The 72,089-nt window shown below is 42.5% G+C and overlaps 1 protein-coding gene across 1 annotated transcript; it reads left to right on the forward strand.

Moving 5' to 3' along the window:
* Positions 1–1,207: 1,207 nt before the first annotated feature.
* On the forward strand, positions 1,208–60,206 carry LOC141116601 (olfactory receptor 5AP2-like). The gene is made up of 3 exons (XM_073608992.1): positions 1,208–2,110; positions 59,136–60,051; positions 60,133–60,206. Exons 1-3 carry the CDS (start codon positions 1,208–1,210, stop codon positions 60,204–60,206), a joined length of 1,893 nt encoding a protein of 630 aa, XP_073465093.1.
* The last annotated feature ends 11,883 nt before the right edge of the window (positions 60,207–72,089 follow it).

The raw sequence follows: 72,089 nt of genomic DNA on the forward strand, positions 1-72,089 counted from the left end.
CTATTTGACCCCAACGCCCACCTTAACATACCTTCCCAGGGCAGTCGAAGATAGAAACAAACAAGCCCTACTTTGAACGCTTAAGACACAAGATAACAATACCCCTACCGATAATTAGACACGCTGCCAAGTACATTTCACCGTACACACCCATTGCCCTCCTCGACACACTCCCGCAATAACGATAGAGATTAAACAGAAAAGGCTCTAACTTGCTCACACTCGGACCATCACCGACAACCCCTCATGGGTTGTCTAATACAGAGGCCTTGAGGCTCCTCCTCGCCCTCACACCACAGGTAGCCCATTGACATACCCAGGGTTCGGGGTCCACTTCACTCAGAAAGTGGATGATACACATGCAAAGACCACACTCTTAATCCTTATAGGAGAATCTGAACATAGCCACTTCAGAAGCTCCAATGACTGTAATAAGTTTTGGTTACGATAGTTAATGCCTGGTTTTAGTTAACCTTCTCTCCAACTGTTATGGAATGTTCTAAACAAACATGAAAGCCAAGGGCCAAGCAGCTAATATCTATCTGCTACCCTTATGACTACTCTTTGATGTTAAATGCACGATCATTGCAGTCAGGATCAGATTACTGTTCTTTACGAATACTCTCTTCTCAACGCACTCTCACATACCCTAGCTAACTTCCCAGATCTTCAATCACTTTACAAATACAACAACCCTTACATGCTTTAATGCTACTAACTTTCCAGAACCTCACCCCACCGCCTCTCTTTCAGCCATTTCCCACACTCTTCCCTACACACCTTTCTGATCGCCCCTTCTCCCCCAAAGATCTCCACATTACGACACCACCCACACCCCCAGCCTTTCTTTCGCAGACTGTTGGTGAGTCGGACCACGTCGGTCATCCATACTTACCTCTCTTTCTACACAAACACACATATCTCTCAAGTCATCTACCAACCCCCACACGGTGGTTCTACAATTCTCACCTAACCCATAACAACTAATACCGGACTAAAACCACCAATTTTCTCCGGCGTATATATTCTGTGGCTCCGAATACCGAATTAGGTGATCGGAACGCCACATAGTGCCGGATTCTTTTACCCTCTCTCCTCGATATCCTCACCCCTCCCAACTGCCCTTACCCCACATCCTCTCTCTACCCCAACCCCCAACCTGCCACAGCCCACACTACATCACAAGATACCCAACACATACCTCACCATGGTCCCACGAACTAAAGACTCAAAGGACCCCTTGCTTAAAATTATCTCGCTCAATGTGAAGGGTCTCAACACTCCAGAAAAAAGATCGAAACTCCTCCTTACCATGCATAGACTCCACGCCAGCATCGTAATGCTACAAGAAACACATTTCCGTTCTGATAATACCCCAAAACTCTCCAACGCCCAATATCCAACGGCGATACACGCCACCAACCCTCAATACAAAACGAAAGGGGTATCGATCCTCATTGCTAAACACTGCCCTTTCAGCATCACTGACTCCCTCATAGATCCAGAAGGCAGATATCTTTTTCTCAAAGGCTCAATACAAAACAAAACGGTAACGCTGGCAAATATCTATGCCCCTAACAAACACCAAGTAACATTCTTCAGATCGGTCATCACTGCTCTTACACCTTTCCAGGAAGGCACACTTATACTAGGAGGAGATTTCAACGTTCCCCTGAACCCCTTACAAGACACGTCCACTGGAAATACAACCATACCATACAAGGCCCTGAAAGACATTAAAACCCTACTTAAACGTTTATTACTTCATGATACATGGCGTACCTTACACCCAGACACAAAGGATTATACCTTCTACTCAGCGCCACATCACCGATACTCGAGAATAGATTATCTATTCCTGACCCAAACTGACCTCCCCCTACTTCACCACACCTCCATCGAACCCATGACCATCTCGGACCATCATCCTGTCTCCATGTCACTTCGACTTCCTGATACAACACCCCGCTCACGGCTATGGAGATTAGACTCATCCCTACTCTCTGACCCTTCCATCTCGACGGATGCGGAATCCACTATTAAACACTTTTTCCTCGACAACAACCCCGATGATACCTCACCAATTAACAACTGGGAAGCTCACAAAAGCGTAATTAGGGGAACCTTCCTAGCGGCAGCGGCTAAAAGAAACAAAGAAAAAAGGAAACAACACACAGAGTTAGTTGATAAGATTCGTAAACTTGAAGGGATGCATAAACAATCCCAAGCACTTACCACCCTGAACGAATTAATTAAAGCTAGGAAAGATCTCTTAGACTTATTAGATAGACAAATACAACGCAAATACGTCCTCTCCAAAAAAAAATATTATGAATTTGGTAACAAAGCTAGCAAAATGTTGGCCAGGGCACTGCAAACATCTCATTCTAACAAAACTATACACTACCTCACTGACCCCTCAGGACGAAAAATATCCAAAACCCCCGACATCGCCAGACAATTCGTACAATATTACAGTAAATTATACAACTTAACTACCTCCTCCCTCCCCACGGATGGAACCACCCGCACTCAAATGATATCTGACTTCTTAAAAAAATACAGCCCAACCCCGATCTCAGACTCCTTAGCCCAAGACTTAAATGCCCCACTTACCCGCATGGAAGTTGACATTGCCCTGAAACAAATGAAACCCGGCAAAAGTCCCGGCCCAGACGGCTTAACCGCCAGTTATTACAAAACATATGCAGAAATACTAACCCCCTCTTTCTTGAAAGCCTTCAACTCTTTTGCGCAACCGATCAACCCCCCACGAGACCTCCTCACAGCCCATATAGCAGTAATTCCCAAGCCCGACAAAGACCAGTCCCTAGTTACTAATTATAGACCTATTTCTTTGCTCAATGTAGACCTTAAATGGTATGCAAAAACATTGGCAAACAGACTTCTTCCTCTGATCCCCCAGCTTGTTGGCCTCGAACAAGTGGGATTCGTCCCAGGACGGGAAGCAAGGGACAACACCCTCAAAGCGATCAACATACACCACTGGCTCACAACCACCAAGAATAAGGGATTTATGCTTTCCCTCGACGCGGAGAAGGCATTCGACAGAGTGGCATGGGACTACATGGGAGAAACCCTCAAAGCTATAGGCCTCCCTCAAACGATGATAAACTATATAGCGGCTCTATACTCTAGACCCACTGCGAAAGTCCAAGTGAACGGCCACCTGTCGGATGCCTTCTCCGTGTCGAATGGAACCCGCCAGGGCTGCCCACTCTCCCCTTTAATCTTCATTCTCACTCTGGAACCCTTCCTTAGATGCATTAACTCTAACCCTGACATTAAAGGTATCCAAATTAAACAACACACATACAAACTGGCCGCATTCGCCGATGATATCCTATTATTCCTCACAGACCCACTAACCACTATCCCAAACCTACTCTCAGACTTTCAAACCTTTCGTACCCTCTCCAACCTCCAGATCAATTTTTCAAAATCAACTGCCCTTAATATCTCCCTACCCGCAGAACTATGTCAACAATGCCAACGAAACTTTCCTTTCACATGGAACAAGCTGGCAATCCCATACCTGGGCATTCAATTGCCATCTTCCCTAACAGACCTATACAACCTAAACTACGCCACACTTCTCCGAAAAATACAAATTGACCTTAAAAAATGGACCACGGGACAGTTCTCCTGGTTCGGCAGGGCCGCTATAATTAAAATGAACATCCTACCCAGAATCCTATATCTATTACAAACCATCCCAATAAAGCTACCACCCACTTTCTTCTCCACTTACCGCAAAGCTTGCACGACCTTCATATGGGGTAAAATGCATCCGAGAATCAGCTTTCAGAGACTTACAACACCCAAACTATTAGGAGGCATAGGACTCCCAGACATATGTAAATACCAGCAAGCTTGTCACTTAACCAGGATCATCGATTGGAACGTACACCCCAAACACAAAGATTGGGTTCAATTAGAACAATCACTATCGACTGTGCCCATACGCAACCTACCGTGGATCGATCCCTCTGTAATACCCCTAGAATACACACAACACCCACTTGTTCACCCTACCCTACTCTCATTCCGTAAGGCCTGTAGCGTAAATCACATCTCATCCGTACAAGGCCCAATGACACCCCTACGGTTCAATCCTGGATTTACTCCCGGAATGCACCCCTCGTTTTTAATAGACATATGGCCTCACCAGACTGTTAGAGCCGAACAATTCTTTGCAAAAGGCAAATTTTTATCTCAAAATGAACTGGCCTCCAAGATGAGCACAGACACCTTTCCCTTTTGGACATATGTCCAAATACGTAACTTCTTCACCAAACCCACACCTATGCCGGTCTGGTCCAGACCCACAACCCCATTTGAAAACCTATGTTTAAGTGACAACACCCTAACACATCTGATCTCACAAACATACAATCTCTTATTCACTGAACACACCCAAACTAAACACTGGAACGTCAGACAATGGGAACAAGATCTTTCCGTACATTTGAGCGATCAAGAATGGGCCAACATACACACACTGATCCATAGAGGTTCACTAAATGTACAAGTCCAAGAAAATGCCTATAAATTATTTTCCAGGTGGTATAGAACCCCACTTCTGCTTCATCACTTCAACCCGAAAATACCACAAACTTGCTGGAGATGTAACTCAGAAACTGGCTCTCTATTACATATCTGGTGGTCATGCACCAAAATCCAACCATTCTGGAAAGCAGTCCACATACTGATCTCACAAATCACCACATATTCCCTGAATTTTGACCCTGCAATGTTCCTGCTTCATCATTCCTCTACATATATACCGTCATACCACCGCTCTTTAACCATGCATTTGGTGAACGCAGCTAGAATGTGTATACCCCCCAAATGGCGATCCTCCGACCCGCCTACCATAACGGATTGGTTCCATCGCATCAACCAAACAAAGGTAATGGAAGACCTTATCCATCAATCAAAAGACACACAAGCTAGGTTCACCAAAACTTGGACTTGCTGGATCCATTTCACTACAACGAATGAATACAAAAAATATATAGCCTGATAACTCTCATGGGGCTGTGGCAGGTTCTCTAGATTCTCCAGTCTTTCCTCACACGCACCCCCACACACCACGCTTACAAACCAACCTTGCTTCCCCTTTCCAACACTAAACTTAAGATACCTATAACTACCAGCCAAAATGTAAGACCGACCGCTATCACACTGATCTACCAAACTCGCGAATCCCTTACCCAATTTACTTCTCCTGTCCCCCACCTACGACCAACCCCTTATATCCTTCCCCATCGATACCAGACATCACGTGCCTCTACACGTTTGTTCGATTCTACACCACCATACCCTACACTCTTACTCTCCCCTATAAAAAATTGAAACATGTATATTTGATACTCTCTTTAGTTTCGCCTTAATTACAATTTTTAGGAATGTATTCTGAACCACCCATGTTAACGTAACAATAGAACGTAACCATTTCTATGCTTCTTGATTTAAAAATATAAGCAGAGCAACTAGTTAACCTTATTATCTAACTTTTGCGATCAAAGCGGCTGCGCCCGCAATGTTAATTTTACCTGTGATTTATTGTATTTCCTATTTCTTTCTGTACAAGTTAATCTCTGCATGAAAATTTCAATAAAAACTTGTTAAAAAAAAAAAAAAAAAAAAGAAAATATCATTTTTTTTCAAAATTTTCGGTCTTTTTCCGTTTATAGCGCAAAAAATAAAAACCGCAGAGGTGATCAAATACCATTAAAAGAAAGCTCTATTTGTGGGAAGAAAAGGACGCAAATTTCGTTTGGGTACAGCATTGCATGACCGCGCAATTAGCAGTTAAAGCGACGCAGTGCCAAATTGGAAAAAGACCTCTGGTCCTTAGGCAGCATAATGGTCCAGGGCTCAAGTGGTTAAGAAACACTAAAAGAAATCAAGAAAAATAATTGTGGTTGCCAGTAACAGTTAGATTTATAGAACAAGCACAGGGAATAAATTATGGAATCACTCAACTCTGAGGAAAAAATTATGGAATCATGACAAACAAACAAACAAAATAACACTCCGACACATCACTAGTACTTTGTTGCACCACCACTGGCTTTTATAACTGCTTGCAGTTTCTGAGGCATTGACTTAATGAGTGATAAACAGTACTCTTCATCAATCTGGCTCCAGCCTTCTCTGATTGCTGTTACCAAATCATCTTTGTAGGCTGGAGCCTTTTCATGGACCATTTTCTTTAACTTCCACCACAGATTTTCAATTGGATTGAGATCCGGACTGTTTGCAGGCCATGACATTGACCGTATGTGTCTTTCTTCAAGGAATTTTTTCACAGTTTTTGCTCTATGGCAAGATGCATTATCATCTTGATAAATTATTTCATCATCCCCAAACATCCTTTCAATAGATGGGATAAGAAAAGTGTCCAAAATTTCAATGTAAACCTGTGCATTTATTGAAGATTTAATGACAGCCATCTCCCCAGTGCCTTTACCTGACATGCAGCCCCATATCATAATTGACTGTGGAAATTTGCATGTTTTCTTCAGACAGTCGTCTGCATAAATCTCATTGGAATGGCACCAAACAAAAGTTCCAGCATCATCACCTTGCCCAATGCAGTTTCAAGATTCATCTCGAAAGATGGCTTTCTTTTAGTTTTTCTGTATGTAAATCCCATTTCCTTTAGGCGGTTTCTTACAGTTCAGTCACAGATGTTGACTCCAGTTTCCTCCCATTTGTTCCTCATTTGTTTTGTTGTACATTTTCTGTTTTCAAGGCATATTGCTTTAAGTTTTCTGTCTTGACGCTTTGATGTCTTCCTTGGTCTACCAGTATGCTTGCCTTTAACCACCTTCCCATGTTGTTTGTATTTGGTCCATGTTTTAGACACAGCCGACTGTGAACAACCAACATCTTGTGCAACACTGCATGATGATTTACCCTCTTTACCTACATACTAACAAGCAGATTTAATCTGATGCAGGTGTTAGTGTTTGTAATGAAAATTTACAGGGTGATTCTATAATTTTTTCCTCAGAATTGAGTGATTCCATAATTTATTCCCTGTGTTTGTTCTATAAATCTAACTGTTACTGGCCACCACAATTATTTTTCTTGATTTCTTTTACTGTTTCTTAAAGCCAGAAAGTTGCCATTTGAAATGCCTTTAGTTTTTGGCCATGTCTGTGATCTGCTTTTTTTCTACAACAATAATCAACTGAAGGAACATCCTCAGGGACTGGTGATTCCATAATTTTTGCCAGAGGTTGTAATAAATGAACATTATTAGCGCTGCAATAATTATGTTTTTATGGATATTATAATGGACTCTATCTAAAAATGTAAACAGGGGATGTGTTTATTCAGTAAAATTGTGAACAGAATTGGGGTGCTCTGAGCAATCAAATGATTACAGGAAAACACTAACCATGCAATATTTTTGGTTTTGAATAAAGTGGGAAAGAGTTTAAATTTCTGTTAGGATGACCCTATAATCAGCGGTCACTAGCACAGTGAAACAAGCAGTGCAAAGTCCATATATTAGATATAATTGGAGAGTGATCAACTGGAGGTTGGATAAAGAAGATACATACAGTCTCTGTCAGCTCCTGGTCAAGGATCTGGGTAGCGGCCTGCCCCCTCTGCTTGTCTTTGGTACCCTCTCAGTGGCGTGAGTGAGGGTTTGAGGTCAACATTTCATCTCACATTGGGTCCCTGCCTGTGTCCCACAACTATCCACCAGTCTATCCAGATTGCTGAAGCTGCCTTTGCACACCACACCAGATATATGAACATCATCCAGGAGTTTTATATGTAAGTGAGTATTCAATAAACAAGTGTTGTTTTTAACTCATACTGACCTGGCGCCCTTTTTCATTTCTTTGCCATCGTTTACTTGGACTACCTCAAGTCAGTGATATAATTTTTACATCAGTGGACTTGTCCTTAAAGCAGAGTTCCACCCACTCATTGTACTCCTTCCCCCCTCTGGTGATAGATTTGGCACATTTTGGGGGCGGGGGGGCAGGATACCTGTCTTTCACACTCCACTGCTGGGAGCCTCAGCCGCGGGTATTGACGTCACTGCGAGGCTCTTTCCTCCTTCCACGGCCACTGGGCTAGTAGGAGAGAGGAGCGGCGCCTCGTGCATGCACAGCAGGGTTCCTGGCGTGAAGCCGTAAGGCTACACTGCGGGATTCCCTTACCTGCAATGGAGGCGGCAGCACCCGACAGCTGATAGAAACATCGACATGTCCATCTGACATCGCTGGACTCCAGGATAGGTAAGTGTCCGATTATTAAGTCAGCAGCTGCAGCATGTGCAGCTGCTGGCTTTTAATTTTTGCAGCGGTGGGTGGACCTCCGCTTTAAAGAAAACAAAACAGTTGAGGCCAGGAAATTGAAAAAGGATTGAGAAAGTGAAATAGACCTCAAAAAATAGCAGATTTTATGGGTACAACATGAGGCAGTACATGTAAATCAAAAGTAAACTTTATTACATTCATTATTCAAAATTGCACGTTAATAAAATCACTACAACAACCGCTACTCAGCAGTAGTTCAACAGATACCCAATTAATGTACAAACATGGAGGCATAAATCAATCATATAAATGTGGAAGGTCCATCGATATACAAGAAAAAGAGTGTAGATATAAAAAAGTCAGGTCCATAACTCCTCTTTGTGTGCTTGTCAAGTTGTTTCACAAAAGATTTGCTTCCTCGGGACAGATTGGGTAGGGGCTGCTGATTGACCTTGAAAAGACAATCAGCAGGCAGGAACAGATCCGGGGAGAGGACGGATGGGCCTCCAAGTGGGGACCCTATTTTGCCAGATGATATACAGCATCCAAAACCCAACATTGGGCTGACGGGAGAACACCTCCCAGGGTGGCCAAAGAATATTATATCATCTAGCAACTCTATTGGGGTGTGGCTATGGATATGGATTCAAGAAGGGATATAGAAGGATAAACCAAATTACAGTTTAAGTGTCTGGAGATGTGGAAGAGTCCAATAACAGTAGATGGATATCAGCAGTAGCCGTGCTACAGTCTTTAAGGCACATCCACTCAAGACTGTGGTGTATCCTAACGCAGCCATGGCATAGAAGAGAGTTCCTTCAGAGATGGTAATATACTCAGAGCAGTCACTAGTAAAGCTTGTTGGTTACCACACAAGAAGAATAAAAGAGTACCTTACAATGATGAAGTCAGAGGAACAGGAAATTTCCCCCGCTTGGGAGCTCAAAAATATAGCTTAGCTAATCAACCGCTGGGGTAGGGGAACCTCTCTTGGGAAATCCGTGCCTCTATGGTGTCACCACCTCTGTTTTGGGTTGTAATATAAATATGATCACTCTAGATCCGATCCGGTTTCCCTGATAAAGTCACATGATGTGATGTAACTCGTAGGGCATGGCCGGAAGTGAGTAGTGGACCGGAAGTGACGTGAGAGGCTTCTATAACGCCGCTGTTTTAATTCAGTGCACTTTTTAATGTAAGCTTCCAATTGTCTTTAAATAAATCCTTGATTGTTTAAACATATTACACTATAGGAGGCATTTATTTCATTCCCACATGCAATCTGGAACCCTGAGCGAGAAGAGCCGGTAGCTGGGAGCTTGGAAGTGGGAGATCGCCATCACAAGAATTATCGTTAAGGCTGATTCATCACTTTATAGAGGTGAGAGTTCTGTGAGCACTGAACAGGTGTGTGAAGTCACAGGATCACTTATTGTTGGTGGAGTCAAATTCGAAGGACTGTTTATTTATATACTTATGGTTGGATGAACCTTTTGGACTTTTATTTCAACCACTTTGTACTTTGCACTTTATTTGCTGTGACATCTAAAATGTTGTCAGTATTTAATATTGGATGTTTCTTTTCACATTTTAATATTCACTTGTATTCATATATATGTTTGGGAAATTGCGCTGATCACTTTTACTTTTCGCTATACTCACACACCTGGGTGGGCTCTGAGTGCATTCTCTGTGCCTGAGCCCACCCTATTTTGAAGCCTATTAGAGCCTCTGGCTGTAATCAGTGCTTCAAAAAAGCACCCACTTCGCATTAGAATTCATGCGTCCGGCATCCTGAAAGGGGTGCCCCAGAAATAAAATATATTTTGGATTGGTAAAATACACTATGAAAGATGTGGTTGTGCTAAGTAAATAGACACCCAACAAGTTCAACCCTAAAACATAGGTGGATAAACAACTCAGAATAGACGAGTAGTTACAGTGGGGGTCAGCAGTGGATACAAAAAACGGAGAAAACAGTTTACAAAAGATCTCTTGAATAGCAAGGTACGTTGATCTGGCATAATATGGAAGACCCCAATCTGCACGGTGGTCGTTGATAGATGAACTTAGAAGACTAAAAGAAAGTGTTCATGGAAATTATGTAGGTGAAATATGTACAGGTAGGCCACAGCGGGAGGGTTCATCCCACAGTATAGGGGAAAATGACTGACTTTTGTTATAACAAAGAGATCATATAGGAACATATGGGTAAATGGGTATTGAAGCTAAGGGGAGAGTAGGGGGAAAGAAAAGGACACTGCAAGAAAAAAATTAAAAGGCGGGATGGGTGGGTGGGGTAGAGTATTCTAGAAAGTAAAGATGGAAGGGAACAAGCACACTTTGTGCTGCTGCCAGGAAGGAGCTGGGAGCAGAGCTGGGATGCTGAAAGTGCAGGGTCTGTAGGAGGACCCGAGGAGCGCTGGAGTCAGCTGCCGGAGTCCACTAAATGCTGGGGGAGGTGGAGACGAGGGGGTAGTGCGAATGCACAGAGAAGCGCAAGATCTGGTGGAGGAGTTCTGTCCTCTCTGCTGACGACTGCTGAAACAAGGTGGGGGCAGAGACCAGGGGGTTGCCGTTGCTGCAAGAGAGGTGCAAGGGCCACATTAAATGGCCTGGTGGCTTCTTAATATCGACGTTAAGCTGTTTACCAAGATAGTTGCGATTAGAATTCAACAACATCTACCTCAGCTAATTCACTTACAGTCAGGGCCATAAATATTGGGACAGCGACACAATTCTAATCTTTTTGGTTCTATAAACCACCACAATGGATATGAAATGAAACAAACAAGATGTGCTTTAACTGCAGACCTTCAGCTTTAATTTGAGGGTATTTACATCCAAATCAGGTGAACGGTGTAGGAATTACAACAGTTTGTATATGTGCCTCCCACTTTTTAAGGGACCAAAAGTAATGGGACAGATTAACAATCATCCATCAAACTTTCACTTTTTAATACTTGGTTGCAAATCCTTTGCAGTAAATTACAGCCTGAAGTCTGGAACGCATAGAAATCACCATACACTGGGTTTCATCCCTGGTGATGCTCTGCCAGGCCTCTACTGAAACTGTCTTCAGTTCCTGCTTGTGCTTGGGGCATTTTCCGTTTAGTTTTGTCATCAGCAAGTGAAATGCATGCTCAATCGGATTCAGGTCAGGTGATTGACTTGGCCATTGCATAACATTCCACTTCTTTCCTTTAAAAAACTCTTTGGTTGCTTTCACAGTATGCTTCGGGTCATTGCCCATCTGCACTGTGAAGCGCCATCCAATGAGTTCTGAAGCATTTTTTCAGCCTAATGATGGCTTGCTTCACTGATAGTGACAGCTCTTTGGATCTCATATTGAGGGTTGACAGCAACAGATTCCAAATGCACACTTGAAATTAACTCTGGACCTTTTATCTGCTCCTTGTAAATGGGAAAATGAGGGAATGACACACACCTGGCCATGGAAAAGCTGAGCAGCCAATTGTCTCATTACTGTTGGTCCCTTAAAAAGTGGGAGGCACATGTACAAACTGTTGTAATTCCTACACCATTCACCTGATTTGGATGTAAATACCATCAAATTAAAGCTGAAAGACTGCAGTTAAAGCACATCTTGTTTGTTTCATTTCAAATCCATTGTGGTGGTGTATAAAGACAAAAAGATTAGAATTGTGTTGATGTCCCAATATTTATGGACCTGACTGTAGATCAAGTAGGGTTTGTACCCAGAAGAGAAGCAAGGAACAACACCATCAAGGTACTTAACCTCCTACACATAGCGAACACTCCATGCGTGTTCCTGGGTACAGATGCGGAGAAGGCTTTTGACAGGGTGAACTGGTCCTTCATGCATGCAGTCCTTCAATATGTCAGATTCGGCGCTAAGATGTCTCAATGGATCTCATCAATATACTTAAGAGCTACAGCTTGTGTACGAGCTAACGGAGTCTTATTGGATCTCTTTCAAATCTCCAGTGGGACGCGTCAGGTCTCCAATGGGTTGCGTCAGGGGTGGCCACTTTCGCCCCTCCTCTTCGCCCTGTCACTGGAACCCTTTCTTTGCTCGGTACGTAGAAACCCAGATATTAATGGCATACGGTGGGAAACTTTCAGCATAAAGTATCGGCATATGCCGACGACATGTTGTTCTCCCTTACGAACCCTGTGATATCCATTCCAAATCTTTTTACGGAACTTGATAAATACAAAGCCCTCTGCAATCTTAAAATAAATTTCTTAAAATCTGAAGCGATGGGCATTAATCTCTCACAGTCACCTAAGGTCCAACTCCACTCGAACATTAAGTTGAAATGGAACAACACGGCATTGGCATACTTAGGCATGATTATTCCAGCCCACATATCAAAGGTGTTTGACCTAAATTTCCCTCCGCTGCTTACAAGGGTCTGGACGCTTCTAAATAAATGGAATTCCGGTTTACACTTGTGGTTTGGCCACTGCAATGTTCTTAAAATGAGTATACTTCCTAAATTTCTATACCTCCTACAGGCTTTACCCATCCACATCCCCTCTAATTATTTCCAACACACACAAAAGGCATTTTTTAAATTTATATGGGCCCACAAACACCCCTGATTGAAGAGATCCCAGCTCACATTGCCAAAGCAACGTCGGGGATTGGCAGTACCAGACGTACACAAGTATTACCAGGCGGTTCACCTCAGTAGACTGGTTGATTGGTGTAGTCATTGGTCCCTCAAGTTGTGGACTCAACTTGAACAGGATCAGAGCCCTATACAGTACCTTTGAAAAGAACTCCATGGTGCTACAATTCCTTACCTAATAAGGTAAAATCACACTCACTACTCAGCCAGACTGCAAGGGTGTGCTCCCTCTTGTTCAAAAAAGGGTCCCTCTCATCCGGGACTTCGCCACTCCTCCCGATATTGGGGAATCCATGCTTTGTGCTGGGCTATCAGGATGAACCCTTTAAACACCTACTATTATCAGGTCGTATGCAGGCCTCACACTTCCTAACACAGAAAAAATGGCCCTTGTTGCAAAACCTCATGGATCCGTTGGGGTCATTCCGCCTGAACCTCTCACAACCTTAGAGGAAATATGTTTAACAGAAGGGGCATTACCACACATGCTCTCGATCATGTAAAATCTTCTGATCACTCCCTCAGACTCCTACTCCCTAGGCTGCTTTGCTGACTGGGAATGAGACTTGAACCATACATTTAGTCCACAACAGAAACAACGCATCCTCCACTTTACATACAATTCCTCCATCTGCACGAAAACGCAGGAAACCAATTTTAAAGTTTTAACCAGGTGGTATAGAACACCAGCGAGGTTAAGCAAAATTTTCTCTGCAACTTCGGATCGATGCTGGAGATGCCAGGAGGAGCCGGGTGCACTACACGTCTTTTGGACATGCCCTATCATAGCACAATTTTGGTCAGAGGTCAAAAATATTGTCCAGAAATTCTCAGATTGGCAAATTCCAGATGACCCTGCATTCTTCCTCCTCCACATCTCAGCTGCCCCGGTGAAGTCCAAAAAATCGATTATTCGTCACCTCCTTGACGCTGCCAAATCATGTATTCTGCTGAAGTTGAAAACCCCACAATCTCCGACTATTGGGATGTGACTCAGAAAAGTAGAACAAATCAATAAATTTGAGGACCTGATCCTAACAGCACGGCACCAACAAGAACGTTATTCAGATACAGTCACACTCTATTTGGAAGCACGATCACAGACTAAAATAGCAGTGGTACGACACTAAGGTTCTGGAGATCTGAACCCCCCCCCCCCCAGTTTTTGCTTCCCCATCCCCTTTACCCCCTCTGTCCCCCTTTCCCTTCCATTCCGACTGTTGCTTCTCCCTCTATCTACTCTACTTTCTGCTCTCTTCATTTTTTTTGTTTTTTTTTTCTCTTTCCTGTCTCTCTTCTTTCTTTTGTGCTCTGTGATTTCACAGTTGCAATTGTTTATTGTTATTTAGTTAAAATTATAAGGGAAGGTCACATGGGTTTACCATACTGAACATTGTAACTTCTACTAGAGCTGGACAAATTGCTGTCTTACCATTCTTCTTCTTTTTTCTCTTTTGTACTGATTCTCGAATGTTCTGTACACATTGTTATGATGTATATTCCATGTCAAGGGTCCATGGTCCTCTCCCTTGGACTAAATAAAAGATTTGTAAAAAAAATAAATAAATGACCTGGCTGGCCGGATTCGGCCCGTGAGCCTCATGTTTGACCCACGTGGTATAGAAGGAATTGCTTCCAATTGGTTGTACCCCAATTATAGGTGGATGATAGACTCATTGGGGTCTAGGGCTGCTACCTTTCAGATAACGACAGTGGGGCCATTACTACATGGAACACTTGAGTAATTGAAGAGGAATCCCAGTGTCCAGAAAGATGTCTCACTTGATCAGTTAATATAACCATTTTTTGAAGATAAAAGAATACAGCCTACATGTTTCAGAGGAATTGCTTCATCCTTCTTCAGGGCTGTATTTCTTGGAGAATGGTTAGTCTCTGAGAGGGTTCAATAAATTTAAACAGTTCTGCAGCATGTTGTGGAGCACAGGCAACAACAAGGGAATAAGTGGAAAGGATTATATTAGTATTGACCAAGGTCCTTGAATTTTAACAACAATTACCCCTTAATGAATAATCTTACCAGCCCTCAAAATTTCCACTCTCCTGCTCACATTTGGAAAATGATTGAGAGCGAGTGTGGGCTGCCTCGGAGAGGGGGCGAGAGCACTGCCGGTAGGCGGGGTTGAATGGGAGCTGTTCTCCCAGCGATCGTCCAGGGGAAGAGAGAGGGAGGAAAGAGGAGAGCTGGCTGGATCATCACAGAGCATGAATTGCCCACTGTAACAGCTTTCATTTGAATTGCTGGGTGCTCGCGGTTACAAAAAGTCCCACCTCCTGCAATTTAAAATGGCCTACGCCAGATTCAAAAATCCTTACCGCTCCTTTCGGTAACTTTACCGACATGTGTGGCAGATTTACATTAGGTAATCCCTAATAGCACCACCTTACAAAGTGGGACAATTAATGCAACAAATTTAAAAAGAATTGCCTCCAGCTTATAATGACCTGGAAAGTAATTAAAAGAGTTAAAAGACCTGAAGGGCCTGGTATGGAATTTAGGGGGACCCCCACGTCATTTTTTTTTTAAATTTTGGTTCGGGGGTTTCCCTGTGGGGAATTACCATGCCATTTTTATCAATGAACTTTTATGTGTATTGTTGGACCGGCAATTCATTAATAGCCGTGAGTAGTTTTAAATGACTTTTTTTCCTTTGAAATGTCATTTTGCTGTCAGACTGTTCTAAAAACGGGAAACATGCGCCCCTTTACAGGCATACTATAGACACCCCCCAGGTATGAAATTTAAAGGGATATTACACTTTTATTGTTTCACTTTAAGCAATATTAAAATCACTGCTCCTGAAAAAACGGCCATTTTTAAAACTTTTTTTTTTGCATTGATCCATGTCCCCTGGGGCAGGACCCAGGTCCCCAAACACTTTTTATGACAATAACTTGCATATAAGCCTTTAAAATTAGCACTTTTGATTTCTCCCATAGACTTTTAAAGGGTGTTCCGCGGCTCTTGAATTTGCCGCCAACACCCCAAATTGTTCGCTGTTCAGCGAACTGGCGAACAGCCAATGTTCGAGTCACCATGATCCCCTCTCCACCTAACTTTGCACTTGGCACAATGCAGTCAGGCAAGTACTGTTCTCCTGACAACCACCAAACCCAGACACATCCATTGGATTTAGAGACAGACAAGCGTGATTCATCACTCCAGAGAACACGTCTCCACTGCTCTAGTCCAGTGCCAACGTGCTTTACACCACTGCATCCAACGCTTTGCATTGCAGTTGGCGATGTAAGGCCTGGATGCAGCTGTTTGGCCATAGAAACCCATTCCATGAAGCTCTCTATGCACTGTTGTTCTGCTAATCTGAAGACCATACAAAGTTTGGAGGTCTGTAGCTATTAACTTTGCAGACAGTTGGTGACTTCTGTGAGATTCCGCATACGCTGACCCTGCTTTATTATTTTACGTGGCCTACCACTTTATGGCTGAGTTGCTATTGTTCCCAGTTGCATCCACTTTGTTATATTACCACTAACAGTTGACCATGGAATTTAGTAGCAAGGAAATTTCATGGATGGACTTATAGCATAGGTGGCAACCTATCACAGTACCGCGCTTAAATTCACTGAGCTCCTGAGAGCGACCCGTCCTTTTACATATGTTTGTAGAAGTAGTCTGATTGGTGATTGGAACAATTTAATCCAATGATTTGGAGGAGTGTCCCAAAACTTTTGGCAAAACAGGTTAACTTGCACGCAAAATTAGTGCTAAAGGGGGATCACTCCCTAAAATTAAAAAGGCTTAACAAAGAGGGGGTCCCCTCAAAACAGCAAAATAAGGCAATGAGAGCCAGACAGTAGTGTTGAAGCAGAGTACCTCTTCAGTCTCTGGTCAGCGACGAGGCTGTAATGTTTCTACCCAGGAGTAGGCCTCACGGGGGGAGGTGAAAAAGTGGACCCTCTCCCCATCCTGGGCCCCAGAGACAAGCAGGGAACAGGACAGTGTAACAAATATTGTGAGCCTGCAGGGCCGCCTTCACCTGATCAAACGATTTCCTGAGCTTTTGTGTTTCCACCAAATAGTTGGGGAAGATAAGCAATCTGCTATTTTGCTAGCGCAATTCTCCATGAACTCTGATAGCACGGAGTACCTCATTGTGATCATGAAAATTGAGCAGGATAAAGGGAGACCCAGTAGGACAGGTTTAGGTGGGATTCAATGCGCTCTTTCCACTGTGTAATATGGAGATAACTGAGCAGCAGGCAGAAGGGTTGCATAACAGGTCCTCCACAAAAACTCTATTTTCTCCAGAATGTAAAGTGGAGCCAGTTTGCTTCAATGGAAGATTTAGACGAATGTTGAGCACTGCGTATAGAAACGTTACATTTTCTGTTTGTCTCCAGGAGTCACCTATATGTGACCCTGAGGTATATCTAGTGTAGGTAACGCCCAGACTGGATTATTTTGTAATTCCTCTATATTTCAAAAGGTATTTCAGTAGTAGTCATAACAATAATTGAAAACGAATAAAGGCCATATAAAATGAAGTCATGATTTTGTTTATCTAAATTTTTTTTTATGTAATCATGTTAGTAAAACAAAATTAAATTAAATATACGTTGCTTGCGTCATTGCATAATGCTCTTTGGCAAATTATGGGGATAATAAAGATGTGCTAAATAGCATTTAACATTTTTATTACAGCCCAGCAAAACATGGGGGTGATAAGGGAGTGATTAATAAAATAAAATTCAATGGTTTATTAGTGGTGCATTTTTAAGGTATCTCAATCAACCTATTAGAGCAATGCTATGGGGATCTGACTTACATCCTTATAGAAAGGTGAAAACAAGGCCTATGTCCTTCACATTCAACCTACGAAAAAAGGAGATACCCCCCCAGCTGTTATTATTCACTTCTACCATCACAGGAACGAGCTCCCAAATGCTGAGCTCAGAGTTATTGCATCAGGGAAGACAAAGCACATATGAAGGGGTTTTGAATGATAGAAAGAGCTCAATCCTGTGATGATGGAGGTGAACAGCAAGGGTATGGATTCTCTTAGCAACATCCTAGCAACAAGACAGGACAGGATGTTGCCATCTCTTGGAAGTTGTTCAGTCAGGCTTCAGCAGGTACGTAAATTGACTACACCTAGCAATGGCAATATTAAACTTTGGCCAGAGCTGCACTATTGGTTTTTATCTACAGGGGCCCCTTCATCTGCAAAGGCAGTTTTTTGGTAAAAGTGAATTATGCCTTTAACACCATTCCGCCCGGCCTATAGGAAAATGACGGTGGGGTGAGAGCACTGTAGTTCTGGGAGAATTTCATATGATGTCTTCCTGAGAATGCGTCTTGCAGCGGCCCGCTCTGTCACCGATTGTGTCCAGTGATTGATCACTGCACTGGCCCTCTGCCAGTGTCATGTGAGCACTGTGACCAATCACAGCAGATCACATGACAATTGTAAACAATGGATGGCTTCCTTTCATGCCATCCATTGTATACAATTGTGTTGCTAACTGTGATTGGTCACAGTGAACACATGGTACAGACAGGCCAATCACAACCCACCTGTACCATGTGATTAGCTTTGACCAACCACAGATAATCACAACAAAAGACACCGAATTAACTAGTTTCATTCATTAAAGATGGTTGCTTATCAGAATGAAATTCATTGATATATGCAATAATAATTTGTAATAAAAAGAAAAAAATGATAACTTTCTCAGCGTAGCAGTGTTACTATGGTTATCACTTTATTGCTCTGGTCACAGTATGTTAGAAAAAAAAATTGTGGAAAAAAATATGTAATAAAAAATAAAAAAAACTATTATTATTCTTTTTTTCTTTTTTTTTTTTTTTAATATTGTCACTGATCACTGCCACACCAGTTATATAATGACGCTGTACTGCACTGGTGACACTATGTAAAAAAAACAATTATTTTTTTTTTTATTTCATTTTCCAAATAATTGTGACAAAAAAATGACAACTTGCTATGCCTCTTACTAAATACCTTGGACTGTCGACTTTCCAAAAAGGGGTCATTTTCCAGCCTCAAGAAATGAGAAAGGCCGTCAGTACAACAGGATTGATCAATTTTCTGATATGTACCATAGTTTGTAGACTGTAAAACTTTCCTACAGATTAAATAATATACACTAATTTGGGTTATTTTCACCAAAAAAATGCAGCAGAATACATTTTGACCTAAATTTATGAAGATTATTTATTTTCAAAATTTTATAAACAGAAACAGTGTGACAGCATTGAAAGCTGAAAATTGGCCTGGGCAGGAAGGGGGTAAAAGTGTCTGGTATTGAAGTGGTTAACTAAAGCCCAACTTGGGGCAGAAATGAAGTGTAAATAGTGCATTGGGCCTCAGTTACTTTACTCCTCAGGCTGGATTCTGAACATCTCTTCCTAAGCCGTCCTACAGAGTAACGGATCAAAGTCACAGCTTCCTCTATGAGTCAAGCGCATTTCCCACCCTGTGCTCCAGACATTTGTCCCCGCTCATTATCTTCTTAAGCACCGCTCTCCTCACCTCCCCCGTGAGTTCTCCTGCCTCTGGAGAGAGAATTTGACCAATGGAAGTGTCGCCCCACCAACAGGAGGTGTGGACACCATGGAGGCAGTGATGTGGGCACCTGAAGAAGGACCCCAGGAAGTAAACAGAAGGAGAGAGAAGGATGGTCATGTGACTGCGGCATCAGATAAATAAAATGGACATTTGGGTATTTAACCACTTCCCGCACAAAGACGTCATATGACGTCTTTGACTTTCACTGGGAATATCTGAATGATGCCTGCAGCTACAGGCACCATTCAGATATTCCCAGCAATTCCCAGCCGGCAATTCTGTGCACCATAAGAAGAATCATAGCGGCACTTCCACTGCTTGATTGTTCTTACAGGCGACATCCGGTGATTCTACGGGCTCTCCCGTGCCATCCCGCTGCCGGATGATGACCATAGAGATGTCTGGTGACCATATAATCACCAGTCATCTTTATGACCGTCGGAGGCCCGAGCGCGACATTATGACATCACGTCTGGGCCACGGATGTAAACAAAGCCGCGATCACGGCTGGTAAGCATGAGATCATGGATTTTTTTCCCAATCTCATGCTTTCCAGCCTGGAGGAGAGATGTGGGGTCTTGTTGACCCCGCATCTCTCCATAAAGATGACCTGTCACAAACGATTCCTATTACAAAGGATGTTTACATTCCAAAAAAATTATGATTTTTACATCTAGAAGAGGAATGCCAGAATAGGCCCAGTATGGAAGTGGTTAATTAGAGGGGGGTGCTAATATCTGTATTGGAAATCAGTGTGTATTGGTACCTTTTCCTAATAGCCTTCAATAAAAACATATCCATGTGACATACAGCCATATCCTCGTTCATAGTCATTGTTCTCTTCCATTGTCATTATTATTTCCTGTGGTGGGGACCGGATACATTTGCTTTCTCCTTATCTGCACAGGGCCTGGTCCCCCCTCCCCTCCCCCACATCGTACCTCTCAGTGTTGTATGTAAACACTTCAGTATGAAGAATATTCCAAGACCCAAACAATCCTTGGGCCTTGCTCTGTTCCACAGCCGGGTCTCTTACTTCCAGATTAGAGCTAAAGAAGGACTGATAATGCGGACAAGCCAGAGCTCTCATACTGACTGGTAATATCAGCAAGTATGGAACCGATCAATTTTACATATATCATGTTCTTCACACAGTTTTAAAACATAAAAGCAAACCTTTATTATATTGCAGCTTACAAATTCATAGATGTGATGGCTGCATTCATTTTCTTTTTTAGACTTTCTTTCTTCATCTTCATCATCTTTCATCTGGTGATCCAGCCAGCAAGTCTGTTGTTTTTCTAAAGAACAAGCTCTCTTCCAGCTGTATCAGTTTACAGGGATGGGAATAACAAATCAACACCGACAGGGGTGCTACAATGATCAACTTCTATTCTTTTTAAAACCTTTTTATTTAATGGGCATCTCTGCTAACCACACATTGCTTCCATTTTAGGGTTTCATCCCTTTGCTCATTTTTATACCAATGCTGCTAAACTCAATCTGAATATCTAGGCTTCAAAATTCTCTGGTCAGGAAAGGGTCAATACAATTTACCTCTGACAATGAACTTCCTTCTGTGGCGGCCCGTGCATTGTGGGCGCACGGGTGCCACCCCCCCTAATACCTCCGCCGCCCTCCCTATTCATGTGCCCGGCCCTTTTCAGGACACCGGACACATGAAATACTATTAATTGTAATCTGTAATTGATGGCACAGTGGCTGTATTTGCTGGGCACAGTGGCTGTATTTGCTGGGCACAGTGGCTGCATATGATTGGCACAGTGGCTGCATATGATGGGCACAGTGGCTGTAATTGATGGCACAGTGGCTGCATATGATGGGCACAGTGGCTATAATTTATAGTACAGTGGCTGTATTTGCTGGGCACAGTGGCTGCATATTATGGGCACAGTGGCTGTAATTGATGGCACAGTGGTTGTATTTGCTGGGCACAGTGGCTGTAATTGCTGGGCACAGCAATTGCACTTGCTGGGCACAATGGCTGCATATGATGGGCACAAAGGCTGTATTTGCTGGGCACAGTGGCTGTATTTGCTGGGCACAGGGGCTGCTTATGATGGGCACAGTGGCTGTAATTGATGACACAGTGGGTGTATTTGCTGGACACAGTGGCTGCATCTGTATTTGTTGGGCACAGTGGCTGTATTTGTTGGGCACAGTGGCTGTATTTGATGGGCACAGTGGCTGCATATTATGGGCACAGTGGCTGCATTTGATGAGCAAGGTGGCTGCATTTGATGGGCACAGTAGCTGCATTTGATGGCACAATGGCTCCATTTGATGAGCACAGCGGCTGCATTTGATGGCACAGTGGCTGCAATTGATGGCACAGTGGCTGCAATTGATGGCACAGTGGCTGCATTTGATGGTCAAAGTGGCTGAATTTGATAGGCACAGCGAGGCTGCAATTGATGGGGTTTTTTTTTTTTTTTTTTTCTTCAGAATTTTCCAGTTTGTTTGTGCCATCCCCCCAAAAAAAACCCCATCAATTGCAGCCTCGCTGTGCCTATCAAATTCAGCCACTTTGACCATCAAATGCAGCCACTGTGCCATCAATTGCAGCCACAGTGCCATCAATTGCAGCCACTGTGCCATCAAATGCAGCCGCTGTGCTCATCAAATGGAGCCATTGTGCCATCAAATGTAAAAACCGCTACTGACTTCCTTTATTCGCTGGTATAAATATATCATTTAACTGCTTCAATACCGCACTTTCACCCCCTTCCTGCCCAGGCCAATTTTCAGCTTTCAGCGCTGTCACACTTTGAATGACAATTACAATCCTTTACCCCAATAACGGAAAATTTTCTATCAATTGCTTACCGCAATTTTTCTTTCCTGATGGACTCTTGATTGACTCCATGGCAGACTATGTGTGGGTTAACCCGGCCTCTTCTCCAATGCTATAGGACCCCATTCCCATAAATTTGAGCTCACAGCCAGACACTGCGTTCCGTAACCAGCCAACTTTTGATCGGTGGGTGGGAACTCCACCTGACGTGGAGTCCATCAGGAGAGGAAAATTACGGTAAGTATTTGCTAGAAAATTGTGTGAGAAATAACTAGCAAGACAGCAAGACCACACGGGTGGGTATGCTGCTCAAGAAACAGAGTTTTTAATCTGTCCCATAAACTGACAGGATTCTTAGGCCAAAAATGTATAGAAGGCCAGGATGCAGGTTCTATGCATTAATGTGACATGAAAGTATTAATGGAGGTCCATGAGCCCCCTGCAGATGACCTCTGGATCAACGTGTCGGGCTGCTGCCCAGGATGTTGTCATCCCCCTGGTCGAATGTGATGTCGCCGTCTCCAGAGGAGCCAAGCCCTTAGCCTTAAAGGCTGCTGGATGGTTTGGACGACCCAGGCCGCAATTGTTTTGGTCAATGCACATTTCCCCTTGTTATTACCGGAGTGTAGTTTAAACAGATCATCTGTGTCTAAAGGTGGAAGTAGCTTGCAGGTATTCCTTCAGTATTTCGCCTGCAACCAGTTCACTGCACTTAGAGCCCTGAATGTAGGCAGGACAATCTCTTGATTCTCATGGAAAACTGACGTGACTTTAGTATTTGAACCAAGCCTAGGAATGAATAGTCAAGAATAGTTCTTTAGAAAGTCAAGAATAGTTCTTTATGGCTGAAAGTCCCGATCTCTAAGACCCTCCTGGCCGATGTGATGGCCACGAGGAAGGCGACTCTTTCTCCTGGATCAGAGGATGCAAAAAAAGAAGAAATCCTATGAGCCACAATGAACCTAGTGCTAAAAATAAGCACTACACAGCCGAATGCATGAATCACGCCTTGTACTGCGTGCAAAATATCAAATAAATAAAAATATGAGTGTGCTGAACGTGCCCCTATCACAGCACAAAGAGATACAGCACATATACAACAAAGTGCAAAGATATCTACCACACTATGTACTATGTCCCATAAAGTAAACAAACATAATATGCACAAATAAACAGTGCAATGGGCATATGAAATAATAATGGTAATATTAATAAATAAATTTGCTCCAAAATAAATGAGTGCAGAACAAGTGCTAAAAAGTGCAATTGACATACAAAGTAATAGTAATAATAATAAATATTATTGCTTCAAAAATAATTCATACATGCAAACAAATGCTGAAAATTGACATGTGCCAACCAAAAAGTGCAGTGGCATGCAATACATATACTTAATAGTCCATCATGAACTAGATATATATTGAACACAAAAGTCCTTCACAAAAGTGATGACAGATGATCTTCAGTAGTGATGTATTCAAACGTGCTAGAATTCCATGTGCCACAGATCATGCGATGGTGAAACAAAAGGTGACCCCCCCCCCCCCCCCCCCAAGGTAAAGCACTCACCTTAGAGAATGTGAGTCGTTAGACAGAGTCAGGAAACGCTTTTGAGCCACTCAGGGCTCTATGTGGATTACAGGAAAACCGACTCCAGCATAGGCTCAAACCATAAGCAAAAAAGGAAAGGAACCCTATAGTGTGATAACGTTTAAAATATTTATTCCAAGGTCAGATAAAAAACTCTCCCCCAAAGGGGTACTCACATTTTGAGGGTGCATCAGTGCACCACTCTGAAGAGGCATATAATCTGGATGTAACTGTGAGGTAATGGATGTAACAGTGAGGTTATGGAGACCGTCCCAGCACCGACAGCTGCTGCTGCCTAACACTCCATCCTGGCCCCTCCCCTACGCGTCTTTGACACAGGGCATACGTGTCATCATCAGGGGGAATGTAAATCCAGAGAAGGTTGACAGGGCTGAGACTTGAACCCTGAGGGAGCTGATGGAAGGAGGCACATCTAGACCTAACTGTAAAAATGCCAGGATGTCCTCAATTCCACGATCTTTTAATGATCTTCCCGCAGAGGAAAAAATTAAAATTGCACTAACTTGGCTCATATTCTTTTGTAGACTTTGTACGTGCTTGCTCTTCTAGAACTCATGAAGGTGGAAATGAAGCTTGATGCGCATCCAAGGGCTTCCGGCCTCCCTCTCAAGACCATTAGTTGGGTAGGGATGCCGGACTGCCCCCTGGGATCCGGACTGAGGGGAAGGGGTAACAGGTCCAGAAAGCTGAGCAGGATCGGGAGGGGAAGCCATGGCTTGTTCAGCTAGTATGGGGCTACTACCACCGTTGGAAGTCTCTGCAGAAAACTGAGAAGGACCGGGAACGGTGGAAAGGCATATGCCCTGTTGAAGTTCCACCGATCAGTCAGGGCATACACCTGGGGCCGGTCCATCCAGGCCTTCGGAGTGGAATACTTCTTGATCTTAAAATTGCAGGGAGATGCAAAACAGGTCTACTTCGGGATTGATGCCCAGAGACCAGATTAACTTGAACATCTCCGTGTGATGACCATTTGTTGTTGTCTAGCCTGGACTTTCTGGGCTCCAGGAGTGAAGACTGCCAAGATATTGGTCAAAATTTTCTGGGCCCATGACATGATAGGCTCGACTTCTCAAAGAAGGGTTGAGCTCCGAGTACCCCCTTGTCTCTTCATGTAGGAGACCGCCGTGGTGTTAACCATTCTCAATTAAACTGATTGCACTTTCAGGAGATAAGTGAAGGCTTGAAGGGCGCCGCAGGCTGCCCGCATTTCCAGGACATTCAAGCCTTGGTTTAGGAGACAGGCATGCCAATTGCTTGTGAGCTCCGGCCTGCAGTGGACTCCCCAGTCAGCATTGCTGGCATCAGTCGTGACCATGATCCATGAGACGGGGCGATGGAGTGGCATGTGAGCAGATTCCTGCATTGTAGTCACCAGAAGATGCTGTTCCTCATAACTGTCATTATGCGGATGAGTTGATTGCTGTCTACTGAGTCCCATTGCTGGAGAAACCCTGTTTGAAATGGGGTGTAGCCTCCTAAGAGACCTGTGACACCCTTTTCCCTTATGACTGGGATCTTTTTTCCTCTGGCAGAGAGATAGTGCTTTTGATAGTGTCGACCTGGGCCCCTAGGTATACCAGAAGCTGCACTGGTTCTAGATGGCCTTTCTCTAGGTTTAGCAACCAACCAAACTCGAGGAGTGTGGTGATGACTTGAGCTATGTGGAACAGCAGCTGCTCCTTGTCTTGGGATAGTAACAGAACGTCATTGAGATAATGGTATAGCCATATCCCTTATGTTCTAATGAGAGCAATCACAGCCAGAAGAGCTTTCGAAAAGACCTGAGGTGAAGTTGTCAGCCTGAATGGGAGGCCGGTGCACTGAAGATGATCCTGACTGACCGTAAACCAGAGGTATTTGCGAAGCTCTTTTGCCACAGGCATGTGGAAATAGGCCTCTCTTAAGTCAATTGAGACTAGCCAGTCACCTGGCTGCATGGCTTGTTGGATGGTAGACAGGGTCTCCATTTGAATCTCGCATACTTTAAAAACTTGTTCAAGTAGGTTACGTCTATCATGGGACGCCATGAGCCCTTTTCTTTAACACCAGGAAGGGACGGCAGTACACTCCTGTAATTTGTCGCCTTTTAGGACAGGTACCACTACTCTCTGCACCATCAGCGTGGTAGCAGGGTAGGGATAAACCTCAGGGGAGAAGTGTTGGTGAAGGACCATGTGTGGCCTGAGGAGACCATCTTGATCCTAGTAGTCTGAGATTGAGGCCACCCAGACATGCCGGAAGAGAAGAAAATATGCCCCCCATCCGCCTCGTTCGGATGGGCCCAATCCCTAAATGGTTTTGAACGTTTACCTCCACTGGCTGCCTGGCTCTTAGCGGATTTTTGGAAGGGTGTCCCTTCCTCCAATTTCTTCTAAAGTCTCGGCCTGGCCTGTAGGAGCATGCTCCCCTTGAATGCTCTGTGCTGCGTCTTTTCCGCTGGGGCCTCTTCTGGCTGAACAGATGCCTATTCTGTGGCAAGAGACCATGCTCCCCACCCATGGTCCGGCTATGGAGCTATATAGCCTATTACCAGATAAGGAGGGCCCCTCAAAGTGGATCCTACATCAGGTCTGTTTGGTCAGTGAGCCAAGGGCGCAACCATAAGGCCCGCTCAGCCGTGACCGAGGATAGCATAGTCGATAGAAACCCCCCCCCCCCCGGAAGGCGGTTGCCAGCATCAATTCTTGGACAGCCGAGCCCCTGGCCAGTTCTTGGGAGAGCACTGAATCCACATCTGTCCAGGCTTCCATTGCCTTTAGACATGGTGGCGAGGGCCAAGGCAGGCTTACAGGCCATAACAACTAACTCATAGATCCTCTTGAGGTCTTGGACAATTCTCCTCTCTAGCCCATCTTTGAAAAACACAGTGTCCTCAAGGGGAAGAGTAATGTGTTTAACATGTTTAGTCAGGCACATTAGCACCGCGTCCACTCTTTCCAAGTTCTTTGGATCCTCAGCCTTAAAGGGGTCTTGAAGAATTTGCTTGACAGAGAAATTTTCCTGTATATTTTGCCCCACTCCTCCACAATGATGTTTTTCAACTCTGATAGGAGTAGAAAATTAAAGCGCTCCTTCCCAAAACACCCAAAGAATTTTCTTAGCTTACCCAGGGAAGTTGAAAAGGCTTCCCATTTCAGGCGCCTTAATTAGAGGTGAGACCAGGGCAAAGTTGAAGCCTCCAAGAAACTCATCTCCCTCCACTTTACTGTCTGAAGACCCGGGAGATGCATAATAAGGCGTGGATAGACTTGGATCCTCTTGGGCCTCATCAGCCAGGGAGCCTTATGTAGTGGTGGACTGGCTCCGCGTGCTGGTTGTACCCCACTACTTTCAGGGACTGCTGCACCACATGCTTCACTAGAGACTCCATTGTTGGTTCTCAGCCCCTTTTTCCCTGACCGCCCGGGCATAGCATGATTCACATAAAGACTTGCCCTCTGGGATTCTTGTCCCCACATCCTCAGCAGGCTCTGCGGTCAGAGCGACTGTCATGGTGGTGGGTGCGGTGTCTGAAAGAGGAATAGGAACATCTCCTCTGATGATGGGTCCTAGATGGGGAATCACGTCTGGACCTGAATGAAGAACGCTGACATTATGGCCTGGCAAGGCCTCTGTCGTCCCATGCCACAAACTGGCGATCTGACCTGGAAGGGCTGAAAAGAAAAGAGTAGGGAAAAGGAAAACGAGGCATGTTGTTATATGAAAGGGGGGAGTTTTGGGACTTCAAATGAGGCACATGAATGTACCTCCATCCCTGATTCAGGTAAACAAGAAATGATTGTGGGACTTTGAATGAGACAATTGACTTGTGGAGTTATGCCCCGTACACACAGTCGGATTTTCCGACGGAAAATGTGTGATAGGACCTTGTTGTCGGAAATTCCGACTGTGTGTGGGCTCCATCACACATTTTCCATTGGATTTTCCGAAACACAAAGTTGGAGAGCAGGAGATAAAATTTTCTGCCAACAAAATCCGTTGTTGGAAATTCCGATCGTGTGTACACAAATCAGACGGACAAAGTGCCACGCATGCCCAGAATAAATAAAGAGATGAAAGCTATTGGCCACTGCCCCATTTATAGTCCCGACGTACGTGTTTTACGTCACCGCGTTCAGAACGATCGGATTTTCCGACAACTTTGTGTGACCGTGTGTATGCAAGACAAGTTTGAGCCAACATCCGTCGGAAAAAATCCTAGGATTTTGTTGTCAGAATGTCCGAACAAAGTCCGACCATGTGTACGGGGCAGTAGAGTGATTGGTAAACATTATTTATTTGTGACAATAGTATGAAACAAGTAAAAAAGTAATTTCATATATATATATATATATATATATATATATATATATATATATATATATATATACAGTGTTTTCCCCTGATTTTAAGGGGAAAAAAGTGTGTGTTATACGCCGATAAATACGGTACTTGTTCTCACCACTGTATATGTCAGCTTGGCAGCACATGAGAAGTAACTAATGTTGATAATATGGTATAAATACATATATGTACACATGTCATAGAAATGGCATTTGGCAATAAGATGAATGATAGCCGACCTGTAAGTATAGACCCCTTTCTCCCCATGATGTCTTTTCTCCCCTTAGGGGTAGAATATACTAACTAATACTACATATCCATTTGTATATACAGTTTATCTCTGTACCCAACTCCTGATGAATGGCATATAGCCATGAAACCCGTCTAGTTTCCATGGGGTGCTCATTCAAGTCTGGCTCATTACCTATTTACTGGCCGTATATACTTTTTATACATTCAAAATTATTAAATGTAATTATTAATGTGTATGCGTATCTTCCTCTGTTTTTACAGCAGCTCTGTTGCATATGATGTACCAATGCCTGTTAATAGGAAATATCTTGTACTATATTCACAATTAATCATGCTCAAGATTGATATTATTCATCTTATTACAAATGCCGTTTCTATGACATGTGTCCATACCATTTTATCAACATTAGTTACTTCTCATGTGCTGCCAAGCTGACAAATATGTATTGATGTATCCAATATGTTCATGCCGTGTGTGCATGTATATATATATATATATATATATATATATATATATATATATATATATATATGAAACGCGTTAGCTGTACCCTGTGTTCTGTGCATGTCCATGCACTGTGTTTATAGCCTTTTGTCAGTTGCATTTTGTGAGTACCCACTTTTATATAAAAATTTCTTATTATTAAATTATCTTTGGTAATGCACTAGGTGTGCGCGCCTTCCATTTCTGTTTTTCTTGTACTTTTATACTTGTTTTATACTATTGTCACGAATAAATAATGTTTACCAACCACTCTAGCTCCACAAGTCAATTGCCTCATTTAAAGTCGCACATTCATTTCATTTGTTTAGAGGCATGTCGTTAGGACGCATGTCCATCCACTAGCATTTCCTGGCCCCTCCCCCTCACGTACCTTGTGTGTGAAGGCTGACCACAAGGAGGCGGTGACCTGTTCATGGCACCCTAGAGGAAGACCAGACAAAAGACCGTACAGCCTGCAGGGAACACCAAACAGTCCTAGAACAAGGGACAAAAGGGAACAAGGTAACACAAAAGAATGGTACTTCCCCTTTAAGAGCCACCATTCCCCATGAACCACAGTCCCTGGCTGGTGTTTACCTAAGCCAGACGCCCAGGGCTTGGGGAAGCTGCCTCCTACTGGCCACAAGAAATGACAGGGGCTGACAGCATTTTAAAATTCCCCACCCTGGTGATGTGACCGCCATGTTCCGCTCGTGCCTGTGCCATAGAGACTGGCTGTCAGGCACCTGCGTGGCCTTCGGGCCCTCCGCCAAGCTGCACCTGCACGATTCAAGCCTCATTTTCACCCGTGGCTAAATAATATACACCTGCTTATAGCAGTCGGTAGAGAACCGTTAACCTGAAAGTTTGCAATGAATGGAGCAGTGGTTAATAAAGCCACAACATGCCTTAGGATTACCAGACTTGGTGGTTGAGGTACTGTAGAAGAAGAGAGAAGGTTCTAGCGGCAAGTGGCAGAGTGGCAGCTACTTGATCTGGAGGACAGGTGGAGGGTGCCAAGGTAACTGCAACTTGTAGTCAGTCCAAGCAGGTGGAATGCTCATGTTGACACTAAATTAATTTGCTATTGGTTGGAGTCATACACTGCATTTTGGTTTAGGCCATGACGGTGTCTCCAACAAGTTGAAGTGAGCCAACATGTAGGTAGCATGAGATTCCCCCGTTCACAGTCTAAGCACAAGCTGACATTCACCAAATCTTTTGATGCTGGAGATGGGTTTTACTGTATGCTGGTACTAATCCACAACCCCCTGGTTCACCTTGCCTAATGGGTGGCTACTACCCCTATGCAAAAAGGAGAAGAAGCAATGCAAAAATACAAATGGAGTCTGAAACAGGTGTAGCACTTACCCCCAAAGGAGCTGCTGATATTTGATTGGGCCTGTACTCTGCTTTTCCACCCCTAATAAATTGGCTCTACCCGCTTGACACAGCTGTGGTGTAGTTTTAATGTGAAGTGAAACAACAAAAGACAATCCCACAATACCAATTTACCAATGCCGGACCTTTACCTGGGTATCCGTTGCTCCACCTGTAGGGTAATGGACAACACTTCACACCAATTGTAATTAACCAGAATATGACTTTACTGAAACTGGTAGAAAAGATAATTACAATAACTACACTGCCACACTAACGTAATGTGACAGTGTGATAAGTATCCATAATTTGTTAACAATATATATCTTTCTTGAGTGACCCTTGCATGCATATCTCCAAGCCCAAGGACCAGTTCTCAGTGTGAACACCTCAACTCTGGGCACCTTCCCACTTCCAGAATGCCTAGGTAACCACAAAAATGAAAAATTATCAGTACAGTGGAATACAATTACTAGGGAGCTTCCCCTACTTTATGATCCAGTCCCTCTTAATACTCATAGAATGCAAGGCCTTGCAATAAGAGATGTAGCCTTTAGTCTTCTGTCTTCTGCTAGCTATTTGTGTTGTAGTAATTGTAATCCACACAGTTGAATAACAAGGATTATTGTAGGCTGAGTGTTAGAACTGTACTTGCCATGCAGCACACTTACAACTGCCTTTGGTGTAATTGGTTCTGAACCGCACAGTGTCAGTAATCAATGTGCAGGCTTGAGGCCTGTTTAAACTCAGTCCTTTAGATAAGATCTCCTCTATGGGACTACAGGTCCCAGCAACACTGTGATTAGAGTCTAATAGGGCATACACACGGTCGGACTTTGTTCAGACATTCCGACAACAAAGTCCTAGGATTTTTTCAGACGGATGTTGGCTCAAACTTATTTTGTCTACACACGGTCGCACAAAGTTGTCGGAATTTCCGATCGCCAACCACACGGTCACGTACACCACATACGATGAGACTAGAAAAGGCCGGTTCAGAACCAAGCGCGGCACCCTTTGGGCTCCTTTTGCTAATCTCGTGTTAGTAAAAGTTTGGTGAGAGACGATTCGCGCTTTTTCAGACTCGTGGCTTTCAGATCGTTTTCTGCCATTCAGTTTGTGCTTGTGGGTTTGTATCTGGTTTGTATCTGCTTTTCAGTGCGTGCAGTCAGTTCGTATTGGAGTTTTCTGTGCGATCTTGTCCGCTCGTTGCTGTTTTTCAGGTCGCTCTTCACAGGCCTTGCTGTTCTTCAGTGCGTTCTGTTACTTCGTTCTGAGCAGCCGACCGTTTTCTAGCCATGTTTCGTATGCGTACTCCTCGTCGAGTTCGTGCTGTGCGGGGGCTTGGTGTTGGGGTCCTGACCTTGACACAAGTCCAGTCCATGAACAGGGTGTGGAGGATTTCATGGACCAAAAATTGGTTGCTTCAACGTGACCAGTTCTGTCATATGCCTTTGCTCCGTGAGATCCGTGAGAATAATCCTGATGATTTCAGGAACTTTCTCAGGATGACGGACCCCGTGTTTCACCGTTTGTTGGCTTCGCTGACCCCCTATATCAGCAGGCAGGATACCTGCATGAGGCAAGCCATCACTGCGGAGCAGAGGCTGGTCGCTACCCTGCGGTATTTGGCCACAGGGAGAAGTCTGCAGGACTTGAAGTTCTCGACAGGCATCTCCCCCCAGGCTCTGGGGATCATTATCCCAGAGACCTGTTCTGCCATCATCCAGGTCCTGCAGAAGGAGTATATGAAGGTAAAATTTTTATCCTTTAATATCACATTTTATTGTATTGAATGTTTGCTAATATATTGTATTTCTTTCCTCATTCCCTAATTACCATGATTGTAATATGCTGTGAATGTCCCCTTTGTCCTCATGCATGCTGGATTTTTAGGTAATTATTATTTTAGGTCCTTCATACATATTTACCCTTCAATAACCTCCCCAGGATGGTGTCTCCTGGCCTATATTCACCTCATGTAGTCACTTAACAATGTATTTTATCAGCTCCATAGTAGTGCTTTACCCCAAACACCCCCTAAAATGTTTGGAAATTTTATTTTTGATTTAAAATCAGGCAGAGTGCCAGAGGTTTTTTTTTTGTGGTGTCCCCCAAAAATTTTTAGTAACCCTCCCTCCCCCAACTGCTAAGTCAGCTGATCCCAATTCTCTATCTATCCTCAATCATCTGCTGACTTTGCCAAACCCATACACACTATACCCACCTCTTTAGTGCTCAGATGTATGGATGAATTCCACAAAGCATGTAGTGCAAGGGCCTGCCTGTATACTTTCCAATGGTACTGTTTAAAGTTTTTGTATCCTATTATTATCTTGATAGGTAATAGCAGAATGTCCAAATGTGCTCAAATGTGTACAATGTGTATTTATATCTTTGTATTATGACACTTCTTACCTGTCCAGTGGGCTGCCAATAGTGTAACTAAGGAGGGTCTGTTCAAAGTAATACCCATTATTTAGGCATTCATCTCTCAATGAAGTGAAGAGGGTTACCTGTCCAAGATTTCCACACACCCCATAATGTTAGAAATGGCCCATGAGAGGGGGGGGGGGGGTATGATAGGTGTACCTTATACTTTGGCCTTGATAAATTCCCCTTAGTAAATGCTATCTGGAGGTTGCCCCATAATGTTTGTGTATAATCTGCTTGCCATGTTTCTGAGTAAAAATAGTAATGTTTATTTTTTTTTCCTCAACAGTTTCCTTCCACGCCACAGGAATGGCAGACTGTGGCCTCCCACTTTGCCCAGCGGTGGGACTTTCCTAACTGCGGAGGGGCAATTGATGGGAAACACTTCCACATTGTCCCACCACCCAACTCAGGGTCGTACTATTATAATTACAAGGGGTTTAATAGTATAGTGATGTTGGCGGTGGTGTCGGCTAATTACGACTTCTTGTATGTGGACATGGGGAAGAATGGCAGATGTCCGATGGTGGAGTCATCGCCCAGACGGAGTTTTATAGGCGTCTCCAGAATGGCAGCTTGGACTTGCCAGCTCCAGAGGACAATGTGGAAGGACTCCTATTCGTGTTCATTGCTAATGAAGCATTTGCGCTGTGGGACCACCTGATGCGGCCATTCCCAATGAGGACCCTCATCCCGGAACAGAGGGTTTTTAATTACCGGCTGGCCAGAGCCTGAAGAGTGGTGGAGAACACATTTGGAATCCTGGCCAGCCGGTTCTGACTATTTCTGACACTCATCCATATGGCGGAGTATAAACTGAACCATATTATACTGGCGTGCTGTGTTCTCCATAACTTTTTAAGGAAACATTCGGCCAACTATGCTGGCTCAGTTGGGCCTGAGGCTGGAATCCTACATCAAACCACACTGACGGCGCTTGAAAGTGGCCGTCCTGGCTTGCCCTCCCTGAGTGCCCGTGATGTCCGGTTACGCTACCTGGAGTTCTTTGCGGGTAGGGGGGCTATCAATATGCCAGACAATCTGTGAAGCCTTTTTATAATAAAAAAAAAGAAATTCTTGGTGGACATTTACTGCTTGTGTTTGTTTTAGCTGACCCTGACAGAAATGTTTTGAGTGCAGAAAATGTCGTGATTGTGTAACCTTATACAAAGCACTGTTGGCTGTTATTTCCTAAATGCAAAAACACATTTCACTACAAGTGCACTTGCAAATGCACTGAAATTGCACTTGTAGTGCCAAGAGGATTTTCCATTAGTAAATAACCCCCATTTGCAATGAAAACAGCAATTACATCACCCCAAAAGTGTTGTAGCGTTGAGACAATAATCCACACATTCTTGATTAACAATCTTTTTAATACCTGCACAATCACATGTGCATTTGCCAAAGGTTTAGAAAAAAAACCAACATGTTTTTGGTATACCAATTTTTGTGGTGGCATTATCAAAACTCAAAATGTCCATTTTACATAAAACAGGTATGTGTAAAACCAACAAGAAAGACACAAATCTTGAACTTACAAAGTTCACATTTGGTAGAACTTGAAGGCAATATCAAACATGAGTATTTAGGAACTGTGTTTGATATTGCGTTCAGATGGGGGGAAATCACCCCTTGAAAAGCCAAATTTGGAAGATGCACACAATTTTGCCAATGTCAACATGTGCTAGCTGCCATCACGGGGGATCAAAGGATGTGTTTTGGGGGAGCAAGCCCTTCCTCTCAGCTACTTTATAATTGAGGAAGGGGTTGCACCCCCAAAACGCGTCCATTGATCTCCTGTGATGGCAGATAGCACATGTTGGCACACTGTGTGCATCCTCCAAATTTGGCTTTGGGAAAAATAAAAAAAAAATTTTGCACATTGTAGCACACAAAAGAAGAAAGTGATTTTGAGGGGCTTTAAACTCGCCCCAAAACATCAATGATTTTTTTATTTTTTGGAATAACATCATTAATGTTTTGCTTGATGATTTCCAATTGTAAATTACACCCCATGATCTCCCCGATCAGGATCTGGGCACTTTCGGATGTGAAAGGATCTAGATCCACAACCTCACGATCACCTAAAAAGAGAGGAACCCCAAAATAATTAGGTCTAAAAAAAATGCCGCCATCCATCTCTTATCTGAGCCTGTGGTCGCAGACACTCACCTGTTGTGGTGACTAATTCCACCACATCTTCTTCCTCCTGCTCAGCTTGTGTTGGGGGTATTTCCCCTTCTTCCAGAGGGGGGGGGCTCTGGTCTCCTCGGATGAGGGGTGTCCTCCGAGTCTTTTCTCCCCTATGTAAAGCAAAAATGGTATACTTAGCACACAGATATTTGATGGCAGGACTATAAAGATGAAACATTGCTTGGAAGTGGGGTACAATTGTCTATTTTAGCAGAGTTCCAAGATGTAGCTTTTTTAGTGTCCTTTGTCAAGCTGCAATACTTTACCTGTTTTGTACAAGCTTCACAGATGGAGACACCCCCTATAGTATACACTGGAGCACCTGTGTGGCCCCCTAATAAAAATGGTGTTCTTTTGTCCCACACTAGTGCTCCAGTGTCCAGATGTGAAAACAGATGCTGAGTGTCCTCTCCTTACACAGAATCTAGTTTGCATTTCATTCTAGTAACAAAGCCATATACACAACCCAATTCTTTGAAGACAAGTATAGGGCGTCAAAATGGTGGCCAAATGCATATGGCCTAAACAATGGTATTTTATAGTTTGAACGAAAAATGTTTGATCCGAACGAATAATGTGCCCATGAACATGAAAGTTGCCATTTTAAACTGTACAACAGCTCCTAAAAGCACATGGAGCAGCACGAACGTAATAAACACAAAAAGAATAGGAACACAGCACAACTACTTACTTTTTTGCAGCACTCTCCGGATCTTTCTGTACTGCTCATGTTTTCGTAATTTGAGGTCCGACCACCACTTCCTGAGCTGATCTTTTGATCGTCGTACCCCGAAATTCCGGTGCAGACTCCTGACCACTTTCGCCATGATCTTGGCCTTTCGGACATTGGGGTTGGGGTAAGGCCCATACTTTCCATCATAGTCGGACTTCTTCAGGATGTCCACCATTTCCAACATCTCCCCAAAGGACATATTTGAGTCCTTAAATCTCCTTCTGGATTGGGACGTTTCAGGCTCCGGCCTTTCCTCCCCCTCCTCCTCGTTGCTACAATTAGCACGCACCTGCTGTCTATCCGCCATGTGCTCTTCCCCCACTGCGCTGAACGAAAAGGGGCAGGGAATAGACTAGAAAGAACGTCAGGGGCGGGCGGAGTGATATGCATGCGCAGTGTGTATAAAGTGTAACACACGTGCGTATTACGTACGATCTGTGAGCGGAGGAAGGAGCATCGGAGATGCCGATCGTGATAACGAAGGTAAGATCTAAACTTGCACCTATACTGCTTCGAAATGGAAGCCTATATTGTAACAAGATTAGGGAAGTTTGGCCTGACATTAGGGTTTGTCTTGTGTTGTGTCTTGCAGAGAAAATGGATGGGTTCAACGACCACAACTTCCTGCCCCTGTTCATTGACAAATACAGGGAGCTGCCCTGTCTGTGGCAAGTGAGACACCCCCACTATAATCACAAACAGAAGAGGCAGGCAGCGCTGGAGAAACTGCTGGAGTTGGTGAAGCCGGTGGTCCCCACAGCAACCATCCCTTATTTAAAAGCTGAAATTGGTGGCCTGAGGAGCACATATCTTAGGGAGCGCAAGAAGGTCACGGATTCCCAGAGATCCGGAGCTGCAGCAGATGACGTTTATGTCCCCAGGCTGTGGTACTATGAGAGACTGCGATTTCTGTCAGACCACACTGAATTCAGGGAATCCCTCTACACTCTTCCTTCCATGCTTCCTTCCACCCCAGCTGAGGCTTCTGATGTCCAACTTGGGCCTTCCAGCCAGGAAGAAGTGGAGGAGCCCAGCTGGAGTCAGGTATAGCATCCTTCTACAGATTTCTGGGCAATAAAGAAATGATGTTTACTATAGATGTTATTATTAATCACTAATTGCTGATTGAAAAAAGTGTTTTACATATCAATAGACAGTAGTGGGCACCCAAAATTGGGACACAAATGAAAAATGCTGGGCTCAGAAGGATAGTCTGTTATATTTGTTAACATTCAATTTGCAGCAGTCAGGAGGTGAAAATTGTGTGTGATTGATGAAGAAAAAACTAAAACTATGTCCCTTTTTCATACACAGGAAGACCTCAGCCAGGAGGAGGTTGTGGAATGTGGCAGTCAGGAGGAGGCGGGGATTAGTGGCAGCCAGGAGGAGGCGGGGCTAAGTGTCAGCCAGGAGAAGCCTGGGACCAGTCGCAGCCTGACTGAATCTCAGGTCCCTCCCCTCCGCCTGCCACATAAACGAGCGAGGAAGGCCACTCCGAGTCCCATGCAGGATTCAGCGTTCAGGTTGATCCAGGAGGCTTCTGCATCCCTCAGAGAATCACCCACTCCTGAAGAGGGCTTTGCCTGCATGGCTGCCACCAAATTGCAGGCCATGCAGGAGGGTCAATGCAAGCTCTGTGAGGACCTTATGTACAAAGTCCTACGTAAGGGGGTGAGTGGGGAACTAACACCCAAGATGGATGTCATTGAGTTGGACCATCCTCCTCCTCCTCCTCCTGCTGCCACAACTCTACCACCACAGCCACCGCGTGTAAGGAAGTGTGGAAGGAAGACCTGAGAGTGATGACCCTGGGTTCAGTCTGGTCTGACAGAAGATGCAGTCTCTCGTATGACCACAGCCTGGGGACACAGATGTCATCTGCTGCTTTCCGGATCTCTGGGACTTCTGGACCACACTGCCCTCCCTTAGATAAGGACTCCTCAGGCCAACAATTTGGATTTCAAATTATTGATGTGTGCCCTGGGGGTCCAAGGCTTCGCCCACTTCTGCAGTTTCTCCAGTGTTGCCTCCCTCTTTGTTTAGTTGTGACCCCTTAATAAAATTTTTGGGGTAAATTCTACTCTCCTGTGTGTGTTTTCATCCAAAAATGACAGTTTGTTGGTGACGATTCAGGTACATTTCTAAAGTACAATTTGAAATTAACAAGGGACAACAACACCAAACAATCTCCTACAGATTAAATAGAACAACATATCAATGGTGTTGTGGGAACTTGACACAAAAAACACACACAAACATTTTCGGGAGTACAAATCAAAATCGCCCAAAAAAAAAAAAAAAAAAATACAAACACAAAAAAAGAATCTACATTAAAGCCAAAAAATATATAAAAAATATACAAAAATATGTTGTCAGATGTGAGAAATCAAAATATATTGAGGGAATCACGATAAATAGTAACAAAATAAGTTTGTGAGAAGTGTGCGTGAATATGAGCAGCAAAACTACTTAATTCTTGTCACATTATAAAGAAGAAGAGAGTGCGCTGTATTAAACCATTTTTAACATTGCAGCGTGACGAAAGTGCTGTATCCATTGCGAACGCTAAGTTTACCAGAACGAGCTGTTCCGTCTTGGAATTTCTTCTGAGCATGCGTGGCACTTTGTGTGTCGGAACAGGCCACACACGGTCGGAATTGACGCGATCGGATTTTGTTGTCGGAAAATTTTATCTCCTGCTCTCCAACTTTGTGTGTCGGAAAATCCGATGGAAAATGTCCGATGGAGCCCACACACGGTCGGAATTTCCGACAACACGCTCCGATCGGACATTTTCCATCGTAAAATCTGACCGTGTGTACGGGGCATAAGTGTGAAAAGGTGCGTTAATAACTATGGGCAGCAGCCCTCTCACCCAAACAGGCCTGAAAAGCTGGATGCCTCCGCTCCACAAGATCTCAGTCTATTTTCTACGGCCACGCCGTCACACTGCTCAGTTCCACCAAATGACCGTGAGTCCTCAGTTACCTCCGTCAAGGGCCTCTTGGTTCTTCCCGATCCGGTCACACAGTCTCTCCAGCACTCAGGTGTGGAGTAGAGTCGCTGGCTGCTCCACTCTGCAGTTGGTGTAGGCCGCGCTCTCCGGAGACCTCCTCACAGGTCCTCACAGGCAGGCCACGTGTCCAGAAGAGACCTAAGATGGCTGCACGGGGTCCTTTTATAACCAACCCAGCATGCAGTTGCTCATGGGTAGGGATGAACCGAACACCCCCCTGTTCGGTTCGCACCAGAACATGCGAACAGGAAAAAAGTTCGCGCGAACACCGTTAAAGTCTATGGGACACGAACATGAATAATCAAAAGTGCTAATTTTAAAGGCTTATATGCAAGTTATTGTCATAAAAAGTGTTTGGGGACCTGGGTCCTGCCCCAGGGGATATGGATCAATGCAAAAAAAAAGTTTTAAAAACGGACGTTTTTTCAGAAGCAGTGATTTTAATAATGCTTAAAGTCAAACAATAAAAGTGTAATATCCCTTTAAATTTCGTAGCTGGGGGGTGTCTATAGTATGCCTGTAAAGGGGCCATGTTTCCCGTGTTTAGAACAGTCTGACAGTAAAATGACATTTCAAAGGAAAAAAAGTCATTTAAAACTACTCGGGGCTATTGCATTGCCGGTCTGACAATAGGCCACAGGAAAAGAGGGGGGACGTGAGAGTGGCCCCCCTCCTGAACCGTACCAGGCCACATGCCCTCAACATTGGGAGGGTGCTTTGGGATAGCCCCCCAAAACACCTTGTCCCCATGTTGATGAGGACAAGGGCCTCATCCCCACAACCCTGGCCGGTGGTTGTTGGGGTCTGCGGGCGGGGGGCTTATCGGAATCTGGAAGCCCCCTTTAACAAGGGGACCCCCAGATCCCGGCCCCTCGTGTGAAAGGGTAAGGGGGTACCTACCATTTCACTAAAAAACTGTCAAAAATGTTAAAAATGACAAGAGACAGTTTTTGACAATTCCTTTATTTAAATGCTTCTTCTTTCTTCTATCTTCCTTCATCTTCTTCTTCTTCTGGTTCTTCCTCCGGCGTTCTCGTCCAGCATCTCCTCCGCTGCGTCTTCTATCTTCTTCTCCTCGGGCCGCCCCGCACCCATGGCATGGGGGGAGGCTCCCGCTCTTCTCTTCATCTTCTTCTTCATCCTCTTCTCTTCTTCCTTCTTCTCTTCTTCATTTTCTTCTCCGGGCCGCTCCGCATCCATGCTGGAAATGAGGGAAGCTCCCGCTATGTGATGGCATATAAGCCTTTAAAATTAGCACTTTTGATTATTCATGTTCGTGTCCCATAGACTTTAACGGTGTTCGCGTGTTCGAACAAACTTTTTTCCTGTTCGCATGTTCTGGTGCGAACCGAACAGGGGGGGGTGTTCAGCTCATCCCTACCGGGTATTTATACTGCGGCTCTGCTAATTAAGGTCAGGTGACACCTGTCTGCAGAGGGGAATACCTGCTCCATACTGCCAGGATTCCTCTGCTGGTGGACGCCAATACTGCGGCCCAAAGGTGAGAGAATACCAGCAGGAAAAAGCTCTTCAGTACTGCACGCCAAATGATCGATATTACCAGCGGAGGAGACCTTTCCTGACAGTCCAATAATTAACATTACATAGCAAAAATGTCAGTGCTACACAGGTATTGGCAACAAAGGGAATTTGTTTAGCAGGAAACAGTCAAAGGGGGAGGGAGAGGGAAAGATAAATTACCATGAGAGAAAGAAAGCCATAGTCGGGATACAGAAGATAAATCCAATAATGCATTAAGCAGGAAGGGAAATAAAGTTAAGGGAAAACTGTTCCTTGGGCACTGGATGCTGGGACTGGGTTTCTTTAAAAAAATGCATCCCCTTTGAGAGGCATATGCCAGTGACGTCATTGTCCAGTGCTGTGGGCCAAAGGAGAGAAGAAGCTAGGCGGTACAGGAATTAAGAAATGAAGTGGCAACCAGCCTCCCAAACTTTTTACCATAGAAAAGCCCATTAAAAAAATCCCATTCATTGGGGTTCAGTGGGAAAAATGCCCCTTACATTGGTGATCAGTAGGAAGAATGTCCTCCATTCAGTGGATCATGGGTGACCTACTGCTGGCTCTGCCAAGTGGCATTGGCCACAAACTGTACAGGCACCATCATACAGGAGGTCAATCAGCCACAGCTTGAAGAACCACTTGCAATCTCTGGTTGGAACGTAAGGTTCCACAGAGACCTGGTCAAGAATGCCTTGCCTAGACTGACACTTTTTCTTTTTTCAGTGCAACCTTTTGTTGTTTTTACAGAATATCCAAGTTATTACATTAAGGTTGAAATACCTATACATTTTCTGAAATAAACAACCTCTATTTTATGTTTACTTTGCAAAGTAAATGTTAACTTAGGCTTAGGAAATAATGTGAAACTGTTTTCACTTGAAGTGATACTAAACACCCATTATTTAATTTACATTGTTCCTTCTCCTCCTGTATGTGGATGATGGCACTGAGATTTTTTAAAATTAAATTAATTAAGGTACTTTTTTCCTAATCGATATATAGCTTTCACATGGCCCAGATCTTTCTCAGGCTGTCTGCAGGGAAAAATAAGCGGGGGGAGCTTCTAGTCTTCTGCTGCTGGTCACGTGTTAAAAAAAAAAAGTCTTTGGAATACAGAGGAAAATATATAATTAATATCATTATTATTACTATCTTATTATTTTTAGGCAAAAACATGATGTGGGTGGATTTCTGCTAGTCACAGTATATGTCACACCCTGTCAGAAGCCTGAAGGTGGAACTGGGAATGCAGTGCCCAAAGAAGCAGGGTTTACCGGTGGCTGTGGCCTGATGACTTGATCACCGTGGAGCAACTGAAGAAAGCTGGATGCACTGTATGTCAGGGGTGCTAGAAAGGAGCCAGACGTAGCGGGTAGCTGGGAAATCTAGTAGGAGAATCAGAAGCCAGGTCATGTCATACACAGTAAGATCAGTCCTTATGCAGATTCAGGATTCAGGTAAGGTCACTGAAATAAGCCAAGGTCATTCACGGTAAGACAGACAGAAGCAGAGTCTGTGAGCCAAGCTGGGATCAAGCAGTGGAGCAGGCAGAAGGAGGTCAGAATATAAGCCAGGGGTCAAGCCAGGAGATCAGGATAAGCGAGTAGAGGAAGCCGGGTCGTTCATTGGGAAGTCCAAGATCAGAATGCAGGCACACAGGGGAGCTGACAATAATCCAGCAACTCTGGGGTCTCAGCAGTGGGTTTATATAGGCAGTGGGCGTCAGCATCTATCACAACCTGTGCCTGCATGTCCCCGTTAGCGCTGTCACGCATCTGCGTACACCAATGTGCCTGGAGGTTTGTCTGGTGATGCCATGATGAGTATTGGTGACATTGCCAGTCCTATGGCCATTTCCCTGACACACCCCTTCAGCCTGTGTCTTAAATTAACAGGGAGGCGAAGCCTCCATCAATCAAGATGTAATAACCCACCCCTATTGTGGTTAGCTGGTTAGTGGACATGGAGGAGGATGGAGGGAGCACGTTATCATTTACTGCTGTGTGTATGCCCACATGTGTGACTCTAAAGTCACATGGGCTGCTCAGATATGAACGGGTGGAAATGCTCAGCATGGAAACTCACTGAAAACTGAGCATGTACAGAGTTGCTACCACAACTGCAAAATCCCTAGCTGAATTGGGGACATGTGTGGACATAGAGAGCAGCAGGATCAACCAATTTTTTGCAGGATACAACAAATGAATCTCATAGTGACAGAGTAATGCCCCGGATTTTTTACGACGGATTTTGGCTCAAACTTGTTTTGCATACACAAGGTCACACAAAGTTGTCGGAATTTCCGATCCCCAAGAACGCGGTCACGTACACCACGTAAGACAAGACTAGAAAAGGACAGGTCCAAACCAAGTGCGGCACCCTTTGGGCTTTTTTGCTAATCTCGTGAAAGCAACTTCAGTTAGACTTACTAAACGGGGATTAATAGGGGATCTCTACCACATCCTATTAAATACAGTTAAGGCAGACTGACAGGTTAAGAGTTTTATTTGTTGGCAAAAAGATCTGATAGATCTTAATGAAGATGAATGGACCCGTGCCATGGAGACCCTTCCTGAGGTATCTATCTCACCATCTCAGCAATTGACTCAGCTTTTCATTTTACATAGAACCCACTATACCCCACAAAAATTGTTTGTGTGGGGAAAAAAACGCTTCACCTTTATGTCCACAATGCTTAGTTTCGAATGGCTCTCTTATCCATATGCTTTGGCGATGTCCCAAACTTCGTAGATATTGGGAAAAAGATTTTAAAACCCTAAATATGATTTCGTGAACAGAAATAATAGATACTCCTAAATTCCAGATGGAATTTTACCTGTAAATATGCATATAATGTGGACTAGATCTCTCTACTTAGCCCGTAAACTTATCTTACAAAAATGGACAACTAAGACTTCACCAACTCACAAACAGTGGAGTAATAAGGTAAACTATATATTAAAAAAGGAAAGATTAACATATAAACATAGGGGAGTCCCCCAGAAATTTAGCAAAATTTGGCATTACTGGATCGACTCAAGTAATCTGCTGTATGATGGCTTAAGTGGAAGGGTTGAGGGGGAGTGGGGGATAGGGGAGGATGGGGATGAGGAGATTGATCTATAATATATTAAGATGATGGGAGTTGAACAAAGTAAAATAAACTATTGCAAGGTGTATGTTTATTGTTGGTGTGTGTGATTAATGTTATATGAGTTTTTATTTTTTTTGTAGTTGTATGCTTCTTTTTGTGAATATGTGTATAATATGAAATAGAATGACGATAAGATCCTCATGCTGTTTTTCTGTATGAAAACTATCTTCCTTTTTATCATTTTGTACGAAATAAGCATTATAAAAATAAAAAAAGATTTGATTTAAAAAAAAAATCTCGTGTTAGTAAAAGTTTGGTGCGCTTTTTCAGACTCGTGGTTTTCAGATCGTTTTCTGCTGTTCAGTTTGTGCTTGTGGGTTTGTATTTGCTCTTCAGTGCGTGCAGTGAGTTCGTATTGGAGTTTTCTGTGCAATCTTGTCCGCTCCTTGCTGTTTTTCAGGTCGCTCTTCACAGGACTTGCTGTTCTTCAGTGCGTTCTGTTACTTCGTTCTGAGCAGCCGACCATTTTCTAGCCATGCGTATACGTACTCCTCGTAGAGTTCGTGCTGTGCGGGGGCTTGGTGTTGGGGTCCTTACCTTGACACAAGTCCAGTCCATGAACAGGGTGGGGAGGAGTTCATGGACCAAGAATTGGTTGCTTCAGCGTGACCAGTTCTGTCACATGCCTTTGCTCCGTTAGATCCGTGAGAATAATCCTGATGATTTCAGGAACTTTCTCTGGATGACGGACCCCGTATTTCACCGTTTGTTGGCTTTGCTGAACCCCTATATCAGCAGTAGGGATGAGCCTAACACCCCCCTGTTCGGTTCGCACCAGAACATGCAAACAGGAAAAAAGTTTGTTCGAACACGCGAACACCGTTAAAGTCTATGGGACACGAACATGAATAATCAAAAGTGCTAATTTTAAAGGCTAATATGCAAGTTATTGTCATAAAAAGTGTTTGGGGACCTGGGTCCTGCCCCAGGGGACATGGATCAATGCAAAAAAAAAGTTTTAAAAACGGCCGTTTTTTTCAGGAGCAGTGATTTTAATAATCCTTAAAGTCAAACAATAAAAGTGTAATATCCCTTTAAATTTCGTACCTGGGGGGTGTCTATAGTATGCCTGTAAAGAGGGGGAACCCCGAACAAAATTTAAAAAAAAAAATGACGTGGGAGTCCCCCTAAATTCCATACCAGGCCCTTCAGGTCTGATATGGATATTAAGGGGAACCCCGGCCAAAATTTAAAAAAAAAAAATGACGTGGGGTTCCCCCTAAATTCCATACCAGACCCTTCAGGTCTGGTATGGATTTTAAGGGGAACCCCGCGCCAAAAAAAAAAAAAAAAACGGCGTGGGGTCCCCCCAAAAATCCATACCAGACCCTTATCCGAGCACGCAACCTGGCAGGCCGCAGGAAAAGAGGGGGGGACGAGAGTGCGGCCCCCCCCTCCTAAACCGTACCAGGCCACATGCCCTCAACATTGGGAGGGTGCTTTGGGGTAGCCCCCATAACACCTTGTCCCCATGTTGATGAGGACAAGGGCCTCATCCCCACAACCCTGGCCGGTGGTTGTGGGGGTCTGCGGGCGGGGGGCTTATCGGAATCTGGAAGCCCCCTTTAACAAGGGGACCCCCAGATCCCGCCCCCCCCGTGTGAAATGGTAAGGGGGTACTTACCCCTACCATTTCACAAAAAAACTGTCAAAAATGTTAAAAATGACAAGAGACAGTTTTTGACAATTCCTTTATTTAAATGCTTCTTCTTTCTTCTATCTTCCTTCATCTTCTGGTTCTTCTGGCTCTTCTGGTTCTTCCTCCGGTGTTCTCGTCCAGCATCTCCTCCGCGGCATCTTCTATCTTCTTCTCCTCAGGCCGCTCCGCACCCATGGCATGGGGGGGGAGGCTCCCACTCTTCTCTTCTTCTTTTCTTCTCTTCTTCTCTTCTTCATTTTCTTCTCCGGGCCGCTCCGCATCCATGCTGGCATGGAGGGAGGTTCCCGCTGTGTGACGGCGCTCCTCGTCTGACAGTTCTTAAATAACGGGGGGCGGGGCCACCCGGTGTCCCCGCCCCCCTCTGACGCACGGGACATGACGGGACTTCCCTGTGGCATTCCCCGTGACGTCACAGGGAAGTCCCGTCAAGTCACCGTGCGTCAGAGGGGGCGGGGTCACCATGTGGCCCCGCCCCCCGTTATTTAAGAACTGTCAGATGAGGAGCCTCCCTCCATGCCAGCATGGATGCGGAGCCGCCCGGAGAAGAAAATGAAGAAGAGAAGAAGAGAAGAAAAGAAGAATAGAAGAGCGGGAGCCCCCCCATGCCATGAGTGCGGAGCGGCCCGAGGAGAAGAAGATAGAAGACGCCGCGGAGGAGATGCTGGACGAGAACGCCGGAGGAAGAACCAGAAGAGCCAGAAGAACCAGAAGATGAAGGAAGATAGAAGAAAGAAGAAGCATTTAAATAAAGGAATTGTCAAAAACTGTCTCTTGTCATTTTTAACATTTTTGACAGTTTTTAGTGAAATGGTAGGGGTAAGTACCCCCTTACCATTTCACACAGGGGGGGCCGGGATCTGGGGGTCCCCTTGTTAAAGGGGGCTTCCAGACTCCGATAAGCCCCCCGCCCGCAGACCCCCACAACCACCGGCCAGGGTTGTGGGGATGAGGCCCTTGTCCTCATCAACATGAGGACAAGGTGTTTTGGGGGGCTACCTCAAAGCACCCTCCCAATGTTGAGGGCATGTGGCCTGGTACGGTTCTTTTCCTGCGGCCTGCCAGGTTGCGTGCTCGGATAAGGGTCTGGTATGGATTTTTGGGGGGACCCCACGCCGTTTTTTTTTTTTTTTTGGCGCGGGGTTCCCCTTAAAATCCATACCAGACCCGAATTTAGGGGGAACCCCACTTCATTTTTTTTTTTTAATTTTGGCCGGGGTTCCCCTTAATATCCATATCAGACCTGAAGGGCCTGGTATGGAATTTAGGGGGACTCCCACGTCATTTTTTTTTTTAAATTTTGGTTCGGGGTTCCCCTTTGGGGAATTCCCATGCTGTTTTTATCAATGAACTTCTATGTGTATTGTCGGCAATGCAATAGCCGCGGGTAGTTTTAAATGAGTTTTTTCCTTCCAAATGTCATTTTGCTGTCAGACTGTTCTAAACACAGGAAACATGCGCCCCTTTACAGGCATACTATAGACACCCCCCAGGTACAAAATTTAAAGGGATATTACACTTTTATTGTTTGACTTTAAGCATTATTAAAATCACTGCTCCTGAAAAAACGGCCGTTTTTAAAACTTTTTTTTGCATTGATCCATGTCCCCTGGGGCAGGACCTGGGTCCCCAAACACTTTTTATGACAATAACTTGCATATTAGCCTTTAAAATTAGCCCTTTTGATTTCTCCCATAGACTTTTAAAGGGTGTTCCGCGGCATTCGAATTTGCCGCGAACACCCCAAATTGTTCGCTGTTCGGCGAACTTGCGAACAGCCAATGTTCAAGTCGAACATGAGTTCGACTCGAACTCGAAGCTCATCCCTAATCAGCAGGCAGAATACCTGCATGAGGCAATCCATCACTCCGGAGCAGAGGCTAGTTGCCACCCTGCGGTACTTGACGACGGGGAGAAGCCTGCAGGACTTGAAGTTCTCGACAGGCATCTCCCCCCAGGCTCTGGGGATCATTATCCCGGAGACCTATTCTGCTATCATTCAGGTCCTGCAGAAGGAGTATATGAAGGTAAGATTTTTATCCTTTAACATCACATTTTATTGTATTTAATGTTTGATAATATATTGTATTTCTTTCCTCATTCCCTGATTACCATGATTGTAATATGTTGTGAATGTCCCCTTTGTTCTCATGCATGTTGGATTTTTATGTAATTTTTTTTGTCCTTCATACATATTTGCCTTCACTTACCTCCCCAGCATGCTCTCCTGGCCCTATATTCACCTTGTGTAGTCACTTAACAATGTATTTTATCAGCTCCATAGTAGTGCTTTACAACAAATACCCCCTAAAATGTTGAAACATGTGATTTGTGCTTAAAATTCAGGCAGAGTGCCATAGGCTATTTTTTGGGGTCCCCAAATCAGTTGGAACCCTCCCTCCCCCCAACTGCTAAGTCAGCTGATAACAATTCTCTATCTATTCTCAATCATCTATCTGCTGACTTTGCCAAACCCATACACACTATACCCACCTCTTTTGTGGTCAGATTTATGGATGAATTCCCCAAAGCATGTAGTGCAAGGGCCTGCCTGAATACTTTCAAATGGTACTGTTTAAAGTTTTTGTATCCTATTATTATCTTGATAGGTAATAGCAGAATGCTCAAATGTGCTAAAATGTGAACAGTGTGTATTTATATCTTTGTATTATGACACTTCTTACCTGTCCAGTGGGCTGTCAATAGTGTAAGTAAGGAGGGGCTGGCCAAAGTAATACACATTATTTAGGCATTCATCTCTCAATGAAGTGGAGAGGGTTACCTGTCCAAGAGCTCCCCCCCTATAATGTTATAAATGGCCCATGAGAGGGTGGGGAGGAGGGGGAATCTGATAGGTGGACCTTATACCTTGGTATTTCCAAACTCCCTAAACTAAATGTTATACTGATGTTGGGCAAGAATGTTTGTATCTAATCTGCTTTCCCTGTTTATGTGCAAAATGATTAATAATATTTTTTTCTTGTTTGTCTCCACAGTTTCCTTCCAACCCACAGAAATGGCAGACTGTGGCCTCCCACTTTGCCCAATGGTGGGACTTTCCTAACTGCGGAGGGGCAATTGATGGGAAACATGTCCACATCGTCCCACCACCCAACTCGGGGTCATACTATTACAACTATAAGGGGTTCAATAGTTTTGTGATGTTGGCAGTGGTGTCAGCTACTTACGAGTTCCTGTATGTGGACATGGGGAAGAATGGCCGGATGTCCGATGGTGGAGTCATCACCCAGACGGAGTTCTACAGGCATCTCCAGAATGGCAGCTTGGACTTGCCACCTCCAGAAGACAATGTGGAAGGATTCCCATTCGTCTTTGTTGCTGATGAAGCGTTTGCACTGGGGGACCATCTTATGCGGCCATTCCCAATGAGGACCCTCACCCCGGACCAGAGGGTTTTCAATTACCGGCTGGCCAGAGCCAGAAGAGTGGTTGAGAACACATTTGGAATCATGGCCAGCCGGTTTCACCTATTTCTTACGCCCATACACATGGCGGAGTACAAACTGAATCATATCATCCTGGCGTGCTGTGTTCTACACAAGTTTTTACGGCAAAATTCTGCTACTATGCCGGCTCAGTTGGGCCTGAGGCCGGAATTCCTAATGAACCAACCCTGATGGCACTGGAAAGTGGCCGTCCTGGCTTGCCCCCCCTGAGTGCCCATGAGGTACGTCTTAGATACCTTCAATACTTTGCGGGTAGGGGGGCCATCAATATGCCAGACAATGTCTGAAACATTTTACAAATAAAAAATAATTTTAACTACTAAAATCTTTGGTGACATTTCCTGCTTGTGTTTCTTTTAACTGACCCTGACAGAAATGTGGTGAGTCCTGAAAATGGCATGATTGTGTAACATTACAAAGCACTGTTGGGTGTTATTTACTAAAGGCAAAGACACTTTGCACTACAAGTGCAGTTGAAACTGCACTTGTAGTGCAAAGTGGATTTTCCCTTAGGAAATAACCCCCATTGTCACAGTAAACACCAATTAGAGCACAACAAAAGTTTTGGAGCGTTGAAACAATAATCCACACATTGTTGATTATCAATCTTTTTAAAACCAGCACAATCACATGTGCATTTGTAAAAGGTTTTTAAAACAAACCAACATGTTTTTTGTATAACAATTTTTGGGGTCACATTAGAAAAAGTAGAAATGTCCATTTAAGATAAAACAGGCATGTTTAAAAACAACAAGAAAGACACAAATCTGGAACTTACAAAGTTCAACTTTTGTAGAACTTGAAGGCAATATCAGACATGAGTATTTACAAACTGTGTTTGATATTGCGTTCAGATGGGGTGAAGTCACCCCAGGAAAAGCCAAATTTTAAAGATGCACACAAATTGCAGAATGTCAACATGTGCTAGCTGCCATCATGGGGGATCAATGGACGTGTTTTGGGGGTGCAACCCCTTCCTCTCAGCTACTTTATTATTGAGGAAGGGGTTGCACCCCCAAAACGCGTCCATTGATCTCCTGTTATGGCAGATAGCACATGTTGACACACTGTATGCATCTTCAAAATTTGGCTTTTCACGAATATGTCAAAAAATGTTAGAGATTTTTAGATTACAAAAAGCACTAAAAAAGGAAAGGAATTTGGAGGGGTTTTAAACTCTCCCTAAAACATCAATGATGTTCTTCATTTTTTTTGAACATCATTGATGTTTTTCTGGATGTTTTCCAAGTCCCTATTACACCCCATGATCTCCCCAATCAGGATCTGTGCACTTTCACTGGTGAAATTATCTGGATCCACAACATCACGATCACTTAAAAAGATAGAAACAAAAACACACCATGTATTATAAATATGCCAGCATCCATCTCTTACCTGAGCCTGTGGTCGCAGACACTCACCTGTTGGGGTGACTATTTCCAGCACATCTCCTTCCTCCTCCTCCTCCTGTTGTGTTTGTGGGATTTCCCCTTCTTCCAGAGGTGGGGGGGTCTGTGGTCTCCTGTGGTCTCCTCGGATGAGGGGTGTCCTCCGAGTCTTTTCTCCCCTATGTAAAAAAAAAATAGGTATACTTAGCACACAGATATTTGATGGCAGAAATAGAAATATGAAACATTGTTTGGAAGTGAGGTACAATTGTCTCTTTTGGCAGAATTCCAAGATGAAGACATATTTTATCCTTGGTCAAGCTTGAAGACTTACCTGTTTTGTACAAGCTTCACAGATGGAGTCACCCCTAGAGTATACACTGGAGTACCTGTGTGGGCCCCCTAATAGAAAGGGTATTCTTGTGTCCCACACTAGTGCTCCAGTGTCCAGATGTGTAAACAGCTGCTGAGTGTCCTCTCCTTACACAGAATCTAGTTTGCATATCTAGTTACAAACCCATTTACACAACCAAATTATTTTAAGAGAAGTAGGCCATAAAAAAACTATTCAAATGCATATGGCCAAAACAATGGTGTTTTCTAGGCCGAACGAACAATGTTTCATATGAACAAATAATGTGCCTATGAACATGAAAGTTGCCATTTTAAACTGTACAACAGTAAAGAAAAGCACATGGAGCAGCACAAACGTAATAAACATAAAGAATAGGAACACAGGACAACTACTTACTTTTTTGCAGCACTCTCCTGATCCTTCTGTACTGCTTGTGCTCCCTTAATTTCAGGTCTGACCACCGCTTCCTGAGCTGATCCTTGGATCGTCGTACCCCGAAATTTCGGTGCAGACTCTTGACCACTTTCACCATGATCTTGGCCTTTCTGACATTGGGGTTGGGGTAAGGTCCATACTTCCCGTCATAGTCGGCCTTCTTCAGGATGTCGACCATCTCCAACATCTCCCCAAAGGACATATTTGAGGCCTTAAATCGTCTCTTCCAGGATCGGGACGTTTCTGGCTCTGGGCTTTCCTCCTCCTCCTCCTCGTTGCTGTAATTAGCACGCACCTGTTGTGTCTCTGCCATGTGCTCTTCTCCCACTGCGCCGAACAAGAAGGGGCGGGGAATAGACTAGAAAGAAAGTCAGGGGCTGGCGGAGTTTCGCGCATGCGCAGTGTATATAAAGCGTAACACGCATGCGTAGTACTACGATCTGTGAGTGGAGGAAGGAGTATCAGAGGCGCTGATCGTGATAACGAAGTTAAAATCTAAACTTGGGCCTATACTGTTTCTAGATTGAAGCCTATATTGTAACAAGATTAGGAGAGTTTCGCCTGACATTAGGGTTTGTCTTGTGTTGTGTCTTGCAGAGAAAATGGATGGCTTCAATGACCACAACTTCCTCCCCCTGTTCATAGATAAATACAGGGAGCTGCCCTGTCTGTGGCAGGTGAAACATCCACATTATAATCATAAATTGCTGGAGTTGGTGAAGCCGGTGGTCCCCACAGCAACCATCCCCTATTTAAAAGCCAAAATTGGTGGCCTGAGGAGCACTTATCTTAGGGAGCGCAAGAAGGCAAGATTCCCAGAGATCAGGAGCTGGAGCTGATGACGTTTATGTCCCCAGGCTCTGGTACTATGAGAGACTTCGTTTTCTGTCAGACCACACTGGAGTCAGGGAATCCCTCTCAACTCTTCCTTCCACTCTTCCTTCCACCCTATCTTCCACCCCAGCTGAGGCTTCCGATATCCAACCTGGGACTTCCAGCCAGGAAGAAGTGGAGGAGCCCAGCTGGAGCCAGGCATAGCATTGTTCGACAGATTTCTGGGCAATAAATAAATTAAGTTTACTAGATGTTATTATTGATCACTAATTGCTGATTTCATAAAGTGTTTGACATATCAATAGACAGTAGTGGGCATAAATAATTGGGACAAGAATGAAAAATGCTGGGCTCACAATGATGATCTGTTATATTTGTTAACATTCAATTTGCAACAGTCATGAGGTGAAAATTGTGTGTGATTGATGAATAAAAAACTAAAACTATGTCCCTTTTTCATACACAGGAAGACCTCAGCAAGGAAGAGGAGGCTGTGGAATGTGGCACACAGGAGGAGGCTGTGGAATGTGGCAGCCAGGAGGAGGCGGGAGTTAGTGGCAGCCAGGAGGAGGAGGGGCTAAGTGGCAGCCAGGAGAAGGCCGGGCCCAGTAGGAGCCTGACAGAATCGCAGGTCCCTCCCCTCCGCCTTTCAAACAAAAGACCCAGGAAGGGGAGTAACGTGCAGGATTCAGCACTCAGGCTGATTCAGGAGGCTTCAGCGTCCCTCAGAGCCACCCCCACTCCTGAAGAGGCCTTTGCCTGCATGACTGCCACCAAACTGAAGGGCATGCAGGAGGGCCAACGCCTCCTGTGTGAGGACCTTCTTCATAAAGTCTTAACTAAGGGGGTGAGGGCGAAATCACACGCAATACCCACCTGAGTGAGTTGGACCTCCTCCTCCTCCTGCCACAACTCCACCACCAGAGCCACAGCATGGAAGGAAGTGTGGAAGGAAGACCAGAGAGTGATGGCCCTGGGTTCAGTCTGGTATGGCCAAAGATGCAGTCTCTTGTATGACCACAGCCTGATGTAATCTGCTGCTTTCCGGATCTCTGGGATTTCTGGACCAGACTGCACTCTATTAGATATGGACTCCTCAGGCCACCAATTTTGCGGGAAAATAATTGATGTATGCCCGGGGGGGTCAAAGGCTTCACCAATTTCTGCTGTTTCTTTAGCGTTGCCTCCCTCTTTGTTTGGTTGTGAGCCCTTAATAAAGGTTTTTTTTTTGTTTCAATTATACTCGCCTATGTATGTTTTCCATCAAAAAGGACAGTTTGTTGGTGAGGAGGCAGGTACATTTCTAAAATACAATGTGAAATTAACAAAAGACACTAACACCAAACAATCTCCTTGAGATTAAAGATTAAATAATACAAGATAATAATGGCGTTGTGGTAACCTGACACACAAAACACACACGAAAAAATTCAGGATGTAAAATAAATATAAATAAAAAAATAACAACAAGATCAGCCTTGAAAAAATACAAACCCCAAAAAAAATGATATAGATTTTTGGTCAGATGTGACAAATCAAAATATATTGAGGGAATCACGATAAATAATAAAGAAATACGTTTGTGAGAAGTCTGTGTGAATATGAGCAGCAAAACTACTTCATTCTTCTAGAATTATAAAGAAGAACAGAGTGCGCTGTATTAAACAATTTTAAACATTGCAGCCTAACGAAAGTGCTCTATCTATTCCGAACGCTAATTTTACCAGACCGAGCTATTCCGTCTCGGAATTTCTTCTGAGCAGGCATGGCACTTTGTGCGTCGGAATTGTCCACACATGGTCGGAATTGACGCAATCGGATTTTGTTGTCGGCAAATTTTATAGCCTGCTCTCAAACTTTGTGTGTCGGAAAATCCGATGGAAAAAGTCCGATGGAGCCCACACACGGTCGGAATTTCCGACAACAAGCTCAGATCGCACATTTTTCATCGTAAAATCCAACCATGTATACGGGGCATTAAAACAGCATGTAGTACACCATTTATTGATAGTTTTTTATGATGTGGGTTTAGTGACACTTTAAAATATTACTATTTTCTGTACGTGATCTGATGACTTAAACATTTCTTTGCACATGGTTTAAAGTGAACACAGCTTTACATTAGTGAACATTTCCTTTGCAATTTGAATTTTTTTTTATTCCTTTAGTAAACCAACCCCAATATTTACAAATTGTATTAAATGCCATATAGTTAAGTTTGGTTGTTACCCTTTTTTTCCATTAAAGCTTTATTATTTCAGGGTTGGGCAGATGATGTGTTAAGTTTTGAAGGTTAGTCCCCATATAATTATAGTCTCTATAAAATTCTATGGTGTCTGGAGAAATCTGAAGAAAAAATAATTGTCATGGGAGATTTCTGGTTCTCCAAGGTAAGTATTCTTGTGTGTTTTGCAGCGGGTATAAAATGAAGCTTCTTGTGAAATTATTATTATACATTCGCTGCTTTATTTGACCTGTACAGACACATATGATCAATTAACATACGTATTTCTTTTAACATTGATGTTTTTTTCTGAGAATGGTAAGTAATCCTCTTTTCTTAACACAGGGAGGCTGATTTACTAAAGGAGCAAATCATTTCCACCTAATAAAGTGTAGCACTTTTCACTTTAAACACCCAATCATGTGCATTTGAAATAGATAAATAGGATATTGCTTATCACATGATTAATTGAAGTGAATCTTCACCCAGTTTCTTGAGTAAAGATTATCAACTCCTTTAATAAACCAGTCTTACTATGTTTATTTACTGTTGTATACTTTGTATACTTTGCTCTGACAATTATGCCTTTTTTGCCATTCCAGTATGTAACACTTTGCATTATAGGTAGGACAGTGACAGCCTTTGTATACTATTTTTCAGTATTATTCTCTACATTGTACGTTAACTACTTGGGGAATTCTATTAAACGTGTATGGTTAATGTTATAATACTCAGGCTATTTTAATTTGCTCCATTAATCACTAAAAAATGTACCTGAAAAAGATTACAGATTTGTTTAAGCAATACTTACACAAAAAAGTAACAACTATATAAAAACACTTTTATTTTGGACCAATTTTAATAAAAAATAAATAACGTTTAAAGTAAATCTTTATTCTTTAATGTATCGTGTTTAACATTATGATTTTTGTACAATGCATTTAAAAAAATATATATATAGTTTTGTTTGTTTTTTTCAATTGTGCACTAAAAAGATAACTCACACAACTAATAAAAACAAGAGAAAAGTTTAAATATCAATGGGTTATACAAATAAATAAAATTCAGAATGAAAATAATTGTTTATAATAATAATATTATTATTATTATTATTATTATTATTATTATTATTATTATTATTAATAATAATAATAATAATAATAATAATAATAATAATAATAATTTTAATTCACTTGTCAGCATAACAGTTAAACAACTAGCATTTCTAGAATTAGACCTGCAATGTAACACTGTATATTTTTTTTCTCACAGCATGTTTGTTTTTAATGAAAATTGGATGGGACTTTAATATTTTTTAATAGTTGATCTTCTACAACATTGTTTTATTAAATGTAGAAATGTATAGATCAGCCATTGGATATAAGGCAGTCTTTTTTTAACTATTCATATAATATCTTTATTTTACAAATAAAATGTTAAAGAGGGTACAATCATTACAGTGGTATTAGAGGATCATGGGTTTTCATTTTAAAAGATAGAGCATAGCAGAAATTTTGAGATTGTGTCTTTAACTGTTTTTCTGTACAGCTCTTTATTAACAGAGCTGGCAAGGAAGGAGAGGGATGAGCGATTTCTCTGCCTCATTCCGTGTGTGTAAATACAAGTTTGAGCTAACAAGCTCTTTAAGGCTCCATGCACATTAGCATTTTTCATAAACTCAAAAACTGCTAGCAAAAAACGCTCCATGAAAAATGCTGATAATAGCGTTTTTGTGGTGGCTTGTAATAGCATTTTAGTAGCTTTTAGAAGCATTTAGGAACATTAACATTTTATTAGTGTTTTTACAGTACATGAAGATAAAAATAGGAGCACTTTGGTAGCATTTAGAAGCGATTAGGAGAGTTTTTTTTTTCTACTGGAAAAACACTCCAAAAACTCTACAAAACATTTTTTGTTTTCTGCTCCTAGACTCTGAAGCTCAAATAATGCTAATAGTCTAAAGTAGTGTGCATGGACACATAGGATAACACTATTTAGCTTCTAGGATCATGAAAAAAAGCTAATAACAGCTTCTATGAGCTTACAAATTGCTAGTGTGCATGGAGCCTAAAAATTTTTTTTTCGTTTTGTTTTTTTAGCAAAGCAGGTAAGATTATGCTGGTAACATGGGAAAAGTTGCCTAGGGCTGTAAATGTTGGTTGGAAATATGAATTTGAAATGGATATATGAAATATTTAAAATGTTATTGATTTCAAACAAACGTTGCCTGAAAAATTATAGGTAGCAATAATATCTAATATGAAACTTTGACATGAATGTTAATGGCATCCCAGTCTTAGTCTGTAAGGTTCAATATTGAGTTGGCCCACCCTTTGCAGCTATAACAGCTTCAACTCTTCTGGGAATGTCCACAAGGTTTAGAAGTGTGTCTATGGGAAAGGCACCGATGTTGGATGAGAAGGCCTGGCTCGCAGTCTCCGTTCTATCATCCAAAAGATTCCAAAAAATGTTCTATCGGGTTGAGTTTAGGACTCTGTACAGGCCAATCAAGTTCCTCCACCCCAAACTTGCTCATCTGTATCTTTATTAGCCTTTCTTTGTGCAGTGGTGTGCAGTCATGTTGGAACAGGAAGGGGTCATCCCCAAACCGTTCCTACAAAGTTGGGAGCATGAAATTGTCCAAAATTTTGTGGCCGATCAACATCTGTCAGTGTATCAGTGTCCCACCAATAAATAAATAAACATTTAAAGCGCCCCCATGCTTGCGTGCAAAGGCGAATGCACATGTTGGTCTCATATGCATATGTAAACAGCGAACGCACCACACATGTGAGATATTTCCGCGAACATCAGAGCAAGAACAATAATTTTAGCACCAGACCTCCTGTGTAACTCTAAACTGGCAACCAATAAAGGCTCATAAAGCGCCGCCTATGGACATTTTCAAACGTTTGGCGCCATTTCACAAGCATGCACAATTTTAAAGCGTGACATGTTTGGTATCTATTTACCCAGTGCAACACCAATTTTATTTTACCAAAAATGTGGGTATTATATTGTCTCTGTGTGCATTGAAATTCATTAAAATTTATTTATGCCTCAGTGTGTAAGCTTGCGTTTGAAAAACTGCTTGTACAAATACCGTGTGACATAAAAAGTTTCAAAACCCACCATTTTATTCTCTAGGGCCTCTGCTACAAAAATATATAATATTTGGGGGTTCTAAGACATTTTCTAGCAAAAATACAGATTTTTATTTGTAAACAAAAAGTGTCAGAAGAAGGCCTGGTCTTAAAGTGGATAATGGCTGAAGGTGCTACTTGCATGTTGTGCTTTTCTATGTGGCCAGGCTGTAAAAAAAATCTCACACATGTGGTATCCCCATACTCAGGAGGAGTAGCAGAATGTGTTTTGGGGTGTAGTTGAAAGTATGCATATGCTGTGTGTGAGAAATAGTTAATATGTTTTTGTGAAAAAAAAAATAATTTCTTAATTTTCCAAAGGATTGTGGGAAAAAATTACAACTTACTGTCTTGACATGTCAGGGCCTCAAGAAATGAGATAGGCCATAAGCACATCAGGTGTGATCAATTTTCAATGATTGCTACCATAGCTTGTGGGCTCTATAACATTCACACAGACCAAATAATATACACTGATTTGGGTTACTTTTACCAAAGAAATGTAGCAGTATAATTGTTGGTCAAAATGTATAAGGAGAAATTACATATTTGCAAAATGTTATAACAGAAACTAAGAAATCATTTGTTTAATTCTCTGTCTTTTTTCATTTGTAGCACCAAAAATAAAAACCCCAGTGATGATTAAATACCACCAAAAGAAAGCTCTATTTGTGTGGAAAAAAAATGATACAAATTTAATTTGGGTACAGTGTTGTATGACCACACAATTCTCATTCAAAAGGCGACTACGCTAAGAGCTGAAAATTGGTCTGGGAAGAAAGGGGGTGAAAGTGCCCGGTATTGAGGAAAGAGAGACTTGACTGCTGGATGCTTGGCAACCAAGCAGGGCATCAACCTATTCAGGGAGTTGGAGTGGCTCCATTGGGATTGGCTACAATGGCACGAGGTGATTGGGTGGAGCCGGAACTCTAGAAAGGGCTACGCAGAGGCATGTCCCACTACTTTCCAGAGAATTTGACGTCACAAGAGTTGCCCAGCCACCCACCCATTGTGTGTTTTGTCACAGCTTCCTTGGCAGTTGTACCTTGCCAGCAATTGGTATTACTTTATGGGCTAAGCCCTCAAGTTTAATTACGGGGTCAGTTTAATGCCTGTCTCCCACTGATGGTGGAGACAGGCCTCTTAGATTATACTGTTTGTTTATAGATGTTCACAGTTTAACGGTGACCGGCATGGTTATTGGTATTTTGAAGGTTGCTATACTGATATGTTCAATAAAGCTGTGGCCTTGCCCTACTTCCAACTTAAAGTGGTCTGTGTGTATTTTTGGGGGGCAAGGTTTGTTGTGGTTTAAATAAGTGGGGGTTAAGATAAGCCTAAGCTTCTCAGCAGTCATGTTGTTTACAGTGCCTATAGTAACCAATCATATTTTATCCTTATTTTATTTATCACAGTCAGATCAATGACATATGCTTTATGTTAATATTGATAAAGTTGTTGTTAACATTTATTTTTGTAACTTAATTCTGCATAAAATATTTAACAGAGTCATTTCATGATATCATTTACAGGGACGCGTTTAGGGGCAGAGTGTGGATTGGGTGGGGCAATTGGTAGCGACTAAATCTGCTTGGCTAGTAGCTCAGGACTTGACATTTTGAGCCCTGCAGTAAAAGATGTGTAATTGATATGTTTTTTATGTACTATTGTACTGCAGCACTTCATAAAAAAATGTCAGAGATTGGACCACTGCTCAACACAAAGCTTAGCAGTCTGGCATGCCCCTTGCACAGTGTTCCAATCAACAATGCATTGTTGATTGGAACAGTGTGCAGAGGCTGTATCAGACTAGTGCGCTCTGTGACTAGCAGCGCTCTGGATCTTCAACATACTTCTGGGCATAGGGAATTTTTTCAAAAGTTGCAACACACTGGTACATTAAAAAGATAAAACAGCTGATGCATATTTTATTGCTTGTGCAGCTTGATTGCATTAAAACATTACCAGTTATATGGAAAAGGAGCGAATATCCCAAAAGTTTGTCCAGAAAATGTGCAAAAAAAAAAAAAGTATCATGGACAACATTCAACTGTGTAGTAATAAAAGAGAAATTTTATTTGGGCTTTAACAGTGTAAAGTATAATATGAAGATCAAATGATGTGTTTTATACTTATTTGTACATTTTTACACTTCAGATCTCATTTTTACTACCTTTAAACTTGTATTAATAACTAACATTTTTTTTGCAGAAAGCAGTGGAAGAGCTGAATCAGACATTTGTCACAGAGTTTATACTTCTAGGCATTACCAACCGACCTCGACTGCAGATATTGCTTTTCTTTACTTTTCTTATGTTCTACCTACTTTGTTTTGTTGGGAACTTAAGTATTGTAGCATTAGTGATTATTGATCATGGCCTTCACACCCCCATGTATTTCTTTCTGGGCAATCTTTCCTTCTTGGACTTCTTTTACTCAACAACAACTGTCCCAAAGATGTTGTCAGGTTTACTTATGGAAGATAAAAGAATATCTTTTCAAGGCTGCATAGTCCAACTCCATGTATTTCATTTCTTGGGCAGCACTGAGGCCATGCTTCTTATGTCAATGTCTTATGACAGATACGTTGCTATTTGTAACCCATTACGGTACCATATCCTTATGGCGAAGGAAGCATGCATTCAGTTAGCTCTCACATCCTGGCTCGTTGGTTTCTTATACTCTTTATCGCACACAATTCTGACTTCTAGATTGCCATTTTGCAGTGCCAACAAAGTCACACACTTTTATTGTGATATCAAGCCTCTACTCAGGCTGGCCTGCACAGACACCCATATCAATGAAAGTCTGGTAAATATAGTCACTGGTACTGTGGCAGTTGGTACTTTTATATTAATTGTTATATCATATTTTTTTATTGCAACCCATCTTAAGAATATCCAGTCTAATCAAGGCAGACATAAAGCCTTATCCACCTGCACGTCCCACTTCACTGTTGTCCTTTTATACTATGGGACTGCATTCAGCACATACTTGAGACCAACTACGAAAGATTCACTTGAGCAGGACAGAATGAGTGCAATTCTCTTTACAGTCATTACTCCAGCGTTAAATCCTCTGATCTATGGGCTACGAAATAAAGATGTGAAAAAGGCACTAAGGAAACTTTTATTTGGCAATCATATTTTTAAACAACCATAAGAACATATTTTGCTATTATAACATATTTTTTGTAATCATATTTTGTGTATTTGTAATTTTCTGAGTATTAAAAAACGTAACAGTTTGTTTTGTGGAAAAAAAAAATTAAAAACAGAATGATATTTTTTTGAAATAACTGGTTTCTTATTTGACAAAGAAGTGTGCCCAGCAGAATGTCGATTTAACTTACCCATGTGGTGACAGCCTTAGTCCCATTACCTACTTAAATACAGGGCACTTTCACCCCCTTCCTGCCCAGGCCATTCTTCAGTTTTCAGTCATTTGAATGACAATTGCGCGGTCATGCAACACTTTAGCCAAATACATTTCTATTCATTTTCTTCAAATAGAGCTTTCTTTTGGTGGTGTTTAATCACCACTGGGTTTTTTATTTTTTGCTAAGCAAATTAAAAAATACCAGAAAAAAAATATTTTAATAAAATATAAGTAAAGGTAAGTAGAGAGCTTGACTCACACAAGGGCTGGACATAATGAATGTGCTAAGACCTAGCGCCATGGAAACTGGAGAATGGAGAATTTTCACTTTCTGTCTATAATTTCCAATCATAGACAGTTGCCATGTAGGACCTCGTAAAATAAACAGTTTACATTTTGGCACATTCACTAAAGAGTTTGAACAAGTAACACATAGAACAATTACTAGAGACTAGGGATGAGCTTCGAGTTCGAGTCGAACTCATGTTCGACTAGAACATTGGCTGTTCGCCAGTTCGCCGAGCAGCGAACAATTTGGGGTGTTTGCGGCAAATTCGAAAGATGCAGAACACCCTTTAAAAGTCTATGGGAGAAATCAAAAGTGCTAATTTTAAAGGCTTATATGCAAGTTATTGTCATAAAAATGTGTGGGGACCTGGGTCCTGCCCCAGGGGACATGGATCAATGCAAAAAAAAGTTTTAAAAATGGGCCGTTTTTTCAGCAGCAGTGATTTTAATAATGCTTAAAGTGAAATAATAAAAGTGTAATATTTCTTTAAATTTTGTACCTGGGGGGTGTCTCTAGTATGCCTGTAAAGGGGCGCATGTTTCCTGTGTTTAGAACAGTCTGACAGCAAAACATTTCAAAGGAAAAAAAGTCATTTAAAACTACTCGCGGCTATTAATGAATTGCCGGTCCGACAATACACAACCAATAGGCTGCACTGATGGGTACTGTTAAGGCAGCACTGATGGGCACTAATAGGCGACACGGGTGGGCACTGATAGGTGGCACTGGTGGGCACTGATAGGTGGCACTGATAGGTGGCTCTGATGGGCGGCACTGAAGGGCATTGATAGGTGGCACTGAAGGGCACTAATAGCTGGCACTGATAGGTGGCACTGATAGCTGGCACTGATGGGTGACAGTGATGGGCACTAATGGGTGGCAGTGATGGGCACTGATCGGCACTGGTAGGTGACACTGATAGGCAGCACTACTAGGTGGCACTGATGAGGCACTGATTGGCACCACTGGTGGGCATTGATAGGTGGCACTGATGTACCGTGGGCACTGATTGGTGGGCACTGATTCTTGGCACTAAATGCTGGCATTGGCAGTACTGGTGGGCACAGAGGCTCTTCCCCTTTGGGACCAATGTCCCTGCAAACAGAAGCCGACGATTGGCTTTTTTTCTTCTCACGCTGTCAGCATGAGAAGAAAAAAAAAAGATTACTGAGCCTCTGTTTACATCACGTGATCAGCTGTCACTGGCTGACAGCTGATCACGTGGTAAGGGGCCGGGATCGGCCCCTTACTCGCATCTGTGATCACCTGAGTCTCATTGACCTTCAGGGGGGCGTGGCCAGCTTTGAAAGGGGTGAACGTCAATAGACGGCCTCTCAGCAAAGCAGATCCGCGCTTATAGCCATCATTCGGCTATAGCGCGGATCTAAACAGGTTAATATTGTCATGTAATCATTACTGAAGCAACCATTTTCTTTATTAAAAGGTAATGTAAATACTTCAGTAGTGGAAGAGGATTACCAAAACCTACAGATATGTCAAGAGTGAAAAGCTAATGGGGACCACTGGAGAAGCTGCAGGGCATAAGAACCCTGGTTTAATCCGTAAGCTGCAACTGACATAAGTCATGCATTTAAATATTACAAGCTAATTGTCAACTTTTAGAAAGACGTGATCCAGCTGCTGCGCACCTTTAAGGATTGACATGTTGGGTATCTATTTATTCAGCACAGCCTCCTAATTTTATATTTAAAAAAAATTATAATCTTTCAGAAAATGTATAGTGTTTGAGGGTTTTAACTAATCTTTAGGCCCAAAATGTGCATTTAAACATGTGTGAAAAAAATAAAAAAATAAAATGCAAACACTGCTCTGACAGTGAAAGGGTTAATCAACCAGTTGCAGAGATCTTACTGGTCACTGCAACTGGGGGGATTGCTGTTGGGAGAGACACTAATGGAGCACTAATAAACTTGTGTCTTAGGGCTTGTCCATGACAAGCTGTAGATGCACTAGTGGAGGCAGGGCTGGTGCCCCCGGCTCCGCCCCTGAATCCACTCCCTTTTCCTGAGAAGCAGTGTGACAGAAGCCGGCGCTAGAGGAAGCATGCGGCTGCAGTAGAGTGCACTGGTCATAGATCACCCTAGATGTTCACGCTTTATCCCAGCAGCGCCCACTAGAGGTTATAACATTTATTACAGAGGTATTTATAATACAGCACCAAAAACATACATATCGCTGAGACGGAGGGTAGGGAAACCAGCAGCCGGGCCACCTAGACAGCAGAGTGACCTAGGTGTAGTTCTGCCCATGGTTAAGGAAAGCAAGTATAGTCAGACACATAAAAACAATAGTGTGACCCAATAGTTTGTAAAACCTACCTTGGGAGATATGGGAGGAGGTGCTAGAGAAGCATCTGGAGAAACTATTATAGGTCTGGACACGTGCACTAACCAGCTCTTAAGGAATTGATTGGTTACTAGGGAATGACCTTTAACAACTTTTTTCTGAACGTCGACAAATTACACTCTAATTGTACTGTATATTCAAAGGACAGTATACATATATTTCTCGTACTCTTTTCACATCTTTGGATCCTACAATACCCCCATTTTTGAATTATAATTATTTTTATAGTTTATTTTTTATTGTCCAATTTTTTTATTCTACTTTTTTATTCTAACTTTTTACTCTTATTTCATATTTTTTTCCATATTCACCATATTGCTTAACAGATGGTGTATATTAAGATGCAGGGAGTTTTTTATGATGAATTGAGGAAAGAGATTGTTATGAATAAATGTATGAATATTTTGTATAATGTGAAAACTAATAAACATTTATATAAAAAAAATGTTTGATTTCCAATATGTCCCTCTAACGTATGAAGAAGTTCACACCAGCTTATTCCTCATGCTGTTGCCTATAGTGTGGGGAAAAGTGGAGATGTAACATGCTAAGGCCAATGTTACTGCCAAAGATAAGAAGAAAAGGTGGGCATTATGCTAGGTACACTTCAACCCCCCTAGTTGGCACACCCTGCTTAGGCATTTCACAGTCACCTAGTGGCTGAACCCCAGAAAAACTGTGAAATATTTTACCTGCCAAAGGATTTCTTTCTGTCCAGTCAGTCCTGCAAATTTCACAGCTCTGCCACAAACACAGTCCTGTGTATCTGGGCAGGAGTTCTGATGTGTCTCTGCTGTAGTTCAGGAACACATACAGGTCTCCTCCCCACCCCCCAGCCATGACTGGACAGTAAAATGAAATGCAGCAGACTTGATAAGATTTCTGTCAATCTGCTCCCTTCCTATCAGAATGCTTTTTGCATTGCAGCACAGATGATTTGATCCTTGTACTGCTTCTCCCTCCTCCGTCCGAGCTCTGCTGTACAGTGAACTGCAACTTCTAGTGCTTGCATGCAAATAATACAATAATACATTTAAGGATATAATAAAAGAAGAACTAAAGTTTTTATTTTTATTTTTTAAGCAGGGATTCTGAAATTACAAGTTACAAATAGTGAATATATGCATACTTGCAAAACTATGTGTCTTGTGGCTTATTCCAGAAGGTTTCCCAGGTGTGCAGGACCTCGGTTTTCTGCAGCCTCATGTCAGCTGAACAGGTGCAATGGCATAGGCTTGCCACATATCCCTCTTAGTATGTTATTATGCCCCTATATTTACTAACTGAGCAGACACCATCAATGCAGAGATCAGTATGGCTCCTCAGATACCTGTCCTCCCTTCTCTGACTGCTTACATTTTTGGATGAAAACTATTGGCAGGAATCATGATGCATCATGATGCATTGCGGAATCGAATCGAAACATTGACAGGATAATTGTAATCAAATCAAATTGTGAGACCAGTGTTCACCAGAGCTCCTGATGATGCAGATGGGTATTGCTGCATATTAGTACCAGGTCACAGTCCTCAGGATCACCCCACCAGGAGGTGAGCAAGCTGGAGTCCAGTAGCAGATATAGTAGGTAGTGATCAAGCAGAAGCATAGTGCATAAACAAGCCAAAGGTCAGTAACAAGTGGTTTCCGGCTGGGATCAAGCAGAAGCATAGTCAAAAAACATAGCAAGTGGTAGAACAGATACGGAAGGCAGCAGGAGTGATAAGTTCAAGATATTAGCTGAAGAGAGCACACTATTCTGGCCAACAGGAAGTGCAGAGATTTGGTATAAATCAAGAAGTTAATTGGAGGCGCAAAGATTTCAAAGTTCAAAGGAAGCAAAACATAACACAAGGTTATCTAAGGAATCAGGCAGGGAGCTGTACAAGGAGAGTTACTACCAGACGCAGCAGAGGTCCCAGGTTCAAGTCCAGGCTCTGACAAAATGTATGTGTCCTGAAGATGTCCCACAAAATTTCCTCACCTTTCTGTCCTGACTGTGGCAGCAAAATCTGGTCTGGGATGTTTACTACTACATTGTTCCCACAGCAATTGTATTGGAAACAAGTACAACATAAATACAGACTTCATCGTATATTTGATTTCTAAATATATATCAATAACAGAAAGGCTCTGTAAACAGGAGAGTCAGCTGTTTTTACATTTCTACATGAATTATATAAATTATATGATTTTATGATGTCATATAGTTAGGAGCTCTAATTAATTCTTGTCCTCTGATTGGTCTTTAGTTCTATGTATAGGGGGGGGAGGTGCTGCTCTAACCAGAAGAAAGCTGTAAATCTCTGTCTGTGGTCAATTAATAAAATGACATAAAATCGCATAATAAATCGCATAAATAAGTGTTGACACTAAAAAACATTCAAGTCTAAATAATCAGCATCATGTGTATGTGAGAAAAAGTGTATAAAAAATCCTTTTCAATTGGTATATACTAAATGACAAAAAAAATCGCATGTTAAATCGCATAAATAAGTGTTGACACTAAAAACATATAAATCTAGATAATCATGTGTTGGTGCACAAAGGGACATAAACACTACTTCATGTGAATAATTCTAAATAAAAATACATAGAATAAATCAGAAATACCCATCAAAAACATATCCCTATAAATGGTGCAAAACGTACAAAGTGCCAGTGCTTAAAGGTGATCTAGATATCGCAAATAAAACACATTCTAAACCTAATCTACCTAACCCTGTAAGCAAAAATTGCTGTACTTACCTATTCTGCACCCAATCTGGTCCAGTTTCCAGCAGCAGAAGCTGTGGAGAGGACCAAAAACAGCTGTGAAATGATTAAGAAGTGACGTCACCCATTGAGTTACTATGGGGATTCCGTTGTCGGCTGCCTCTCCTGCACCCACCTCCACACTCAAGCTGCAGCTGACAGCTGATGCTGGGACTGGATTGGCTGCAGAGTAGGTAAGTATAGCGATTTTTTTCTTTACAGGGTTAGATAGATTATGTTTAGAATGTGGCAGAGAGCAGGTTTAGCATTAGTTAGGTTTTGCCTGAACTTCCACTTTAAATTAACAAGGGTTAACAAGCCCAGAATAACTGTTTGTGCATTGGAAAATATGGCTCTGTACTTTTACATTGTAATTACTATGAGACAGAAAGGAATATTTTGCACGCTCTATTTGCTATCTACAGTACCACAGCTTGCATATATCATAAATCAGTGTCTACAAACACCACCATCCCATCATTTTTCAGAAACACAGATCCCATTTATGGCATGCAAGCCATTTCTCCACAAGCCTACTTTAAAAATATTTTAATTTTCCTTGGAACTTGTACTGACAGCGTTAATAAAAATTGAACTTGTGTCAATGACCTCTGAACTATGACACATATATTGACACATGTTCCACTTCACATGTGGTGGGACTGTGTGTGATGGTGTCAGAAACCATGAAATCAGACAGAGACAGAAGTACAATTGAATCACACTTGTTTTAAAATTAAAAGTAAAAAGAACAAACGTAGCCAAAACATAGCCAAAGTTCTGTAACCGGAAGGGATAGTCAGCCGAGCCAGAAGTCAGGGACAAAAGTAGTGGAACTGCGATCAGGATCTAGAGCCAGAAGGAATGTCACCAAAGCCAGTCTTTAAACAGGAACACAGGAGATATTTTCTTGTGATATGACCAAGGTGAAGGCAGAGCTCCTCTGGATTGGACGGCTTAAGTAGGCAGGACTGACGAGCAGGATCATCAACAGCTGAGTAACTGTGGAGAGAGATGGGAGCTGGCAATTAGCCGACAGCTGAGCAGCCAGCTCAGAGATGGAAGGGCTGAGCCCAGCCCTGGCAATGCAGTCCTACTGCAACCTGACCGCAAAACAATTAGAATGCCTTGTCTCCTACCTAGCCGATTCACATCATTGCATTATAGTGGGGTGCACTGGAAAAGAGTACAGCAGATGTGTACTTTTATTTGGCGCAGTGATGTGTGAGGCAATCCACCACCTTACACTATGCACCAGCCAATACAACATAATGAAATATCAGTGTAACATTTTAATAAAGTTAATAAAAAAAAAAGTGAACAGTGCAATGTGCAGCAATTGGCGCCATCGGTACTGCAACCTTCCCATCACATCACACCACACACCAGCCACTACATTGTAACGCAGAAGCTGGTATGAAAAGGGTCTGAAAGTTCTCTTTGGCAGCATACTTGTACAGTATCTCACAAACGTGAGAACACCCCGCACATTTTTGTAAATATTTTATTCAATCTTTTCATGTGACAACACTGAAGAAATGACACTTTGCTACAATGTAAAGTAGTGAGTGTACAGCTTGTGTAACAGTGTAAATTTGCTGTCCCCCCAAAATAACTCAACACACAGCCATTAATGTCAAAACCACTGGCAACAAAAGTGAGTACAGCCCTAAGTGAATATGTCCAAATTGGGCCCAAAGTGTCAATATTTTGTGTGGCTCCCATTATTTTCCAGCACTGCTTTAACCCTCTTGGGCATGGAGTTCACCAGAGCTTCATAGGTTGCCGCTGGAGTCCTCTTCCACTACTCCATGATGATCACAGAGCTGGTGGATGTTAGAGACCTTGCGCTCCTCCACCTTCAATTTGAGGATATAATAAAATATTTACAAAAATCTGAGGGGTGTACTCACTTTTGTGAGATACTGAATATTGTTCCTAGCTTTACTTTGATTACTCTTTTAAAGGTCTATTATTTTAATTATTATTATTTCTATCATTTATTTCTCATTTATCATCTATTCTCATTCTATTCCATCAATACATTACACTATCATTTTGTAACTATTCATATTTACTTTTATTTCATTCTTTCCCACCTGGCTATCCTAGAAAAAAATTGAAAATGCATTACAACTGTATCCATTATTTTGTGGTAATTATGACTTTTATTTGTGAAAATACAGTCATTTGGAAAAGTAAATACACTCCAGGAAAATTGAATGTTTGCCTATTCAAAAATGTGGAAAATTCATCAAACAGATAACGGTAATCTATTATAATAGGAACGATTAAAAAAAACACATATATTATCAATAGATATAATTATGTATTGTGTAAAAAGTAAGTACACCTTTGGTCTAAGAAGCTGGAATTGCCCCGTTATCAGAAATTACTTTTTTGTAGGTATTTTACATGACAGCCCACCAGCCTCTGAGATCAATGAAATTTTTTACCTCTTCTCCGTGCAAAATTTTTTCAGTTGTAGGATGTTTGTGGCTTTCTTTGCATGAACTGTCCCTTTTAAACCCCATACAGCATTTAAGTAGGATTCAAATCAGGGCTTTAACTAGACCAATCCCTGATCCTAATGTTCTAGTGTTCTTTGGAGCATTATCACACTAAATATCTATTTTCAGTTCAACTTCAATTTTTTGACAGATGGCTGCACATTCTCATCAAGCACACTTTGATATGATGAAGAATTCATGGCTGTTTAGGTGACTGCAAGCAGCCTGAGCCCTGAAGCAGCAAATAACCATACTTTTCCACATGATAAGTTTACATTTTTATTGATTTAGATTATGAGAATGAAAACGTTATGGCATTGTTATGTATCATTTTTTAAGTGTACTACCTCTTCTCTAGGCACTGTTTACAGAATACTTTGTTAAGTGTGTCTGTGTCGTAACAATTTCCCAATTTCCCTTTGGGGTTAATAAAGACAACACAAGATCACAACAATAAGCTAAACAAGATGCAAAAACACAACAAAATTACCAATAACAACCATTAGCACCAAATAAACAAAATTAAAACTACACTACAAATAAAACATCCATAAAATTAAAATACAACATATAATAAATAACACAGATCAAAATAACAGACAATCAAACTACCAAATACAAATAATATACCACTTTCTCTAACACCATCCCAAATAATACCAAACACAATACCAACAACTATTAAAAAAACACACAAAATCCTGATAAAAAAACAGAATTAAATCTTCACCTTCAGCCCTCACAGAAAATAATTATATAACTTGATCGCCACAGGCAAAAATGATTTCCTGTGTCACTCTGTGGTGCATCGTGGGTGTAACAAACTGTCACTCATGGTACTCCGCAGGCTGACCAGCGTATTGTGGAGTGGGTGGGAGGAGTTGTCCAGGATTGAACGTAACTTGAACAACATTCTCCTCTCCAATACTGTTGTAAAAGTCTCCAATTCCAATCCAACAACATCACTGGCCTTGCAAAACAGTTTGTTGAGTCTGTTGGTGTCGGCCACCCTAAGCCTGTTTCCCCAGCATGCCACTGCATACAAGAGACCGCTGGCCACCACAGACTCATACAACATCTTCAGCAGATGGCAGATGTTAAAGGACCTCAGTCTCCTCAAAAAGTAGAGGCGGCTCTGGCCCTTCCTACAGAGCACTTCAGTGTTCTTGTTCCAGTCCAGCTTACTATCTGTGTGCACCTCCAGATACTTGTAACTCTAACTCTTGAAAATCTAATGTTTATCACACACATCACATAAACTAATTTGAAAAAGTAACTTTTTCTACTTATTTGCAGTCCTAAGATATACACAGCCCTGCCACACAATACAACCAGGAAGATAGAATTTTCTCTCTGCTACAGGTAAAGAGTGTAGAAGGGATATGGTAGTGTCCTCTCTCCAAACCCAGGCTTCTGACTGGACTGTGAAGTAACAATAGTGGTAGGGATGAGCCGAACACCCCCCGGTTCGGTTCGCATCCAGAACATGCGAACATGCAAAAAATTTGTTCAAACACGCGAACACCTTTAAACTCTATGGGACACGAACATAAACAATCAAAAGTGCTCATTTTAAAGGCTTATATGCAAGTTATTATCATAAAAATTGTTTGGGGACCCGGGTCCTGCCCTATGGGACATGTATCAATGCAAAAAGAAGTTCTAAACACTGACTTTTTTTGGGAGCAGTGATTTTATTAATGCTTAAAGTGAAAGAATAAAAGTGTAATATTCCTTTAAATTTCGTACCTGGGGAGTGTCTATAGTATGCCTGTAAAGTGGCGCATGTTTCCCGTGTTTAGAACAGTCTGACAGCAAAATAACAGTTCTAAAGGAAAAAAAGTAATGTAAAACTACTATCACTAGCGCCGTCTATAATGAATTGTCGGTCCGGTAATACACATAAAAGATCACTGATAAAAAATGGCATTAAATTTCCCCACAGGGAAACCCCGAACCAAAATTTTAAAATAAATGTGTGGGGGTCCCCCTAAATTCCATACCAGGCCCTTCAGGTCTAATAATATTTTTTAAACCAAAACCTTACTTTTAAACCCCAAAACTACTTTTATTATTCAGTGACAAACTTTCTTGTGTACAATAAATGAAAATAAAACAAATGTGACAGTACCAGATAAATATAGTTCAATTAGTATTGCTTTTCTTCTTTCAAATATTTTTCCCTTTAACCACTTCCGGAATGCCCGCATATACTGCAGCAGGGCGGCCCGGCTGCGCGAAACGAAGTAACATAGTTTTTTACATGAGATACTGTGGGCACACGCGCGTGCCCGCTGCATGCTGGGGGAGTGTGCGCAGGTCCGCCGGCCACCTGCGATTGTGGTACAGAGAGGCAGAACGGGGATCTGCCTATGTAAACAATCCCCGTTCTGACAGGGGACACCATGGAGATCTGCTGTTCCTAATAATCAGGAACAGCAATCTCTGTGTTGTCCCAGTGAGCCCATCCCCCACACATAGTTAGAACACACCTAGGGAACATAGTTAACCACTTGATCGCCCCCAAGTGTTAACCCCTTTCCTGCCAGTGTCATTTATACATTGATCAGTGCAATTTTTTTAAGCACTGATCACTGTATTGGTGTCACTGGTCCCCAAACAGTGTCACTTAGGGTCAGATTTGTCCTCCGCAATGTTGCAGTCCCGCTAAAAATCGCAGATCGCCACCATTACCAGTAAAAACAATAACAAAAATGAAAAGTCCCTAAATCTATCCCCTATTTTGTAGACGCTATAACTTTTGCGCAAACCAATCAATATTCGCTTATTGGGATTTTTTTTACCAAAAATATGTAGAAGAATACATATTGGCCCAAATTGATGAATAAATGAGTTTTTTTTTTTGAATATTTATTACAGTAGAAAGTAAAAAATATTTTTTTTTTTCAAAATTGCCACTCTTTTTTTCCTTTTGGCGCAACAAATAAAAACCGCTGATAAAAATACCACAAAAATAAAGCTCTATTTGTGGGAAAAAAGGACTTCAATTTTGTTTGGGTACAATGTCGCACAACCACGCAATTGTCAGTTAAATCGCTGCATGCCGTATCACAAAAAATGGCTTGTTCATTAAGGGTTTAAATCCTTCCAGTAGTGGTTAAATCTGCTTCCCAGATAGCAAGGAAAACTTGCCACAAATGTGTGGCAGTGTAGAATTGTAAGTCTGTTATCTTGCTGCACATTTTCTCTGGCAAGTTGTACACTTGCAGAGCACTTGAAGCACAAATTCTAGTTAACATCTTTCCAATTTGTAGCACATTTGCGTGGCAAGTCTCTTGCAAGTGCAAAGTTGCAGTGGCGAGTCTACAGAAAGAGCTCTGCAAGCCTACAGCATGAAAATTCAGCCACAATGACCCCTGTGGTGGGATGACTATTGCACAACATAAGTGAACCAGAACTTGCAGCAGTCATGCAGAATGTTTGCAAAGAAAGTTGATTTGGAGTCACGCAATGTGGACTTGCTGCAATTGTGTAACAAACTTGTAAAGCCTGGCAAGTCTAGCAATAGCTTAGCAAGTCATTTTCAAACTTGCAGCACAATTGCTCACTATCTGGGTTCTCATATCCAGTTTTTCCACCTTCACCCTTGTGAATTGCAGTTAATACAATTGTGCAGTGACTCCCAGCACCTTTCACCACTGTGTTCACCTGAAGTTTAGACCTGTTTCCAGGTCTAAAATTGCCTTCTCCTGCTGGGGTTAATTCCAGGCTCTCAGCTGTTTAATCTCCTTCCACTCTCCTCACTGAGCTGGCTTTGTATGGACTTCCTTTCCTCCACAACCCCTCAGTATAAAATATACACTCCCATTGTGTAGTATATAAAGGTTTCACATTTATTGCATAATATCC

The sequence above is a fragment of the Aquarana catesbeiana genome, linkage group LG13 (genome assembly GCF_042186555.1).
Source record: "Aquarana catesbeiana isolate 2022-GZ linkage group LG13, ASM4218655v1, whole genome shotgun sequence".
NCBI lineage: Eukaryota > Metazoa > Chordata > Amphibia > Anura > Ranidae > Aquarana > Aquarana catesbeiana.

Coding starts and splice junctions, on each gene's coding strand:
- LOC141116601 (XM_073608992.1), top strand. CDS start 1,208: ATGGTCCCACGAACTAAAGACTCAAAGGACCCCTTGCTTAAAATTATC. Junction 2,111..59,135: donor ACTGGGAAGCTCACAAAAGC/GTAATTAGGGGA, acceptor TTTTTTTTGCAG/AAAGCAGTGGAAGAGCTGAA. Junction 60,052..60,132: donor GAAAAAGGCACTAAGGAAAC/TTTTATTTGGCA, acceptor ATCATATTTTGT/GTATTTGTAATTTTCTGAGT.